We start from the raw sequence: 56670 nt of genomic DNA on the forward strand, positions 1-56670 counted from the left end.
CTGTAACCTGTTCGGTGAGGAACATTTATTAGTCCAGGTTTAAGCTGATGAGGAGATTTTGTGACTTCATCAGTGTGTTTATCTGGCTGGAAATTTATACTTGTTGGCTTTTTTTACTGCATGAGATATTTGGTTGATCCTGCTGGACCAAACAGACCTCCACAGGTGGACTGCTGCATGGAAACGGTTGGGAAACCCTCTTAAGGTTGGACAGTCTCTTATCTGTCCAAGTTTAGTCGACTTTTTCATTTTCTAATGTTAGTTGAATCACATCAGGTGAAGCTGCTGTTGACCACTTCTTGTTTTTACTGTTGCAGAGAATATTTATGGTAACATTTTATATTCATGGTAAACTAAATGATTTGCTGACAAAATGACTCAATCGTGGTGTTTCTGGTTCACATGAGATCATGATGTGAGTAACACAGTCCTGCTGGTTGTGTTGAGTCTTTTGGTGAGAGCAGGAGAGAGAAAAGCTCTGGGCTGGTGGCTGGAAGTTGAGTGTGAATATTAGGCTATGTAGAATAAAAAACTTCGGTCGTTAATTAGCCTAGGTGTGTGTGCATGTGTGTGTGTGTGTGTGTGTGTTTGTGTGTGTGTATATAACTCCTAGCCTGACTTTTTGTCCCAGTCTGGCCCTGGACACAGATCAAATGGAGACAGACCCAGTATCAGACCTTAGACCCAGTATCAGCAGCCCCACAGCTCCTAATGTGGAGCTAGCCACACCAGGATCCAGTCTACCACCACCACCAGGCAGTAGACCAGAACGAATCCCCTAATACCACACCAGGATCCAGTCTACCACCACCACCAGACAGTAAACCAGAACTAATCCCCTAATACCACACCAGGATCCAGTCTACCACCACCACCAGACAGTAAACCAGAACTAATCCCCTACTACCACACCAGGATCCAGTCTACCACCACCACCAGGCAGTAGACCAGAACTAATCCCCTACTACCACACCAGGATCCAGTCTACCACCACCAGACAGTAGGCCAGAACTAATCCCCTACTACCACACCAGGATCCAGTCTACCACCACCACCAGACAGTAGACCAGAACTAATCCCCTACTACCACACCAGGATCCAGTCTACCACCACCACCCGACAGTAGGCCAGAACTAATCCCCTACTACCACACCAGGATCCAGTCTACCACCACCACCAGACAGTAGACCAGAACTAATCCCCTACTACCACACCAGGATCCAGTCTACCACCACCACCAGACAGTAGACCAGAACTAATCCCCTACTACCACACCAGGATCAAGTCTACCACCACCACCAGACAGTAGACCAGAACTAATCCCCTACTACCACACCAGGATCCAGTCTACCACCACCACCAGACAGTAGACCAGAACTAATCCCCTACTACCACACCAGGATCCAGTCTACCACCACCACCAGACAGTAAACCAGAACTAATCCCCTACTACCACACCAGGATCCAGTCTACCACCACCACCAGACAGTAGACCAGAACTAATCCCCTACTACCACACCAGGATCAAGTCTACCACCACCACCAGACAGTAGACAAGTACCGATCCCCTACTACCTCACCAGGTTCCAGCCTACCACCACCAGACAGTAGACAAGAACCGATCCCCTACTACCACACCAGGTTCCAGCCTACCATCACCAGACAGTAGACAAGAACCAGTCCCCTACTACCACACCAGGTTCCAGCCTACCATCACCAGACAGTAGACAAGAACCGATCCCCTACTACCACACCAGGTTCCAGCCTACCACCACCAGACAGTAGACAAGAACCAATCCCCTACTACCACACCAGGTTCCAGCCTACCATCACCAGACAGTAGACTAGAACCGATCCCCTACTACCACACCAAGATCCAGCCTACCACCACCAGACAGTAGACCAGAACCGATTACCCTACTACCACACCAGGATCCAGTCTACCACCACCACCAGACAGTAGACCAGAACTAATCCCCTACTACCACACCAAGATCCAGTCTACCACCACCACCAGACAGTAAACCAGAACTAATCCCCTACTACCACACCAGGATCCAGTCTACCACCACCACCAGACAGTAGACCAGAACTAATCCCCTACTACCACACCAGGATCAAGTCTACCACCACCACCAGACAGTAGACCAGAACTAATCCCCTACTACCACACCAGGATCCAGTCTACCACCACCACTAGACAGTAGACCAGAACTAATCCCCTACTACCACACCAGGATCCAGTCTACCACCACCACCAGACAGTAGACCAGAACTAATCCCCTACTACCACACCAGGATCCAGTCTACCACCACCACCAGACAGTAAACCAGAACTAATCCCCTACTACCACACCAGGATTCATATACTCAAAAATTAGGTGCACCACTCTAGCTTTACACATGCACATGGGCTTTGGAGCCTTGTGTTCTGTATGTATTTAGTCCATAGTTGCACAGTGAAATTCAACATGGCGTTTGCTGGAACTCCAGAATCTGAAACATCCTCATTCAGATGGCCCGAAAACCTCTGGATATTAATACTAACACATTCTGGTCCCAGTGCCAACCTCAGCTGGCTTTATTTGCTTAATCCTGTTAATCTATTAGAAATAGAACTGTAGGGGAGGGGCCCATGGGGCTTGCAGGAGGCCCTGATTGGGTGTGATGTCATCTGCTGCTTAACCAGGCTTTGCCTTTAAGTGCTTTCCAGTATGTTTGGAGATCAAAAGGCACACTCACCAGAGCAGCTTTAATCACCTCCACTGCTAGGGGCAGGTGTGTGTGTGTGCATGTGTGTGTGTGTGTGTTTGGTATTTGTTGAGAGGTGCGGATATGCAAAGGGTTGCTGGCATTTCCAAAGATAGCCAGGTTGACATTTCTATTGACTTTGATGTTGATAATCCCTCACAAGTTCCCCAAAGCTAAATGGTATTTTACGTATGTATGTGTGTGTGTGTGTGTGTGTGTGTGTGTGTGTGTGAGTGAGTGTAGGGGGGTGTGTGTGTGCACATGCAGCTGCAGAGTAAATGTGCTTTCTGGCACACTGAAGGGTCAGAATCAGCTTTATCAGTGTTTACATATGAAGACGTTGCTGACTGGAAACGTCATGGGACATGATGTCATACAGTGGTTTTTGTTTTGTTTACTATGTTGGATCTTCAGAATCTTCTGCTGGACATGTCAGTTAAAGATCATGATATGACTGTTTGAAGAGCACGCTGCATCTCTGTTGTTTTTACCTTCAGATAAAGGAAGTCACATAGGAAACTTCAGGGTGATCTCTGAGTTAAAGCTACACGTGTGCAGGAATGTTGACATACAGTCCAGACCTCACGTAAAACTAATTAAACTTGAAGCATATTTTCATTGAATTTACATTTATATTCTATTGTAATCTGTTTAATCTCCCATGCAGAAACAACACAGGATTTCCTGTCTGATGATCTTTGATCTGGACATCATGGGGTGAGTCTGTGTTTACGTCACCAGATGGACCAGAGACAACCTGAATAATCACACCAGTTTGTCCTAGATGACAACCTCATATTTCAATAATTTTATTCTATCTCAGAACATAATCCTATGGAAATGAAACTTGGATGGCTAAGAGTAGTCAGTGGACAACCTGTACACCAGAGTAGGTTTACTTTCGTCTGGTAATTGCTCAACACAAAGACATGTTTGCATAAATAGCTGGCAACGCGATTGAGTCCACCTCTCAGTGATACCTGTACACGTTGTTCAAATATGCACAGCCATCTGTTTTATTTATCATGTTCAAGTTTTTACCTGCTTGACTGGATCACACAAATTTGCTTGTCATAGAACTGCGTGTTGGATTGACAACTGTTCACCAAAAAGTACTGTGTTGTTGGGATCCAGTGTTATCATGACCATTATATCTAAAGGGGAAGGTATTTGAAGCTAGCTGAACTGGTTTATACTAAACAGTCTGGTATTATTTATCTGATTTACATGACAGAATGTCATTTCTCCTCTGCTCTCTGATTGGCCAGTATTCCACACACACTGCCACAAAAGCATATAAAAAAAATATAAAGCAAAGATCTGTGTTCCTCACATTCAGTTTTTTAACCACAGTTATTTGCCTTTGTTTGAACAGCCAAGAACTGCACAAGTTTTCCAGATTTCCTTCACATCGTTAATAATACGATTCTCTTCTCTTTTGCTTGGACATCTACTGAAGTGCCACCGCAGGAATGATTCAAAGTCTGCTTCTGTTTTGCCTCTAGCAGCAGGACTTAATAAGATTGATCAGGAAAGAAAGTTTGAAGATGGTCTGAAGATAGAGGGGATCTGCTTCCTGAAGCCAAACGGGGAGCTGGTTCCACAGAGAGGGTCTGATACCTTAAGGTTCTGCCTCCTATTCTATTTTAGAACCTCCAGGAACCACCAGTAAACTTGTAGTGTGAGAGGGAAGCTTTGCTGGAACTATCTGGAACTCTGAGATCTTTAGAATCTAATTTAGCTTGGTCACTAAAGGCCATTTCCCACTAGGACCCATTTAATCCTACCTTCATTCAGCTGACACCACACCATCCCTGTTTCAGTTGTTGCCATTACAATGAAGAGCCATTGAGGCCATGTTCAGTGTGGGCGGGGTCGTCTTAGCAAGGTGGCTGGTGTGTGTCATGAAGTCATTTGTTTGCGACACATGGAACAGCAACATGAGCCGCCATTAACTGCACCAGTTGCTGGAAAACCTTCACATTGCGGGTTGTGCCGTCCAGCTCGCTCTGGATTTTTTCATCTGCCAACAAATACAGTCTTCACCTCTGAGTTGCAGCACGGTGACTGTTTCTAAAATGCCATCTCTGCTGCTGCTGCTGCCAGTGTTGTTATTCACAGTCACGGCTTCCCGGTTTTAAAGATGGCGGGGTCAGGAGTCACTCTCATGACTCACCTCATGTAGTGAATCATTCCATGACATCAAATTCTGGCCAATAGTAGCCTGCTATTTTGACATGTCTCCATTTTCAGCTCAGCTCTGCACCTTCAGAACCCCGACAGAGTTGGTGCTAAACATGTATCTACTTGCCTGGAAAACACCTACAAATCTGGAGGGGTGGTGTCAGGCTGGGCTAAGTGGGTCATAAGAGTTTTATATATGAGTAGAAGAACTTTAAATTCTGTTCTGGATTTAACAGGCAGCCGATGAAGAGAAGATAAAAATAGAGAAATGAGACTGATGTTTAATGGAAACAAAGAGACATTTGAAGAGACAAAATCATCATCCATGTACTGAGAAATGTTCCATCCTGGTGGATATCACAAAAATGTACAGAGATGTGCGAAGTGAAATTTGTACAGAGGACAATGATCAAATATTGACTCTAACTTTCCCAGTAAGAAACACATTCTTAAACATAAACCAAATCAGTCTGATTTAAAGAGAAGTTTCATTTATTCCTTTTATTAATATATAATCAATGCTTTTAATGTTTTTTTTTTATCTTTTTACTTAGCTTATCTGTAAAGGTTTAATATTTATCATTTCTGTCTGTTATTGGGACATTGATGTGTATGAAGACAAACAGGTTGTTTACTGAGTGAAGTATATAAAGCCTGTGAACCAAGTAAAGGCTAAATTTCAGATTTTTCAATGCGGCACGGTGACGGAAACATCCTGCGGTCTGAAGCTAATGACACAGCTGCGTCCTCTGTGATGTGCAGATACTGCAGGTTGGCTCAGAAGAGATCAGATCTGCTGTCTGATGGAGGCTGACCTCTGAAGCTTTTGGTTCTTCACCCTCCTGCAGGGCTAACGGTGCTTCCATTAACCTCTGACACAGACTAACTTAGCTCTGTTTACAAGGTAAATATGAGCAGGAAGAGCTTCTTCAGACACATCTGCTTACTGTCACAACAACATAAACACACAGTTTCACGTTAAAAGCATAGTTTATCCAGCAGTTTCTCAGATAAACACACACACACATATTTATATATATATATATATATATATATATGTATATATTTATACATATTACAAGCCTTTGCACACATCAAAAGAGAATACATAGTAAAAAAACAAACAAAAAACAAAGAAAAAAAACAGTCTTTCATACAGTTGCACGCACTAGCATGCATATACACACAAAGCAAATCCTGTCTTTGTGATATTTCTGGTGTGGAATAAAATCAAGCTTAGAGTCAAAAAGAACACTTAGGGTTTTCACACACTTGGTGGGATTGAAATTATGTAGTTTTGGTAAAAAGATCTCTCTCTTGTTTTCAGGACCGATAATTAAAACTTCAGTTTTGTCCTGGTTAAACTGTAAGAAGTTCTCTGCCATCCATAACCTAATATCTAAAATACAGTTTAAAAGGACGTTAACTAGCTCCAGGTCATCAGGAGACACGGCGATGTAAAGCTGTGTATCATCAGCATAGCTGCATAGCTGTGAAAATCAATGCCGTATCTCTGATGATATCCCCAAGCGGCAACATGGAAAAATTAAAAAGTATTGGGCCTCAAATTGATCCCTGGGGAAGCCTACACTTGACTTCTCTGAAATTCTCTGAAATTTATTTAATGAAAAACCCCTTGAGATGCAACATTTCGTTTTCAAGGGGGTCCTTAAAACAAAGAAACACCACACAATACAAACAGACATGACCAAGATAACACATACAAACAGGCAGACATAATACAATCCAAACAAGTAAACAAACAAAAAGAAAAACAACTTAAGAACAACTTAATCACCCATCACACAAATTTCAGGTTATAGGAATAATGAAAAAATAGAAAAATAAACAAATAAATAACAACAACAACAATAATAATAATAATAATAGTAATAATAAATAAATAAATCAATAAAAAGAGAAAATATCAAATAAAATAAAACAAACATGAATTAACAACAGTAAAATAAAGTTACCCATAAATTAAAAGCATGAGCAGGGTGTTTGAAGATAAACAAATAGGGAAGATTTAAAGCACTGAAAAGAGGCAATTGATCTAAGAGAAAGTTGGAGAAACCCACACTCAACCCAGCCCAGGTTGGAAACTACCGGCCAGTCTCATTGCTTCCATTCATGTCTAAATTACTAGAACGTGCCGTTTTCAGTCAGGTCTCACAGTTCCTCCAAGACAACAACCTGTTTGATCCATATCAGTCTGGCTATAGGCAAGGCCGCTCAACTGAAACTGCTCTCCTTTCAGTTACTGATTCCCTACAGGTTGCCAGATCCGTTGGTCAATCCTCAATCCTTATACTGCTGGACCTGTCTGCTGCCTTTGACATGGTCAACCATCATATACTGTTCTCCACACTCTTGGAGCTTGGCATGTCAGGATCTGTCCTCTCATGGTTTACGTCCTACCTCACAGGAAAACCCTTCATCTTGGCGAGGGGGCGTGTCCAGATCACATGGGCTGACAACAGGGGTGCCTCAGGGCTCTGTGCTTGGCCCTCTTCTCTTTTCACTATACACCTCCTCACTCGGTGCATCATTAGCTCTCATGGCTTCTCCTACCACTGCTATGCAGACGACACTCAGCTTTTCCTTTCTTTCCCACCTGACAACACAACGTCTCAATGCGAATTTCAGCGTGTTGCTGATATCTTCGCATGGATGAAGGATCACCACCTTCAGCTAAATCTGTCCAAGACCGAGCTTATTGTCTTTCCAGCCAATCCTTCCTTACCGCCACAGATAAGCGTGCAGCTTGACTCTATCACACTTGTGCATACGTCTTCTACCAGGAATCTTGGTGTCATGGTGTCAGACAACCAGCTGACCTTTAAGGACCATGCTGCCTTGGTTGCTCGATCTTGCCGATTTGCTCTCTACAACATCAGGAGGATCAGACCCTACCTGACCGAACACACGGCCCAGCTCCTAGTCCAGACTCTGGTCATTTCACGCATTGACTACTGCAACTCCTTACTGGCTGGCCTGCCTGCATGCTCAGTTAAACCTCTGCAGATGATCCAGAATGCAGCAGCACATCTGGTCTTCAACCAGCCCAAAAGAGCTCATGTCACTCCGCTGCTAATCGCTCTCCACTGGCTTCCAGTTGCAGAACACATCAGATTCAAAGCTCTGCTTCTGGTTTACAAAACAATAACCCAAACGGCTCCGGTCTACCTCCACTCCTTAATCCAGAACTACACTCCCTCTCCACAGTTATGCTCTGCCAGTAAAAGACGCCTAGTGCTCCCACCACAAGGTGGCGCTACATCAGTAGCTAGACTTTTCTTCTCTGTTGTCCCCCGGTGGTGGAACGATCTACCAAACTAAAAAAAATTATATGCACTGCCTATAGCACTACATGACAGCACCTGGGTCCAACTGGACTGAAAGCAGTCTGACTACCACTTAACTATGACGTCCCATCTTGTTTGAATTCTTGCTTGTGTTGTTCTTACTCTCAAATGTAAGTCGCTTTGGATAAAAGCGTCTGCTAAATGACTGTAGAATAGAATATAATAGAGATTATTCCAGCCATGGGGGACTTTATATTGAAATGACCAACAGGCAATAACTTTAAGGATTCTAGGAACAAAAAAGTATGGGTATTGAGAGTGTCTAAGTGTATATGAAGTAATACATGGGACTAAAAAGTCCTTCAGGTAAGAGGGACATTTGAAACACACATTTAAATATAAAAAGAAACCAGTGATATAGCCTTCCAGAATTGGTAGAAAGCCAGCTTAAAAAGTTATACATAAGACAATGGTGAGTTCTAAAAGAACACTTTAAAATAAATCTACATGATGAACATTGATGGGCTGCAAAACAGTATCAGTTGTAATCATGTAAAAAATATCTCCATAATCAATAATCTGTAATATTAATTGAGAAACTAACCTAACAATCAATTACACGGTACAATGAGCCTAAGCAAACCTGGCTTTCTTCACTACACTGTCAATATGAGGCTTAAATGAAAGCTCTGGGTCTAACCAAACACCAAGATATTTAAATTAATCAACACTCTCAAGAAATTAGCCATCAAATGTTTTAACAGTTAACAAAGTGGAGAGTTATAGACCATGACATGTACCAAACACCATACTGCAGGACTTTTTTTTTTCTTTTAGTAAGAGTTTATTATTATAAAACCATGTCTGTAATGAATTAAAGTCAGACTGCAAAGAACTCTGTATCATACTACACTGTAAATAACAGTATCATCAGCATATAGATGAACAGAAGAATCTTTGCAGATCAGGGGAAGATCATTAATAAATATGGAAAAAGAAGTGGACCCAAGGTTGATCCTTGTGGCACACCATATTGAATAATTGAGAGGCTAGACTCAGAACATTGAAAAGCAACATATTGATGTCTATTATGAAGGTATGCATTAAATCAGAGAAGAGCATTATGATTTAGACCAATAGAAAAGTGTTTATCAAGAAGAAGATAGTGATCAACCATATCAAAAGCTTTTGAAAGGTCTATGAAAATTGCACCAGTAAGATGTCCTTTTTCAAAGGATGAGTACACATCATTAGAGAATTTTACAAGAGCTGTGGTAGTGGAGAAATTAGGCCTGAAGCCAGACTGGGAGGAAGACAGAATATTATTATTAAGGAAATATAATGCGATAGTTGATTAAATACCAATTTCTCAAATATTTTAACAACATTGCAAAGAATGAAGATTGGTCTATAACCATTGATTATAGAGGCATGACCACTTTTAAACTTTTACTTCATGGATTCTTAAAAAGCATGTATCCATACTTACAAAGAATTTTCGATCTGTGAGATAGGAGTAAAACCATTTAAGAACAGGACCTGAGAGGCCCACCAGACTTCTGAGTCTGTCTAGTAAAATCTGGTGATCAACTGTATCAAAGGCGTCACTAAGATCCAGTAAAACCAGGACAGAAAGTTTCTGTGAGTCTAAATTAAATCTAAGGTCATTAACAATTTTTAAAAGGGTACTGTGGTTTGTCTTAAAACCAGACTGATATTTATGCAAAACATATGTAATTGCATAAAGACAAGTTTTTCAATAATTTTACTTAAAAAAGGTAAGTTGGATACAGGTCGGTAGTTATCAAGAATGTCTAGATCTAAATTACTCTTCTTCAGAAGGGGCCTCACCACCGCCATTTTAAAGACAGCAGGGAAGACACCTGTCTGAAGGGAGTAAGTTACCACGTCTAAAAGCTCACACTCAAAGAAACCATAAAATGTTTTTAAAAGTGATGTGGGAATTTGTTGTACAGGTTGTTGTGTTAAGTTGGGAGAAAACTCGAACAAGCATCTTTGCATCAACCAGGACAAAACTTTCCAGTGTTTCCTCAGGTAAAAGCAAAGCTTCAAGTCTGTTAAATCAAAATGTTGTTGAGATAAAAGACTGGATCTAATAACATTGATCTTACTTCTGAAGTGGCCTGCAAAGTCTTCGCATACAGCATCTGATGCAGGCAAAGACTTTAAAACTTGTGTTTATTAAAAGATCTATTTTTATAAAAAGAAATTTGGGGTTATTCTTGTTTTCTGCATTAAGATTGGAAAAATGTAGGGTTCTGGCTCGTTTAACTGTTTTATTGTAGGTTTTAATGTAGTTTACCTCCATTTCCTTTCTGCTCTCCTGCAATGTCTTTTGAGTTCTTTGATTTGCTTATTCCTTCATGGTGGTGTGGGTTTGGATTTTCTTATTTTAGTTTTGAGAGAAGCTACAGCATCGATAGCTGACTTAAGTTTGCTGTTAAAATCATCCACAATAAAATCACATGATGAAGGTAAAATCTGAGCAGGAGTTTGGTTTAAAATTCCAATAAAAATTGCAGCCTCTTCAGAAGTAATATATCGTTTCGTCACAGTTCTCACTGAGGCCTCCTGCTAAAAGTGGTGATGTTAAAAAACACAGTAGTGGTCTGACACAGCCAGGTCAACAACAGAGGGCACACCAGTGGACAGACCATAGGTTAGGACCAGGTCCAGGGTGTGTCCTCTGTTGTGAGTAGGCTGTGTTACATGTTGTTTGAAATCTAAACAGTTTAAAAGATTTAAAAACTCCTCGGCAAGAGCATCAAATCTGTTTTCAATGTGTAGGTTAAAATTACCAGTTATTAAAATTTTACTGTATTTTGAGTGTATTACAGTTAAAAAGTCAGAAAATTCTTGTATAAAGCAGGAGGGAGGCTTGGGTGGTCTATAAACAGTCACAGACAGAATAGGTGGGTTGCTAAAAACAAAAGCATGATATCCAAATGACGAGTAATTATCAAACAACAATACTTTTGCTGACAGTCAATTTCATTATCTGAAATAAGATCATTAATTATAAAAGATTTTTTTAAAAGAGAGCAGACATTTAGAAGTGCCATGGTAAAATTTGTAGGTGAGTTCTATTGTTGAATAATGGATCTAGAATTTGTAGGGGCAATGGGAATGGGACGGAGACATCGAATGATAGAGATACGTGACTGAGGGTGTTTGTAATGCCTGTTGGTATATGATGGTGAATAAGGTCGGGTTGGACTGGGGATGTGTTCTGGCTGTGATGTCAATCCGAGAATAATTTGCAGGAGTGGAGTGTGAGTTCAATATTCATGGAAAGAGTTGTGATCCTGTTTGATTTGGGTGAATGCCATCTGATTTAAAGAGGTATAGTCTATTGTAGAAGGATGAGAAGTTGTCGACATTTGGAATGTTGCTGGAGTTGCAAAAACCTTTAAGCCAGATATGGAGATGCTGGAGACGGCTGAATGTGACATCTCCAAAACAGGGGGCTGTGGTCCGGAAATTATACATTGCTTGTTTAATTGTTTTATGCTGTGGATGAGGTGAATGAAATGTTTTTTAAGGGTCTCTGACTGCTGTAGTTTTATGTCGTTTGTACAAACATGGACAATAAATGTGGAAACAGAGTGGTGTTGATGGGAGAGCATGTGGGTGGAGTCAGTAATGTCCTTAACAAGTGCACCTGGATAACAGAATGTGCGGCACCTGTTGACTTGAATATGCCTGACTATAGATGATCCCACAATGAAAGCGTCTGGGCTTTGGCCATTTGACCTGACAGTTCTGACAGCTGGCACATTCCTGTCAGCAGCCGAATACGTTCTGGAGGCCCCCCCAGAACGTCCCTCAGCAGAAAAGGAGGACGCGGTCTCTGGGGTGGAGGTTCCTGCTGCAGGCACCACCGAAGAGGAGCTGGCGGTCCTCCTGGTGGAGATCCCTGCAGTAGGCGCAGAGGAAAACATGTTTGTAGCCCCTGCAGATGAACGTTCCCGGGCAGAGCGATGCCGTGCTCCAGAGTGTTCGCTCACCGCGTCTCTGAGGAGCTGTCGGTGTTTTGCTGAGGACGACCTCCGGGAGCGCCAGGACTCCCCATTGTTGTGAGCGTGGATGGAAGCAGTGGCCGGTTGCTTGCCACTCAGCGCCAAATCCCCACTTAGGGTGGCCTCCGGATCACAGCTGGACGACATGGTGGTTAACCCCCCCCGTTGGACACAGGTGCCGATAGGGCGTTAAAGCGGTTTTGACAGGACAAGGTTGCCACAGTCCGAGGCCCTCTTCCTCCAGCAAACAACTTTGGACCAGAGCAGGCTTTTGGGTGTTGAGCTCAGAGGCCGAGGCAATGTATTCTAATCCCAAGGTACCATGTCCTGAAGAGCCGCCTTCAGTGAGGCAATATGCATTAAGTGTTGCTGGTGGGCCAAGTCCAGCAGGCTATCAAGCAGTTCATTCTTGGACCTCAGTTCATCAGAGAGTTTACGGATGTCCTCTGTCAGTTCTCTCTTGCAGAGTAAATGATGCATCATACACATTACACAACAGTGGATGATAATTAAAATTAAGTTGATAGCATATGCAAAACTACTAATTTGAGACAAAATACAAAAATATATAAAATACACAAATAGTCCACATGAACCCATATAATCATGTGGAAGTGACAAACGGACTGAATGCAAAAGAGCATGGTATGGTGAATGAGAATAGTTGTGTGAGAGAGTTTGGTTTAAACGGATGTAGAACTAAATTCTCAGTTTGTTATTGGTTATCTCTGATGAAGAATGATATCGGAACCTAGCCCACCCTCCTTGTTAAAATGGGAACATGGCGGACCTGTATCGTGCTGAAAAAAGCACCCCTGCCGTGAACTGCACCCCCTCTCAGGGAGCACAGTAACAGCTTCTCCCCTTACCAAAACCCTGAACTAACCTGCTAATAAAAAGAAAAAATATATACATCACACAGAGAAAAAAGTCAAATGCTGATGGTCTGTATATGGTCACACTGAAATAATAGTACTAACAGGGACAGATTTACTGGGGTGCATATTCTGGCAGCGCTGGAGGGACTGAAGGTACTCGGTGTTCTGGATGCTATCAGAATGTTTCCAGGTAGTTTCAGACCTTAATGTGTCATGAACCATCGCCACTCACAGTTAACATGATGAATCACCTTTCCAACATCTGGTTGTCTGCACAGGAAGAAACACGAGAAAGCAGAGCAACGTTTGGTCCCATTTTGGACTACCTGCAGGATGTTGACGGTAAATATCGCTGCTAGATATAGCACATTGTTTTATTTCAAATGTCGTTGTAACACGTTTGTTTTTGTGGTTGCCTTTTGGATATTTTTCTTGTGGACTTTGTGGTAAATTACAGGAGGTTACATTTTTTTCTATAGGTTTTGCTTGTGCTTTGTCTTTGCTGTGTCATCCCACTGGTTGGTTTTTCCCCTCAGCCATTAACTGATTTCTTGCATGATCACTCAGTCAGCCCTGGGTGCCATTCCCACACTTGCATCAGTTGCCTTAAGTTGCCACTGCTTGATACATATAAAGGTTTCAGGGAGAGTACAGACTTTGCATTAGGTAACACACGATGTTTTGGAAGAGATAAATAATTAGGGGTGTGCACGTTAAAGGTCCCATATTAAACATTTTTTCAATAATTTCATATGGGTGTCAGAGGTCCAACAACATTGTTTTCAAAGTGTATTACACCAAATTCAGCCTTGGATCTTAATTTCAGCCGTTCCAGATGTGGCTCTAGTGAGCTCTACTGAGAACGAGCTGTTTCTGTGTCAGAACCTTAAAATGTTCATGAGTGGTGCCTTTCCTCACCCCTCAATGGGAAAGGATCCGGCTTTTGCTGGTGCCCACTCTGTAATTTTAGAGGGTAAGCTCAGCCAGCCGGGGGGACGGGTCAATGACAGCATCCACTGCTGGGAGGAGTGTTTTTTTTTCCCTTAGTGATGTCAAAAGGGGAAAGATCTCAGACTTGAGCACACATTCGCTGAAAAGTGGAGCAAATAAGTGAGAGAGGTGACAGAATTTTCTCACTTTGGGGCCTCATACAGAGGCCACATATGACTGTTAGAAAACCTTTAGAAAGTAAATTTAACATAATTTGTGACCTTTAACATGTTAACCGCACGTTATCATAACGATTAATTACCGCTTTTAATTTTTTAAATTATGCGTTCAGTTTTTTTGTTTGTTTGTTTTTGCTGACCACTGGCTTTGACCAGTGGTGTAGTCCAGGGTATACGGCGGTATACGGCGTATACCCACTTATTTTTCGGTCAGCATTGCGTATACCCACTTCTAAATCCCCCTGATGCGCACCATTCAGTAATATCTGTGAGCCAGGTAGCCCATTTTTTCCTTAAGGATCATGAAGCCACGACCCACCCTCTTCTGCCTCTAATTGGCTGGTACTCGCAGCCTTCACTGATTAGATTGGTTAACTTTAGACATGAGTACAGATGAGCCAATCAGAGGCAGAGGAGGGCGGGTCATGCCAAGAAAAATATTGCTAACACCTCAGGTGCAAGTGGAAAAAAAAAAACTCGCTAACGGCAGACAGCAGGCGGCAGTATGCCAACCCAGTTGATGAAGGACATCATCCTGCAGGTGAGTTTTAAGGTGGTTTCCAAATAAGTCATTGTTTTAACCTACTGGCAATATGACTAGACATTTAGAAGAGACGAGATTTTGTCACCAGTAGTTAAACTGTGCGAGTTGCTAGCGTTATGAAAGGCTAATGTTACCCTAATGTTAGGTTGCTGAAGCTAGCTAGATTGGAATAATGAGGGGAAACCGCGCCATTGTTGGTTTTCAGTAAGTGTTAATTAGAATTTCATACCAGACTAATGTTAGATGAAACTGATTATCTCAGTTTCTATGAAGCTTGTTTGTTACTGTGAAGGTCTAAATTATAACGTTTAATTTAAAGGTAATTTTAATTTTAAAGTAGCTAGGCTGGTAGTTGATTTTTCAGTACAGTAAGTTAAAAACACAAGAATTGGGACAAATAGTTTAAGATTCGGCCTAAAACAATATTGAGGTCTAATCAGAATGTCTTACTTTGTTTAGGGACAGACAAAAATGAAAAGAAAGGGAGATATTGCAGATTTTTTTATAAAGAGGCACAAATCAGGCCCAGACCAGCCCCAGGCAGACCCCAGCCCTGAAACCAGCAAACCTGGCAGCTCCCACCTGGGCGCTAGCCAGGCAAGTCAACCCAGTCTACCACCACCAGGTCAGAACATACAGAGGAAGTAAATTCTCCAGCTTATTGAAAAGTGAAGCCTCAACAAATGGTGATTTTGACAGATAACACCTCATTTTGAATGTTGGTTGTTTATGAAAATCGGGGGATCCATGATCCATGTCTTGCTGATGACTATTGTGAGTGTATGTGAGAGAGAGAGACATGGAGATGCAAAATATTTATTTTTATTTTTTTTTATTTAGACATAAATAATGACTGGCCAGACCTGTGGAGTGCTAAACAAACAGAAGACTTCAAATCCAAGAACCCCTGGTTGGGATCCAAAAACAAAAAATTAGGTAAGTTTAGGTAGATTGCCAGTTAACTAACTAAGTAACTTCTGAAACTGTGTGTGTGTGTGTGTGTGTGTGTGTGTGTGTGTGTGTGTGTAGGTGTGTGTGTGTGTGTGTGTGTAAAAGGACCATTCTCATGTACAGCTGTGGGTACAGTATTACATTGCTTGTTTATGCTTCACAGGATGTCTGGTCTGTAGCAGTGTGAACTCCATTGGGATCAACAAGGAGCAAGGTGTGTCACTCTCAAGAGAATGGATGAACTTTGAAATTCAAGTGTCTGGCCATGAAAGTAGAACAACAAGTCTGTCAGTCTTGAGAAATAAGGTGAGGAAACATGCGTTGTCCAAGGCCCACTCTCAGGCTGTGAAGGTGGCAGAGCAACAGAAAGAAGCTGCCATTGACAATGCAATGGAGACCATGACTGAGTCCTACATGAAGGAAACTGAAGCTGTGTTTCGAACAGCCTACCATCTGGCCAAAAATAACCGACCCTTTTCTGACCATGAAAGCCTCATTGAGCTGCAAGAACTGAATGGTGTAAAAATGGGCTCAATACTTCATTCACGTTACAGTGCAACGCAAATAATACAGCATGTTGCTAGTGAGATGCAGAGCAAAATTGTCAGTAGCATTATAGCATCATCCAGTAAGTTAGCTGTTCTGATTGATGAGGCATCTTCTTTAAGTCACAAGGCTGTCATGACAGTTTCTATTAAAGCATCAATTCAAGAAGAAAGCCCTGAGTTTATATTCCTGGAACTTGTTGAACTTGAAAATCAGAGAGCAGATGGCATAGTACAGGCGTTACTTACCTGTTTAAGTAATGCTGGCTTTACAGAAGAGTGGCTTCATGAAAACATGAACAACTATAGTAGTCTAAACATGTCACTGTTTCTAAAACAGCTTTTTTTGGACTACTTGGAAAAAAGGAAAAAAACGTGGCGAAAATTGAGTATACCCACTTCTCCATGGACCACTACACCACTGGCTTTGACCACCCAAACATGGCGTCCATGTCTCTCTTCCCTGCTGCAGCGGCGATGATGTAAACAGGAGAGAGCGGGTTTATTAACATGAAGAGACGTTTTCTGTCTGGAACTTAAGAAAGAAGAAGAACCTACGTTTCTCTTTTTCTAAACCTGCAGATGGCAGAACATCATGATTTTTGGACGGGAAAATGCCCCCAAAATAATAATAAATGTGGTTTTAATTTATGCCAGACAGCAAAGGTAAAACATGTTTTCTGACTTTTACAAACGTGCAGCATAAATCGGGTCTTCTTCTGCCTCTGGTTCGGTGAATCTTGGTCATATTAAGATGAAACTTCCAGCTGTGGAATCTGTGAGATGTGAGCTTTCAGTAGAGGAGCCGTTTGTTCGTGTTCATGGGGAAACATCATCTGTGTTTACATGTTTTTCAGACTTTGTGTACCTGGTCTTTTTAAACTATTGTTGTCTTAACTGTGTTTGGTGGTGATAGAAATGGTTTTACTGAGCTGGTTGCTGAGATTCTGGACTTTCTGTGGATACCACACATGTTTATAGTTACATCTACAGACCTGACGCTACACCCGGAAACGAGATGTTAACCCCTTAACTCCCGGTAGCGGAGGCTGCAGGTGCAGAGGTGAAGCTAAACAGTCAAGCTAAGAATGAAAGTTTAGAGAAATTATATCCAGAAACCTGGATAATGAAGCAGTGAAGGTGCATGGATGGAAGTTATTGTGCATATTGTGAATATTTCTCTCTCCTCACCATCTAGAAGCTGTGAGATTCTCATCCTGCTTTCTGTCTGTTCACCTGATGCTGATATTCATCACATATTGTTCCTTCTGTGTTTAGAAGGAAGCAGCTTCACAGCTTTAAATTCATCCTGCTGACTTTTTACCTTTTAGTTAGTAAATCCTGAACATGTCATCCTTCTTTGTCAAAAATATTTGATTTTATATATGAAGAAATATTTTATCTGAAAACTGCTGCTAAACCTGTTTATGTGTTTAGTGCAGGGGTCTGCAGCCTTTCCAATCCAAAGAGCCATTTTTCCCTCAGACAGCTAAATAAAACTACTTTAGAGACACAAATGTTACCAGACTTTTCAAAAAGGCAAGTTAATATATATTTTAATAAAGAACCACCATAGGATATTTGTTATTTCTGAAGACCCACATTTTTATTTCCATTTTTAGGTTTTAAAATAAAGACAAACAAAAAAACTTTTATAAAAAGAGGATAAACAGACTTTCTTCTAAGGGATGTAGATATTTGTGGAAAATTATTTAAAGTAAAAAAAAAAAAAAAAAAGTTCCTGGTTTCCAACCTAATGACAAGAAAGATAGATTTGAAATAAATATTTTAGTCACTTCTTTAGAGGCATTGTGGAAGGTCCAGAGTCGCAGGTTAAACACCCCTGATGTCGTGTTAGTAAACCTAAATTTACTGCATTTTCTTTATATAGCTGTAGGACTTCTTTTAAAGGAAAGAGACATTTTGCGTGTAACAGTCGCGCTAAAAAATTTTAATAGCAGCCCAGCACTAATATATATATATATATATCTATATATATATAGATATATATATATATACATACTCTTGCTATTTTCGTCTTGTTTAAATCGTTGACTTTAATACAACTTCAGTAACCGGGCTTGTATCATGCCGTGCCAACCCTCCTCCACAGTCCTTAGCTTCAGCTGATGCTTGGAACAAACTCTTCAGGGGCCACAGAACTCCGAACGAGAACTGTTGGAGAAGGCTGAATCAACTGAAGAGCAAGTTGTGGATCATGACACTTGGAGAAGGTATTTTTTGACCTGAAGGATGAAAGTGGTGTGCTCAAGCTGAAGATGGCAGAACTAGACGGCCTGTCATGACGTAATAACATTCAGATAGTTGGGATACCAGAAAAGGAAGAAAGCAGCAGACCTGTAAAATTTATCGAGATATAAATTCCTAAGCTTTTCTTGGAGAGGATAACTTAAAATCACTGGTGACCATTGACCAGGAGCACTGCACTCTGTGAACTCCACCCCCTGAAGGAGCCAGGTCTAGACCCATCAATGTCCAAGTTAATTTCTTCTGGGAAAAGAAGTGTACACTATGCCTGCGGAGGGAGCAGGAGATGGAGTGTAACGGCAACAAGGTGCCTACTTTTTCAGATTGTACACCAGAAGTTATGCGACTGCAACTGGAATTCCATGAGGACACGAAAGCGCTGCGGGAGAAGAAAGTTGAGCACAACCACCTTCATCCAGCAAGGCTCCGGATAAAACATGTGGCCAGTTCAGTGTCTTCTCCACGCCGGGTGAGGCAATGACTTTTATAAACAATGTCTGAGGAACCTTCCTTGAGGAGAAGATCAGCCAAAGTATGTTGTGGAAAATGCAATATCTTGATGTTTTGTCTTTAATTATTATTCTATGTTCTAATTAAGAGGTTATGTTCTACTAATGTTCTATTAAGAGAGACATTGATATTAACTCACTTTATGTTATGGAACTAGCGATGTTTGGTCACGGAGCAGCACACTTACTTTCTAGAGCGAATTGGCGAAGTCACCATTCATCTGCACAGCGTTCCCAGGCCTAGAGGCACATTAGCGCTTCGTGCTTGGTGGGTGGGTGCGTTGTTCATGTGTTGGTTCTACCTGGTATTTTTACACTGTATTATCTGTATGTTGTACATTGTGTCTTATTTAGTTTTCAGTTGATTCTGTGTTGTTTGGGGTGGATACCATAGCATTATCATGGAAGGTACGATGTCAGTATGCCACAGCAGTGCACATAGCACAAATAATTTGACAGCGGTCTTCTGGAATTTAAAGGGCTTAGGACATGTAATTAAGAGAGGTCGAGTCTTCTCACATCTTAAATCGTTGAAACCAGACAAAATTTTACTTCAGGAAACTCACACCAGTGTCAATAATCAGCGAAGCCTGAGAGGAAATTAGATTTCCCAGGTTTATCTCCATTAGCTTTAGCTACATTCACTCATAAAGCCAGAAGCGTCGCCATTCTGTTTAGAAAGAACATACTGTACCAATCTGTCTAGATTCCATGAATGCAGATCCATATAGTAGATATAGAACCTTCCAGTAGCAATGCTTAATATCTATGGCCCAAACACTAACAATCCTGATTTTTTTCTAAAGATTTTCAACTTAACAACAAGCCCTTATTCTATTATTATTATTTTTATTATTATTATTATTATTATTGGTGGTGACTTTAATTGCCATTTAGATTCATATCTAGACAGACAGTAAGCAACCCAAATTGCTTACTGTCCCAAATAAACAGATGTTTTGTGGACTTCTATAAAGAATTGTACCCAAGCAGAATAAAGGCTTCATGAGCAGATCTTTGTCATTTTGTTGACCATTTAAATATCCCTCACTTTAATGCTGCATTAAAGGGTGATATAGACTCCCCAGTCTCAAGGGCAGACCTTTTGAGTGCAATTCAAGCTCTTCCCTCCGGGAACGCCGCTGACCCAGATGGCTTTGGCTGTGAATTCTTCAAAGCATTTCAGGAAAAGATAGTTCTTCTCATGTGGAGAATGGTGAGTGATTCAGTGAGAAATAAAAGACTCCTTATCTCGCTGTATGAAACAAATATCTGCCTGCTTCTGAAGGCTGGGAGGGAAGAGTAACCCTGCAAGTTATAGAGCCATTGCTCTCCTAAAGCAGCCATAAGGTACAGCTAACATGCTGCTAAGTCTAAAGCTACAGTCTGGGCTACAAAATTGGGTAAGCATATCTCAACAGTTACACATGCTCAGGGGCGCTGCTAGAGAGTTTGGGCCCCATGAAAAGAAACTGAAGTGACCCCCCCCCTCTGAAAATTTTGATAGTGTAATACATCCAGTTAGCAATTTTAATGATATTTTGACCATCAAAATAGCATTATTAAAGAAATTAAATTAAAAGAAATGAAAAGAAGAACATGACAGGCTACTTGGCAGGAAGCACTAAAAATACAATGACGTTCATTTAGATTCAATTATTTGCTGCAATACGGATACTTCATATTTAAAAACCCATCTATCTTTTTTTAAATAGTTAAACAATTAATTATCTCATGATAATTACAAAACAAATTACAAATACAAAACTTAAATACAAAATAACTTCTTCCATGAAAATGAAATGCATTTATCATCTGTGGAGAAACAAATCAAATCTCAGCTAAAACGCCATCAAAAACAAAATGGACGCTCGTTTTTTATTATTTAGTGTATTGCAAGCATTATCATCACTAAATCAGATGCAAATGGTAAAATAAATGAGGTAGGCTGAGAAACAGAAACTAGGACCTCACATGGTTTATTGTTTTATATGAACTGAATGTAAAACGGTCACGAACAAACCTCTGTGGAGATTTACAACCAAACAACGGCTGGGAGCGTCTTTAAAATGAAATAATCACATTTTAAAAGGTAGAACTTTGTGTAATTAGATATCAAGGAGAGGTAAAGGTGCATTATTGCTGAGTCATTCTCATGCAGTCATATTCACCATCACTGTTCTTGCTCAGCGTTTTTCACCCAGAGCCCAACGTGGAGTTTTCTCCCTGGAAAACCACTTATCAAGTCCTGAAGTCCAGCTTTCTTTTCTATCAGCTGTTCTATTATATAGTATCTCCAACGATGTAATGTCATGTGTAACAGCATCACAATCCTTATTTCTGGTGGCCTCCCACTATTTGTTTTACTTAAAGGAGCTTTCAGTGATTTCACCCACAATGTGAAGGGAAACTGATCTGACTACCAATCCTCCACGTCATCGTCTCCTCATGTAGCAACACATGAAGTCTAATTTATCTCCAGATCTGTAGACTCACAGGTGAAGCTTTAGATTAGTGAGGAAACATATATGATGCTATATGGTTGTTGCTAGTTAATCTTCTGATATCTAGAAAATGTAAATATTTCTCTGGTTGGATTGAAAGTCGTCACCCAGTCTGCTGCACTAGAAATGTTCCTGCTGCAAAGCAGGAGGACGAGTCCCGAACTACTGACCTGACCTACGTTACAGAGACAGCTGAGAACCGTTCAAATCTTTCTAAAATAAATACAAACTATTAGTTATTTACTATTAATAATGCAGAACGATTTTTTCTATTATATCATGTTTTTTCTCCACAATAATCAATTAATTCAACACTCACCTCCTTCCTCAGGGCCACCTGGACATGTTCAGGTGAGGTGAGAAATTTTTGACACTGCCTTCATCAAATCAAATCAAACTTTATTTATGAAGCACTTTTCATGGCATAGGCAACACAAAGTTCTTTACATGATTAAAAACATTTATACATATCTCAGTTCATATCTCTGTTCAATAAAACAAGCCTTTACATACATCAAAGTAGAATAAGAATAAAAACACGCACACACATATACACACACACACACGCCAAGCCCAAGTCCCCCCCTTCCAGCTAAAAATGGCTGAATGAATAAATAATTAAATAAGAAGTAACACAGTTGAGTAAAATGAAAATAAAATAAATAACATTTGTGACATAATAGAAGTCTGACGTCCAACACGCTCCGTTCATGTGAAGCATCGATGGACAGAGAGTATTGTTTGGAAACAAATACTGTGAGTTCTGTTCAAAACATTTACTAGAATTTACACTGACTGCTCAGGTTTATCCTTTTTTATCTATATTTTTCCTATAATTTTAAATCTTGTATAGTAGATTTTATATAGGTATAATATAGGATATAGGATATAAGATATATATGGTATGTATTAGTCCATTTCTTGTTAAATGTTTTTAATTTTTAATTATTTTTCTTTATTAATCTCTGCTGCCTCTTTTTTTTGGGCTGCTCTCCACCGCCACTCCTTGGAGGCTTGCTGCTGTTTTGGCTCTGTGAAGCTTTTTGCTCTGCTGGTTCAGTCTCCAGTCTGGTCGCTTCAGCTCAGACGTGGGCTTGTTGGCCGAACGGGCCGCTGCATGAGCTGCATTGACTCTGTTTGGCTGCTGAGCACATGGGCTACCTGGCCAAGCAGGCTTGTGTTGTTCTGACCTAATTTTTAGGGGTTTTGTATTAATTTGTTTGTTTATTTGGTTGCATCATTTGGTATTGGTTTATTAGCTGTTGCATGTTTCCTAATTTCTCATGTTAATTGGTCCCCAAATGTGTTGCCCTGTAGTTATTTTTTAATTGGGTTTCCCCTTTCTTGTCAGGTGTTGCGGGGCCAGGGCGGCAATCCAATCTTTGGTGGGGGTTCACGACTTTCCCTTTCTGCTATGTGTGTGTGTGTGTATGAGTGTTAACACTGGTGAGGACCCCTTCCCCCTTTTAGTGACTGGCCCTACCACATAAGCCTGCGCCCTGATGTGGTTTCTCTCCTTCGCCTTATTAATTTTTCGACCTGTCTGTGTTTTTGTTTTCTTTTTAACTATTTTTTTATGAAATAAAAATGATATATTTTTAAATTGTAACATGTCTCTGGCTCGTGGTGTGTTAAGAATCTGACTGTATGGTGAACGGGGCTGCGTTGCAGCGTGAAATCCCTCCCCCCTGTTCTATCAGTATGATTGTTATGCAATAAGCCATTTGCCAGGATACACCAACAAACACACAAGTCATGTTTTGTATTGCACCTCCTGTCTGACTGTGAACTTATTCTTCTCTGTATCTTAGAAGATTCCGGCTGGACAGCATTCTGATCCATCCATCCATCTATTTACTATACCGCTTAGTCCAATTCAGGGTTGCAGGGAAGCTGGAGCCTTTTCCAGAAACTAGCAGACAAGAGGCAGGTACACCTGGACAGGTCACCAGTCCATCGCAGGGCCACTTTCTGATTCATGTCAGAAATGTGAGAATTGCTGCAGCAAATGCAGCATACTACATACATACTGTTCCCCCTTGCAACTCTACTTATCAGCCCCAGCCTGACAATGTTTAGGTACAATTGTCAAGGCAATTTCGGCCTAATCAAAGAGGAGTAGGCACTGGGGTTAGAAAGAGGAAGCGGGAGACCCCTTACTTATGGAGTCCCATACTTTCATTTGTTTACCTGAGCCTCAGTGGAGTTGTATGTCCACAGTAGAGGAGGCTCGCTGCTTTTCCTCTTGTGGATTGGGACGAAAGACTGTGTGGTTCCCACACAATGAAGGAGACCATTTATATTTTAGTGAGCATCTCTTCTCTGCCTTCCCGCCTCTTAGGGATGGCAGTGGGTTTGTCCTAGCCGGTGGTAGCAGAGAAAAGGTTTTGGAGGAAATGTTGATACCACCAGAGGGATACAGCCTAAGCTTTGTATGCTCAGCTTTGACAAGGGCTCCCTTATACATCATTCCCCTTCAACGCAGCCTTACGTTGACACATCTGTCAGTTGACAAGGCAGGTTTCAATATTTGGTACCCTATCATGCTCAGAAGTGTGCCCAGGAGCAGGTGATGATGGAGGCGGTTGAACTGGGTGAGAACACAGAAAATGAAGGGACAAGCGAGTGAGTGTTATGCACATTTCTTTTTCTTTGTCAAATATAAATATGTGTAACATTGTTTATTTTATTTTCTTCCCCAATTCAAAGGTTAATTTCTTTTATCTGATGCCTCTGCTAAGATGAACCATGTTGTGTTGTATGATCCCCACACCTTCAAAAAAATGCAAATGTCACTTCTGTCCCTGTCATCGGTTGATGATCACATTTGTAGACGACGAGGGACAGAGTCAGGGGGACGTGGACGATGGTGGTCCCAGCTGGGAAAATCTGCGACTTCTAATGGCAGCACTAAAAGATAGCCGCTACTTTAAGGGGCCAGAGGGCAGCAAAATTCTTTTGTAGTCTTTCTTAGTGTTTCATTTCTTCTGACAGTATATGCTCAAACTTGAGCTTCTTGTTAGTTATTTTCTCTATATGTTGCAGGTCTGGAGTTTGGGGAATATAAAGTCATCGGTCAAATGCTATCCCTGGCCCTTCTCCAAGGAGGAGTACAGCCCTCTTTTTTGTCTTTAAGACTGTATGCCTTGTTGTTTCGGTAACAAACAGGCCCAGTATCAGTGAGAAGGTTGTAAAACATATTTGATTCATATCATTGTTCTCATTGACACAGATTAAAGCTGCAGAAAACTTGGAGGAGGCCCAGTGTGCCGTTGAAGCCTCGGTGGCACTGCATGACCTGGGGTGTGAAAGGTATTTTACAGACATGGAGAGCAGGCAGGCTCTCATTGAGGAAGCAGCAAAGGCACATGTTGAGGGGCGCACTAAAGCTGCACTGGACCAGTAAATTGCATCCCATGTACTGACTATAGCTACAGTGGGGCAAAAAAGTATTTAGTCAGCCACCATTTGTGCAAGTTCTCCCACTTAAAGGATGAGAGAGGCCTTTAATTTTCATCATAGGTATACCTCAATATGATTTAGCTATTGGTAATTAATTGGTAAATTCCTCCTACCTGAGCCGCCACCTTATCAAGGTGGAGAAGTTTGTGCATCCTGACGATCCTAGCGACTATGTTGTCAGGGGCTCATGCCCCTGGTAGGGTCACCCATGGCAAACAGGTGTGTAAGGGAGGGACCAGATGAAGTGCGGCTCAAATTAACCCTTATGATGATGACAAAGCAAGGACCAGGGATTCCTTGCCCGGACGTGGGTCACCGGGGCCCCCCTCTGGAGCCAGGCCTGGAGGTGGGGCACGGAGGCGAGCGCTTGGTGGCCGGGCCTTTGCCCATGGGGCCCTGTCGGGCAGGGCCCGAAAGGGTGACATGGGCCTCCCCTCCCGTGGGCTCACCACCTGCAGGAGGGGCCATAGGGGTCGGGTGTAGTGTGAGCTGGGCGGCTGCCAGAGGCAGGGACCCTGGCAGTCTGATCCTCGGCTGCAAATGCTATCTTTAGAAACGTGGAATGTCACCTTTCTGGTGGGGAAGGAGCCTGAGTTGGTGCGCGAGGTTGAGCGGTTCCGGATTCACCTCGACACACGGCTTGGGTTCTGGAACCAGTCTTTGAGAGGGGCTGAACCTTCTTCCATTTTGCAGTTGCCCCCGATGAGAGGCGCCGAGCAGGTGTAGGCATGCTCATTGCCCCCCGACTTGGCACCTGTATGTTGGGGTTTACCCCGGTGGACAAAAGGTAGCCTCCCTCCGCCTTCAGGTGGGGGGACAGGTCCTGACTGTTGTTTGTGTTTATGCACCAAATAGCAGTTCAGAGTACCCACCATTTTTGGAGTCCTTGAAGGGGGTGTTGGAGAACACTTCTTCTGGGGACTCCCTCGTTCTGCTGGGGGACTTCAATGCTCACATGGGCAATGACAGCGACACCTGGAGGGGTGTGATTGGGAGGAACAGCCCCCCTGATCTGAATCCGAGTGGTGTTTTGTTGCTGGACTTCTGTGCTCACATGGACTGTCAAAAACGAGCACCAAGACACTCTAGGCCGCAGTTCAATGATCAACTTTGTAGTCGTATCGTCGGACTTGCGGGTGATAAAAAGGGGCGGAGCTGTCAACTGATCACCACCTGGTGTTGAGTTGGCTCAGATGGTGGGGGAGGATGCTGGTCAGGCCTGGCAGACCCAAGCTTGTTGTGAGGGTCTGCTGGGAACGTCTGGTGGAGTGCCCTGTCAGAAAGAGTTTCAACTTCCATCTCCAGCAGAGCTTCAACCATGTCCCAGGTGAGGCGGGGGACATTAAGTCCAAGTAGGCTGTGTTCCGTGCCTCTATTGTCGAGGCGGCCAGCTGCAGCTGTGGCCTTAAGGTTGTTGGTGTCTGTCGCGGCGGTAACCCCTGAATTCGTTGGTGGACACCGGCAGTAATGGATGCCGTCAAGCTGAAGAAGGACTCCTATTGGGCCTTTTTGGCCTGTGGGACTCCAGAGGCAGCTGATGGGTATCGGGGGGCTAAGTGGAGCACCACTTCGGCAGTCGCTAAGGCAAAAACTCGGGCATGGGAGGAGTTTGGAGAGGCCATGGAGAATGACTTCCGGACGGCTTCGAGGAGATTCTGGTACACCATCTCAGGAGGGGAAAGCAGTGCTCCGTCAACACTGTACAGTGGGGATGGGGGGCTGCTGACCTCAACTCGAGACGTTGTGAGGCGGAGGAGGGAATACTTCGAAGACCTTCTCAATCCCACCAACACGCCTTCCGATGAGGAAGCAGAGTCTGGGGTAGCTGGTGCTGGCTCTCCTATCTCTGGTGCTGAGGTCGCTGTGGTGGTTAAAAAGCTCCTCGGTGGCAAGGCCCCAGGGGTGGATGAGGTCCGCCCAGAATTCCTTAAGGCTCTGGAAGCTGCATTGCGTGGACATCGGGGACAGTTCACCTGGACTGGCAGACTGGTGTGGTGGTCCCCATCTTCAAAAAAGGGGACCGGAGGGTGTGCTCCAACTACAGGGGAATCACACTCCTCAAACCGGTAAGGTCTATTCAGGGGTGGAGAGGAGGGTCCTTCGGATAGTCAAACCTCGGATTGAGGAGGAGCAGTGTGGTATTCATCCCGGTCGTGGAACAGTAGACCAGCTCTACACCCTCTTCAGGGTCTTTGAGGGTGCATGGGAGTTTGCTCAACCAATCTACATGTGCTTTGTGGACTTGGAGAAGGCATTCGACCATGTCCCCCGGGGACTCTTGTAGGGGGTACTCTGGGAGTATGGAGTGCCGGACCCACTTGTATGAGCTGTTTGGTCCCTGTACGACCGGTGTCAGAGCTTGGTCTGCATTGCCGGCAGTAAATCAAAATCGTTTCCAGTGCAGGTTGGACTCCGCCAAGGCTGCCCTTTGTCACCGATTCTGTTCATTACTTTTATGGACAGAATTTCTAGGCGCAGCCGAGGTGTTGAGGGGATCCGGTTTGGTGGCCTCAGGATAGGGTCTCTGCTCTTTGCGGATGATGTGGTTCTGTTGGCTTCATCGGGCCGGGATCTTCAGCCCTCAATTGAGCGATTCGCAGCCGAGTGTGAAGCGGCTGGGATGGGAATCAGCACCTCCAAATCCGAGACCATGGCCCTCAGCCAGAAAAGGGTGGAGTGCCTTCTTCGGGTCTGCAATAGGGTCCTGCCCCAAGTGGAGGAGTTCATGTATCTCGGGATCTTGTTCACGAGTGAGGGAAGGATGGAGCGGAAGATCGACAGGTGGCTCGGTGCGGCGTCTGCAGTGATGCGGACTCTGCATCGGTATGTCGTGGTGAAGAAGGAGCTGAGCCAAAAGGCAAAGCTCACAATTTACCAGTCAATCTACATTCCCACCCTCACCTATGGTCACGAGCTGTGGTGGCCGGGCTCTCCCTTAGAGATAGGGTGAGAAGCTCGATGATCTGGGAGGCGCTCAGAGTAGAGTCGCTGCTTCTCCGCATCAAGAGGAGCAAGATGAGGTGGCTTGGGCATCTGGTTAGGATGCCTCCTGGACGCATCCCTGGTGATGTGTTCCGGGTATGTCCCACTGGAAAGAGGCCCCGGGGAAGACCCAGGACATGCTGGACGGATTACATCTGTTGGCTGGCCTGGGAAAGCCTCAGGATCCCTCTGGATGAGCTGGTGAATGTGGCCGGGTAGAGAGAAGTCTGGGTTTCCCTACTTATGCTCCTGCCCCCTTGACCTGACTCCGGATAAGCGGCAGAAAATAGATGGATGGATGGATGGTAAATTCTTTGGTAAAATAAATATTTGGTCACCTACAAACAAGCAAGATTTCTGGCTCTCAGATCTGTAACTTCTTCTTTAAGAGGCTCCTCTGTCCTCCACTTGTTACCTGTATTAATGGCACCTGTTTGAACTTGTTATCAGTATAAAAGACACCTCTCCACAACCTCAAACAGTCAGACTCCAAACTCCACTATGGCCAAGACCAAAGAGCTGTCAAAGGACACCAGAAACAAAATTGTAGACCTGCACCAGTCTGGGAAGACTGAATCTGCAACCGGTAAGCAGCTTGGTGTGAAGAAAGCAACTGTGGGAGCAATTATTAGAAAATGGAAGACATACAAGACCACTGATAATCTCCCTCCATCTGGGGCTTCATGCAAGATCTCACCCTCATGAGAATGGTGAGCAAAAATCCCAGAACCACACGGGGGGACCTAGTGAATAACCTGCAGAGAGCTGGGACCAAAGTAACAAAGGCTACCATCAGTAACACACTACGCTGCCAGGGACTCAAATCCTGCAGTACCAAATGTGTCCTCCTGCTTAAGCCAGTACATGTCCAGGCCCATATGAAGTTTGCTAAAGAGCATTTGGATGATCCAGAAGAGGAATAGGACAATGTCATATGGTCAGATGAAACCAAAACAGAACTTTTTTGTATTTGGAGGAGAAAGAATGTTGGGTTGCATCCAAAGAACACCATACTGTGAAGCATGGGGGTGGAAACACCATGCTTTGGGGCTGTTTTTCTGCAAAGGGACCAGGACGACTGATCCATGTAAAGGAAAGAATGAATGGGGCCATGTATCGTGAGATTTTGAGTGAAAACCTCCTTCCATCAGCAAGGGCATTGAAGATGAAACGTGGCTGGGTGTTTCAGCATGACAATGATCCCAAACACACCATCCAAGCAATGAAGGAGTGGCTTTGTAAGAAGCATTTCAAGGTCCTGGAGTGGCCTAGCCAGTCTCCAGGTCTCAACCCCATAGAAAATCTTTGGAGAGAGATGAAAGCCCTAAAACATCACTGCTCTAGAGGAGATCTGCATGGAGGAACGAGCCAAAATACCAGCGACAGTGTGTGGAAACCTGGTCAAGAACTACAGAACGTTTGACCTCTGTCACTGCCAACAAAGGGTATAACAAAGTATTGAGATGAACTTTTGTTATTGACCAAATATTTATTTTACCAAGGAACTTACCAATTCATTAAAAAATCAGACAATATAGGTGACTAAATACTTTTTTGCCCCACTGTATGCCAATAGGGGTCCACTGTCAAAAAACTATTGGACTGTTTTATGTTTTTGTTTATGTAAGCTTATGAATTAACGTATAGTACATGTGACACAATACTGGCTATAGAGAATGGGGTAATGTAATTTTCCATAGACAAGTAATGTGCAATATAAGCAGTTTTAGTTACTAATGTGGCTATTACATATACATGCATACACACACACGCACCCATGGGAAATTTGACTGAGAGATACTTTTATTTAACTGCCATGTTTTTTCTTGATTGTGATTGGGAATGACACAGGTGCCTCCCTCAAGATAAGACAATGTACAAGAGACATCACTGTGGACAAAAAATATTTCTCAGCTTTCATTTGAAGTAGTGGCAGTGACTAAATGTAACTTTAAGTCCAGATTTTTTTAAATTGACAATTTAATTTTTTTTTGTCTGTACTCTTTTTTTTTGATAGGCTAATTGAGGGATTGGACAGTCTCAAGGTAGCAGAGGCAATGAGGGCCCATCCTGATGTCCTTCAGCCCATCTTTGTTTCCGGACACAGCCAGCTAACTGTACAGAGCTTGATGACTCTTTCTGAGATTGTCCTCTTCCCACCTGGCAGCAGTGCCCGACGAAGTGAAAATCTGACCCTTACGTTTTGGAGGAACTGGTTAATTGATGTTGGCGGTAAGTTATGCACAAAATTACTTAGTAATATACGTACTTTCTACAAAAGTAATTAAATAGTACATTGTTTTTCATTCAGATGGTTCACATTCAGTCAGCCTTGAAAAGATTTAGATTTTTGGCTCTGGAGCAGACCAAATCCCTCCACTGGGCTTCCCCCAGAGGCCTCAAATTGAGTTTCTCCATGCCCCTCATGAAAATGGTGCCCGGCAGCGCGATCCCGAAGCCAACACATGCAGCGTTGTTTTGAGGCTGCCTATTCATTACACATTTGAGGACTTTGTGGAGTACATGGAGTCAGGAATTCAGCAGTCACCAACTTTTGGTTTTAGTTGGCTCATTAGGAGCCGAGTGTAGGGGATCAAATTGCTGTGCAAAACACTGGCTCGTTTTTTATATTGTTTTTTTTTTTGTCGTTGTTGTTTAATAATCACAACCAGTTGTGCGATCGTTACCTGTAATTTTATTTGTTTGGTTCACCCCCCTGTCAATAGTTTTACTCTGTTCACAATGTCTTACATAAACATTTTGTTGATGAAATATATCTGTTGTTTATGAGATGTAAGGACAAATCACAATTGAAGATGTCTGCATTGTTGACTGGAACAGTTTGATTACGGCGTTTTAGAAATACCTCATTAGGCATCTAGGAGCTATTCTAACAGTAAGTTCGAACATTGGAAGAAAAATAGAGTATGTACTGTAATACTCAGTAATTTAGAGGAATCCCTTCTGAAGGTTAATATACCAGGAGCAGAGAACACAAGGAGATCATAGAAATAATCAACACTTTATTATTTGCACGCATATATAAAAACAGCTTGCGCTAGCCCAGCGAGCCCACAGCATTACAGATAGGAGACGCACTGCTTCCAAACACACACCTAGCCTACGTTAGGGTACACCGCAAGCCACTCAGTGTCACACCACCCTCTATAAAGCGAGGCACTGCACCACACATTAATTGCACATCAATCTGCCATTCAGGATTCTACCCCCAAACCGGAAGAATCAAACACCTGTGAGGAGGAGGCAAGCTACGCGCACCTCGGGCCCAGCGCGCCCCAATCCAACACTGCTTCCCACACCGAGGGCGAAGCGGCTGTCGAATTTAAAACTAATAAGACCCCACCCTCCCACACATACACACATACATCTGATAACAAATAAGAATAAACAAAACACTTAACTCTCCCAGGTTGCGAGACCCTCCCCCAGGGTCTGAGCTTAGCGCTGGTCCGGCTCAACAGATATAACAATTCCCCGGGATGCCGGTCCAGCGCTACGAGACGCCTCCACTGACTGCAGGAGGGGTACCCTTCCGCTGGAGAGTGGCAAAGTCGCGCTCCTAAGTTTCCCCTATCTAACCCACCTTAGCCTGCCTATCGGTGGTTCTAACCCGCTAGCCCCTCTAGCTATCTTCGCCGCCGGCAGCCCTACCTGGCTGCGATCGGCACCCTCCCAAGCAGTCCAAGTCCGTGAACGCTTACGGTTTGCCTGGCGGGGTTTCCCCTTTGACACACGCCAAGCTCCACTCTCCAGAACAACCTGGCCACACACACACAGTTCCTTTTCATACCTCTCACCACTCCCCTCCACCACAGGTGATCCCACTCCAGTAATCAGGGCATGTCATCATGCCCACTCACTACACTCCTCCCTCCCTTCAACGTGACTCGTCCCAGAGTCATAACACATAGTCCCTAGACCACACTGGTGGTCGCCTTTGTCGCTGTGGTCGTTGTTCTTGAGGCAGCAGCTGATGCTGTAGCTGTGAACCCTGCTGGTGGTCCTCGCTCTGTTCGTTGTTACTGTCCCCCTGGATTACCTCCTCAGACTGACCACCCACCAGCAGGCTGCCCTCATCTGGCGTGTCGTCCTGATCGTGGCCTTGCCGGTTTGCTGACTCCATTGTCTGTTGAGCATCCGCATCGGGGTTCACCAAAAGATCCTGCGGCCTGCGTGCCGGCTGCCTGTCCTTTCTCCCCTCCGCCAATGCAACTGAGCCAGGGACATGCCAAGGGACCCAGCTGGTACTACGTCTCTCCTCCATCCTTGGATTTTCCGACTCTGGTACCGGGGACTCTGGTACAGGGGAAAGACACGGTCTGAGACGGTTGTAATGAACAGTCATTTCTGCTCCCCCCGCCACTGGCGCCAGCTTATACAACACATCTGTAATCCTCTCTAGCACTTTAAAAGGACCCTTATATCGCTTCTGCAACTTAGGGCACACACCCCTACGCCTGGCCGTAGAACGCACCCAGACCAACTCTCCCTCTGTATAGTACTGCCACTGAGCCTGTACATCATGAGCTTCCTTCTGCCATCCCGAAGCCCGTGCCTGGTGCCTTTTCACTGCGTCAACCACTGTAGACAATGTCTCCTTCAGTCTCGCCACATATTCTGAAACAGCTGAGAACCCCTCCCCCTCCCCAAGGCCCCACATGACATCCACTGGGAGTACAATCTCCTGTCCAAACACTACCTTATAGGGTGTAAACCCTGTACTGGCATGAACACTACTTCTATATGCCAACATTACATATGGCAGTAGTACATCCCAGTTAGTTTGGTTCTCTTGCACAAACAGGGGTAACATGGACAGCAGTGTCCGATTGAACCTTTCCACCATACCATCAGACTGTGGATGGTATGGTGAAGTACGGGTCTTGTGAATATTCAATAACTGACACATTTTCCTTAAACAATCAAAGTTCCTGCCTTGGTCTGTGTGAATTGTCCGTGGTGCCCCGAATCGACACACCCAGTGCTCCACTAAGACTTTAGCCACAGTCTGGGCTTCTTGGTTAGGAAGGGAAAAAGCCTCCGTTCATTTGGCAAAGTAGTCCCCAATCACCAAAATATACTTATTATGGTATGGTGTAACTGGTAGGGGACCCAAAATATCCAAGGCCACGCGCTCGAAAGGCCTTGAAGTAATCACTCCAGTAATCAGGGCACGTCATCATGCCCACTCACTACAGTACCATCAGCAGTATAGGTGCTCATGTACGATAATGATTGTCTTTTAATACGAGTATAAAAGGCGATTTCATATAGGATTATTGGTGATTAGCATTATTAGCATTAGCATCTCGACCAATGTTGCGGCGTTAGTAAGCGTGGTATGCAAATGTGACAGATTTAGGGCCACTACCTTTTTAATGTTTTATAAAAGTAAATTATGTAAAATGGGCACCTTACCAGGACAAGGATTATAACTGGAACTGGCGAGAGGATCAGGTGTGGGGGAGGAAGGTTCGTAACAAATAAGATATTGCTAAGGCTGTAATAATTCTACAACCATCCGAGCCTGTTGGTATTAATGCCAAGTATTAGCTAAAGGTAGCAATAACAAAGAACTGTGTTAAATCAGTTTTATTATCTACAGGACAGGTCTATAGGATGCAATGACCGCCCACATTGAAAAGAAACTTCTATACTGCCCATGCCTAGTTCACCAAAACCAAAGCCACATTTCAAGATCCTGAATTCTGTTTGTGGTGACCAGTCGGCGAAACAAACAAGTGGCGCCCTGAACTCCGCCACTGTTGAGTCCATTCTCCTGCACATTCTACTATTCTACAGTCATTTAGCAGACGCTTTTATTCAAAGCGACTGACATTTGAGAGTAAGAACAACACAAGCACCACCACCAGGGTACAACGGAGGAAAAGAGTCTAGCTACTGATGTGGCGCCACCTTGTGGTGGGAGCACTAGGCGTCTTTCACTGGTAGAGTGTAACTGTGGAGAGAGAGTGTAGCTCTGGATTAAGGAGTGGAGGTAGACCGGAGCCGTTTGGGTTATTGTTTTGTAAGCCAGAAGCAGAGCTTTGAATCTGATGGGCTGCAACTGGAAGCCAGTGGAGAGCGATTAGCAGCGGAGTGACATGAGCTCTTTTGGGCGCACCATGTGTGGTAAAGTACCTGGAGCTGACACAGCTGACCTCACTTTGCTTGATTGCAACCGGCTGAAACCGCCTCTATCTGCTTTGCCCTGAGCAGTACACAGTGGGTGTGAGAGAGAGAGTGAGAGAGAAGGTGCTAACGACAGAGCCCCACACTAGCAATGTCAACAAGAACCCGAAACCAAGACAGAAACTCAAGCAGTAACTCACCTGACTGACTGTACCAACCCTGACTGAAATCAGTGCTTGTTCATGGTGGACAATGCCGCGGTGGAAGCTCAAACCACCAACAACAAAGAATCTGGTAAGTGTAGCTGTCTTGTAGTGTTACTCATAAGCAACAGGGGATGATCTGTGACATGACGTAATGATGCAGCACTGACTAGGCTCTTTCGGTCAAAACCAGAACCAGTTCTTTGGAAGCACCGGAGTTGAACCAGCTAAGCACTGGCTCTAGCACCAGCACCCGTTCTTCTTTGGTGGAAAGGAACTACAAGATTTTCCGTGACCACCTTGCAGGAGTGATCTTGCGCTGTCACCAGCCATGACTCAACTTTGTCATGCCTGTGTGGAGAATTGTAAAGTTGGGCCTTCCTATCTTAGGAGATTGTCCTCAGTTGCAGTAGCGGCCGGCCGATAGGGGGCGCTGAGTCAGTTGTATCCACTTTGGTGTATGCCCCTCGGGTAAGGGCACTCAAATCTTTTTCTGTGGGCTGTGTTATGTTCTTGGTGAAAATCACGTAGGGTGAGTTGTGAATATTAATATGAATGTAACTTTTTTTTAAATAAAAATTTAAAAATTTGCCAGCACACTGGCCTGGTTGAAGATCCTTGTTGGAGAGTTGTGGCTGCTACCAACCCTTATTAAAATATAATTAGAAATATTACATTTATTGTTCTACCATCACATCTAAAATACAAGGGCAATATGTAATACTAAACATATTACGTATTTATTTATAAACAGTTCATTCTTTTGGCTTGTGGTCATGGAAAAAATGGTCTTTCCCTGTACTTAAGTCTCAAACAGCTTGATGAAACGGACTCAGAAAAATACTAAATTTAAGGTTTTCCAAATGGCTCCATTGCCAAAGTTAAGTCGCCCTGCTCACAAAATGTAAGCTGTATGAAAGAACCTGCTCTGGACCAGGTTAGTTTCATTGAGTCGAACACGTTGATCATGTGGTATGTAAATGATGCATAAACAGCAATCAGTAAATAAATAAAGTATACAGATTGTAGTGAAGACTGAATTGTCAACTGGACTGGGTTGATTGAGTTTCATTTCTACTGAATCAACCCAGTCCAGTTGACAATTCAGTCTTCACAAAGGTGAATACTACCTGGATGACTGAGAGCCTACAAAAACAAAAACCCTAACAGATCCTATTTCGGATCTGCCAATATTCCCAATCTTTTTAGATGAGCAGGCAGTGTGTAAACCTGGGCATGCTCCTGCCAGCTCCAGTAAGACCTTTACATACAGTTTTAGTAATAATATAATAAAAGAGTACTCAAGTACAATTGTAGTTACTCAAAAACTAAACAGTCACATTGAGTTTTTCTCTAAAAAGGAGCCTGATGAAAACATGAAGTATCCGTAAATGTCTGTCCCCTCCATTCCAACCACAAAGGTCATAACTGCCAACAAAGGTGTGTATGTGTGTGTGTTTTGGTGTGCAACCAAAAAAATCTGAGGCAATGAGGACCTGGTAGAAAACCACAAGTCAAGGTTTAACCCCTTCGTTTTTACCATTGTAATATGGTAATTATACATGTGGTTCCTAACTGGTGGGCCACAGGCCTTTCATCAAAAAGTACTGAAATTTGTTTCGATTACCTCATGTTATCAATGCTTGAATCAGCTGAAAAATGTGAGGATATATTGTTACTACATAAGGTCTTATAAGATGTGGATGCCTCATAAGGCCAAGAAGCTGTTTTCATTTGGCCGAAATGTATTCCATTCTTATACATTACAAAGCGACTATTCTTTTCTCTCTGTAGACTTGATTTTTCTCAATAGTATTATCACAGTTTTTTTAAACATCGAAAGTGGGTATATAGTCCAAAAATAACCATAAAACTAAAAATAAAAAAGGTATGTTCTGCCCCAGTCTTCATCACGTTTCACCAGATGATTCTATCAGCAATGGTGAGTCATTAGTGAACAAGCTGCTTCTAAACCTCAAATTACAATAAGAAACATGGAAAATAAGCAGTTTACCTTGGAAATAATTTTACTTATTGGCGTTATATTAACTCACTGTAGAAATTTTAATTTCCAAACTTCTATTTGTGTTAGTTTTTACATATAAACTTACATTCGGTTACATCTGAATGTGATAAAACTTTGTGTGGATGTGTGATAAAGATGTTTGCCTTTACTGTGCTTTAGCTGAAGATTTATGAATGAATGAATGAAACTTTACTGTCGTTGCAACAGGTGCAACAAACAGTTTTTTCCAGTACAAACCCATCCAAGAGTAGACAACAACAACATATAAACATAAACAGGATGAGGCAGACTGAGCAGCTTTCACAGATGGAAAAGATAACATGAGGGAGAGTGGATGAGTGTAGAGACACAAAAATCCACCTCAGCACACAAAAGCACAAATTCAGAACAGTAATGCAGAGAGAGGCTCAGAGATGACAGGACAAGTAGCAGGCCGAGTGTGGGGAGGGAGGGAGGGAAAAAGCGTCCGCCTCCGTCGAGTGCAGGAAAAGGTTTTTCATTAAGTCTTTTTGTATCGTGTGTGTCAGAGTTTAAGTTTGTCTATAAAATCTTTCATATTTTGAGTTCCATGAACAATCTGGACTCAGAATGTACTGTCACATTTAGTTAAATATCACATTGACTGTACTAAGCAAAGCGAAGAGGAAATTTACTTTGTGCTAACGTGGCCCTCATGCTGCTGTAAAACTGGAATACTCTGCAACAAATCAATTTATCAAATCAGATATATCAACCCTGTAGTTTGGGCAATGATTCCCAGTTTTGGAGCCCCAAAACTTTGCAGTGAGTCTGCAGAGCCTCTGAATATAGGCACAGATGAAATGAGGTTTAAACTAAATGTGTTTTGTCCAGCTCCTTCCACTTCTCCACAAAAACATGCCTCCATTCTAGATTAGTCATTTCCAGAATGATTTTATGTATTGAATTAGGCATGACAAGCTCAAAAGCGGACTTGATGTCTGTCACTGCCATCCTAGCACTGTGGCACTGGCACTGTCTTTAACAAGTTTTCTGCAGACAGTTTAGCCTGACGCATATTTTGGAATGAAGACCACTGTATTTCACCATTTTTTTACAGGAATGTCTTGCTTGGAGGAATAGGAATATCAATTCCCTCATCTGGTTCAAAATCAGAATAATTAGAATCAGAATTTAGCTCAAGATAGTCTTCATCTTCAGATACATCCTCCTCTATTTCACTGTCATGATCAAAGACTTCCAGACTTCCAGCGCCTCCTGGACAGTCATTTTTCTGCTTCTGCTGCTCATTTTGTAAAGGTCTGCCTGACAGAGTGTAACCCCTGTTTTACACCGGGTGTGTGTGCAGCATCAGCCTCCACTGCTATTTGCAGCCATTTTAGTCAATGCTTTGGTTTCCACCGGGTGCACCGCAGAGTGTATCAGAAACGTCCCAGAAAACCATTGTCGCGGCGCTGCGCTAAATTTAGCCACTGAGTCTATTTTGACGCTTCAAACACCCAGAATGCGTCAATTCTGCAGTTCAGATAGGGGCAGACAGGAAATCAGACACGGGAGCAGTCACCATAAACGAGGTTTCCACTGGATAACATTCTCCACTTCCACGATAAATGACGTTTATCGTGGAAGTGGAGAATCACAAGATTCTCCACTCCTGTGATTTCGTGAATTCACAGATCGGATTCGGAGGTTTGCTGTGAGAGCATGTGAAGCCACTCAGATGCGTGAGTCTCACGGCTGATGTGTGAGGGTTGGGAACCCTGCCATTTCTAAAGTCCATCTACAAAAACATGTGACAAATGGGCCTTGGCCTCCCTGTGTTCAAGCATTATTATTGGGCAGCAAATTTAAGGGCTCTCTCTATCTGACAGCGGGGCTCCCCTGATGATGACCGGCTCGATATATCTCCACTCTGGTTTAAAATCAAATCAACAAAGAAACCTTTCTCCCAGCATTGCTCTTTGCTATAATAAAGCATACATTTAAATTATTAGTCCACAACTTTGTTTTTCTTCCACCCTTAGTTTTAGAAGGTGGTTGAATGAGATGATCTCCATAGCAGGATGGAGCAGATCTGTCTTGGGAAAAGCAATGCACAGGCCTGCTTTCAGGAGATCTGAAAGCCTTTTTAGCATCATTAGAAAAAAAAAAACTAAGAAAGTGATGATCCACTGCTGGTTGTTGTTTTCTGTTTTTCTTTTTGGTTTTTTGTGTGTATGTCTGTATGTTATACTGTGCATGTGATCAAAATGTATAATAAAAAGATTAATACAAAAAATAACACATTAATTTAACCTCAACAGGTTCTTGTTCCCAAGACCTCTGAAGTCCCAGATCTATTAAGGGTTCCTGACATTTATCATGATCTTGATGAGGTTTTTAGGTCAAAGCCTTAGATTTTAGACCCTAGTTTTTAGGTTGCACTTTCAAGCCAAATCTACCAGCAGGTGTTAAGACAAGGCTACATTCACACTGCAGGTTACGTTCATGCTGCACCCAGTTGATGTAGTTAACAGGTATGAAAATAAAGATGCATTTCCATCGGTAATTATATGTAGTAACTGTCTTATCAACACAAGAGGTATTTTACCATTATCATGAAAAGCTCATTTGCAATGAAGCTTCCCACCACTTGGTGGCAGTAATGTGTCAGTTAGCTGTTCAACAAACTCCAAAAGCAGTGTGTTGTTGTGTAGTAAACAGGCCGACACTAGTCATTTCTTGCTATGGTTCTTTGCGACTCTCTTACCTCGTGTCTACCTTTTTCCTTTTTCCTCAGCACTTTTTGGTGCAGAACCAAGCCGTTCCTGGACAGGATTCTAGTGGCTCTGGATCAGGACTCCCTCTCCTCTCAAGGTTGCTGCTTTGCCGGTTCTGACCTGCCTGCTTGCCCTGACTGTTCATCCCGCACTCAGCTAACCACAATCAGAGATCTCACGCCTAGTCACCTCCTCCTCCACCATCAGACACCATCCAGGATTCCAGTAAGCCTCAGATCCTGCTCTTTCCTTCCTACGTGTTCCTGATACTCACTAAACTCTCTCTCTCAGGAGAAATTCCAGGACCAGGACCATGTCAACCTCTATTGAGATTGTTAATAAATACCTGTTATTCCCCCTTCAAGTCTTGTGAAGTCTGCTTTTGGGTCCTCTCCTCCATTACGGTCTCAGACCGTGAAAACTCTTTGCACCATTAGTTTGTATAATAAATTCTTTTTCCATGTTTTCATGGCCTGTCCCTTGTAGTGGACTTTGGGGTTTCTGTTGTAAAGAACGTAATTTTGTCATGATACTGAGTTTATTTTTATGTGGCAACAATGTAATCCTTTTTATTTTATTTTTTTATTATTAATATTATTTTATGTTTTTTGTTTTTTTGTTGTTTTAAATTAAGTACAAAATTTACAAGGACACATGACTTTTAGGTTTCAGACTCATGTCCTGCACAGGAGACAGAAATGAATTGCAGGGTCACTGGACTCCAGAGAAAACATGAATAGTAATAAATAATTACAAAATATATTATACTGATACACCTCTATGTCCCTCATTTGTTGTTAAAGCTAGACTTTTCTTACAACTAAAGGAATTCTGAATTTATGGCAGTGTCCGTATATAAACCGGATATGCTGTGTAGGTACAGATTTCCCCTTTTTTTGATTAACGGCAGTGTCCGTTAACAGTACAGTATCCTGTTAATTTTCTGCCAGCAACTTGTCTGGTTTTCTGCGTATCTTTTTCTTAGAGTGTACAATATATTCCAGACAGACTTGCTTTCTGCAGGACTTTTCACACTGTACTGTCTAGAACACACAGAAGAGGCAGCATGATGGCTCTTCAACCAGGTTCTTGTATACCTTCTAGGATGAAACTTGGACGTAGGTGGGTCATTGATATTTAGCATCATCAAGTTTGATATATTTGAGATCAGTAGGACGGTCCTCTTGTCTGAACTTATATTGTTCATAAGGCTAAAGTTCCTCTCACATTCTGTTGTACTGACAGGGAACGTTTTCATACAGTTCATGAGTGGTTTTAGGTCCTTGGGCTCACAACTGGGCGCTTCCAGTAGGTCCCACATCTCATTCACTGCTTGGTCTGTGCACAAGTTAAATCGCTTGCAAAGTTGTTTAACTTGTTCTTCACCATGATGGATGCTGGGCTTTGATGGCCATTTACTCTGATCAAGGATGCTGAGATCCTTGATGGTCTCATCTTCAAAAGATAAGTGTTTCTCCAGATTGTTCACAAGGCTTTGTAAGAACTGTCCTGGATTGATAGACCTTAGCATTTGTTTTCAGGGCTATAGATTTCTCACCTGTATGAATGACTGGATCACTGTTTCAGCAGATGTTTTGCTCTGAGGAGAGTTATACTGTAGAAGGAGACTGAAGCTCCTGTGACAGGAGACTTAGTTCATGGAGAGTGTCATACATGAGCCCAAGGTCACAACAAAATTCTAGACTTTGAACATGGTCTAGTAACCCTCGGTACATTTGCCTCTATTTGGTGGACCTCGTCTCATCACAGCAAGCATTTGTAAAGTGCTGCACAAGAGCTTCCAGAGATGTCCAAACAACATGAACAGTCTGAAAGCTACTGGCCACCCACCATACATCCAAGATTCTGTCAATCCAAAGAAGCTGTGAGCCTACTTCAGCTGCTGCAGGAAGAAGTTCAAGTTCATTTTTGGTTGACAAACTATACAGAGAGTAAAGCTTCTGGATAAAAGTTTTAAAGTGATTGACCGAAGTTATCTCATCAACGGCATCTGACACAGCGAGTTCAAGTCTGTGGTTCATACAGTGCCATACAAAGAGCTTTGGGAGTCTGCCTGGTTATTTTTCACCCTCAACGGTCAGTTACACACGATGCAGCTGTAGCCACTGTATATCCATGACTGTCGAGCCCTGGCATCTTATTAACAGCATTTACAAGGTCCAGTTCGAACTTCATCTGAAGTAGTTGTACTGTGACTGTGAGTGAAGAGGCTGCATCTCCTTCCCGACAAGGGTGGGGGTCGGGGCGGACGTGGGTGCCAGGGTAATATTTAAAGAGCTGCTGGCTAGCTCCACCGGTGTAGTATTGCTAACATTAGCTGAGCTGCTGGTTGATGTAGAAGATTCACACGGATATTTAAAACTGTGAAATCTAATTTGAGTTTGAATTGGTCGCTTCATAATGTATCCATGATGTATTCCAAAGAAGAAAATTTTAAAGTGAACTTGTAAACAATTAGCAATACTTTCCCATGGTCGTCCAATTCTGTCTTTGATTCACTCATCGGTTAACCAACTAAATCAGTGAAGTAGTGAGTAATAGCCAATTAGAGGCAGAGTAAGGTGGGTCATGTCTTCACTATCTCTGGGGAAAATAACAATTAGGCTTGCAGTTATAACTGAATGGTTCGCATCACTGGTGTTTAGAAGTGGGTATATGCAATGTGTATACCCTAGACTACACCACTGGGTATAACCTGGTTCCAGAACGAGCTGAATCTGATCAAAGACTCCACCCTTGTGCTTTTTTTTTCTCATTGTCTGACTCTGGCTGAACAATGATGTAGGAAACCGTAACCTGCTGGCTATCAAACTTTCATTAGAGGAACGGCATCACTGGCTGGAGGGAGCAACATATCCATTCACTGTCATTTTTATCCATTTCTACATTTCTACAGTCATTTATCAGACGCTTTTACCCAAAGTGACTTACATCTGAGAGTAAGAACAACACAAGCAAGAATTCAAACAAGATGGGACGTCATAATTAAGTGGTAGTCAGACTGCTGGAAGTCCCAGGTGCTGTCATGTAGTGCATATATATATATATATATATATATATATGTGTGTGTGTGTGTGTGTGTGTGTGTGTGTGTTTTAATTCCCATCAGACCTGATGGTTTTTATTTTTGACAGATTTGACTTTACAATTTCTTACCATCCCGGTTCATGAAACATGAAACCAGATACTTTATCCCGTTTGTTTTCCACAGCTGAACCTTCTGCACCAGAAACAATCTTATCTGTTTCACGTGTAGTGGCCATGCTCACCTGAGAAAAATCAAAACCAAAGCTAGGCAGGCATAAGAAGAGGAACCAAATCCAGGAGGAGGTCCCCTAAATAAAATGTCCCAACTGGACTTCTCAGACCTCTTCCTGTTCCCAGTTGTCCATGGCCCATATTTCATTAGATTCTGTATCTCAAGGCAACTCTATGATATTACCTACTGACCGGTTTTCTAAAGCCTTTGTGAGGATGGATGAAGACCTTCAGTTCAGAAAAACAGCCTTTCAGCCAAATGCAGGATTTTCTGTTGAGAGTCCAGGAGTGTTTTGTGAACTGAAGATCTTCACCCATCCTGACATTAGCACAGGGGTGAGTGTAGATTGAGTGAGCTTTCACTCTACAGTATGGTGAACTATCCTTTTAAGATGTTTAATTCTATTTGAACACAATTGAGGAACTTCCATTCCACTGCATTGTTCTTGATTACCAAAAATAGAAAACTAGTAGGGTTATAAGTTTAATGTGTACATTATTTTAATACCAAAGAAACTTGCTTTACTAAAGGCTCGCTCAGGCACGACTGACTAACCCAAGGCGTCATTGTCAGCGCCATTACCTTGATGTAAAATGGATTAAGGACACGACAAGCACTCTCCTTCAGGTCACTATGTTAATCATGCAGCGTACATTCACTTAAGTTTCTCTCTTTTACTAAACTAGATAATTTGCTTATAAATTTCTAGGAACATACACTTAAAATCAAACTCGACAAAATAAGATGTAAAACTCATTCAGCCATATTTGTTAGTCTGTTCCTTCTTCCAATCAGCACATCTGCTTTGGTCAAAAAGAAATTTTTATTTCACCGCATGTAAAGAGTGTAAAGGGTTTGACTCTGCAGGCTGTTTTCCTCTAACTCATCACCAAGCTTAGCGCGCTAACGGTCGGCTGCATTTCAATCATCGCATTAAACCAAAACCACGTCAACCTCAGACAACTTCATTTAAAGGGCTTATCTGAGTAAAAAATGTGTTTACTTACATTTCTCAGTGTGCACATTCTGCCCAGCCAAACTCCCCAGCAATCACTCGTGATCATCCAACCTGCTCCTAACCATCTCACCCCGCCACAGACACTCCAGTCCTGCACTACATCCAATCACCTCCTCAAGTCCTCAGTCTCTTCACCAGTCCTTATATACGCCAGCACCACGTTCACTCCCGGTCGGACTTGGTCGTTGTTGCACCTACATGGACTTCTCCTCTTTTCCTTCCCTACTCCATGGCTCCATATCTCCAGGAAGATCATCCTACTCCTTGTGTGTCCAAAGAGTAAGACCATTCCTCCTGCTAACCTTGGTGAAATAAAATCCGTTTAATCCTTCTCCTGTCTCCGAGGGGTCCATGCATAACAGATGGTGAGTTCTTGAATACAGAATGTAGTTTGTTCGCAGTAAACACAGAAGACATTTAAAGTTGCAGGAATTATTTCTCATTTCCAAAATCTCAAACATGGAGCTCAGATGTGGCCATGGGTGTGCTGGTTTCTCCACTTCAGTTCTTCCTACGGTCTCCATTGCTTTGTTTGAATGAAGGTGGGAGAACTCGCTACACAGAACGAGGATGATGACAAATCCACTGCAGGTGTCGAACAGGGACTGTGATTGGCTCCCTTCTGTAAGGAGCACAGCATGTGGCCAATTGCACTGTAGAAAAGAAAAACCCAAAGCCTAAAAGGAGCGAGTAACAACAAGCTTCTTAGCCATGTAGTGGAGTCGACTGTACAATATTTGTCTTTGAAATGTAGTGGAGTGAAAGTCATAAGTTTCCAACAAAATAAAAACTCAAGTAAAGTACAGATACTCAAAAAATGTAGCTAAGTACAGTACTCAAGTAAATGTAATCCATTACTGGTACTGCATTTCAGTGTCCATGGTGCATATCTTCTGCAGATAAGGGTGAGGACGACGTGTCTGAAGCACTTATAGCGGGAACAGGACCCTGTCAGGTTAGATGAAGGTGAAGTAGTGAAGAAGAGACTGGAATACAACATATCAGATGACACTACTTCCTCCAGCAGGAGATGACCCGTCTAACAAGCGCTTTATCTTAACTCAGAGTCCAGGCCTTCACTCTGCTCTGGTAAGAGCCAGCGTGGGTCAAACACCTGTTCATCCAGGCAGCAAAAGACACAACAGCAGGCAAGCACAGACTAGCCAGTGCTTCTCTTACTGATGCAGGGGTGTATTACAGAGGTATTCATGTTGTGTTTCACCAGCACGCTCCTTTCTCATAAAGAGGATTCACACACTGAATGATCCACAGCTTTCTCAAAATCTGCTGAATTTGCTGCATTTATCGTCTCAGACTACGATCTTCATCAATAGTTCTCCAGCTTTCTGAAGAGATTTCCGTTTTTCTTTAGATATTTTCTGCCTTTTTACTCATTTTCAGTCTTTGCACCGTTTTAAGAAGATACGAATACAAACACAAACATTTATACACTCCTATACACACACACACACACACATACATATAAGCTGAGCTTTGTGTAGTTTTATTCCATTATTCAAAAACTGCTTATAAACAACAGCAGAAAATTTTAAAAACTTTGGAGACCCAAAAACAGGAAATGGCCTGCCACTCTCACTACAACAGCAGTTGCCGTTCTTGAGGGAGCAGTTGCAGTTTCCTCAACAGTCTGTCGCTGCTCTGAAACAGCCAAAGATGCTTCCCACCGGCAATCACTGCGCCTCAACGGTTTGCCACTGTGGCCTGGTTACAGACTTTTTACTTCAGTTCCAACCCCTAATGCATATGCAAATTAACAGATTAATCTGTATTGTCAAAAAGAGGATTTATATGTTTACAAAATCAGTTTGATCTTTTGCATTGTTTTTCGATGTGGTTTGGAAACATGTAATAGTAATATAATAAAAATAAGCTTAGCTGGGCTGGATGGATGGATGAATGGATACAATGAACCTGCAATTAGCTTGTTAATTTCTGTCTTACTGGCTGTTGTGCTCCAGGAAATGTTGAAAAAAACTTAGCTTGTTTAGACGGGTCGGCGGCTTGTTTAGGTGGGTCGGCGGCTTGTTTAGGTGGGTCGGCTGCTTGTTTAGGTGGGTCGGCGGCTTGTTTAGGTGGGTTGGCTGCTGAAGGACTCCTTCCACTGACCGGCGAGCATGATTTTTCACCACAAGTTTGGACTGAAACTGGACTGAACTGAAAATAATGCGAATATCACCACTGACCAAAAGCTCCTATGTCCGCCTCCATCTCCATCTCTTCCTTGGATGGCGCACAATCAGCTACATCAAGGAAATCAATCTCAATGGCAGCGTGCCCAGACAACGCACTACTTTACTTCGTTACCCGAAAAAGTAATATTGTTACTGTAACGCGTTACTCCCAACACTGTGTACAACGGTAATTGCCGGTGAAGAACAATAAATGCAGTTCTCTTCCAGTGGTTTATACGGCTGTACATCGGCTGGTCATTCTTTTCTTGGCATAACTCTCTGGATGCATTCCAGTTTGTTAATAAACTTATTAATCAATGCAATAACCATGTTGTAAACTTGAGATCAAGGCCTTACAGTGTCATACTTACTTCTGGTTATTAGTAATTAATAGACTGACTTTGCTATTCATGAATGAAATGTAACTTTTTCTGATATATCTGTCGGTCACAGCTGAAATCAGCTGGATCCAGTTTTAGGCTAAGTGTGCACTTCCAAATAAAGTGCCTGAGAGCAGATGGACCTTGGATGAAAACTTTGTGTTTGAGTGCTGTTCTTTCTCCCAGACTCCAAAATCACTCCAACCAAAATTAGCCTGATATAAGTCAGTTAAAGTTTGGGCTATACTTAGACGTCTGAGGTGGACCAATGTTAGCCCGATATACAACATTAATTTATGGAATTGTTTTTAAATTTTTTAAAAAATGGGCCAATTTCTGGAAAAAAATGTAATATTTGCTTTACATAAACGCTTTTTATTTGTTTTCTTCCAAACTGTCATTGGAGTAGTGGTTTGGTAGCTCCATCAGGATAAAACAGACACTGTGTCCCACTTCAGGGTCTGCACACTTCGAAGTACAGATTCGTCAGCTACATACGTTGTGGTGCCAAGCACTGTCGAAGGACCCTCCGAATCCAGCCTACAAATCCGCACTTCGGTTGGCCTCAAACGAAGGTCGCTGGTGATGCATCATTTGTGGCTTTTTTCCTCCCAAAATTCATTACACAGAAGACTGTGGCGAATGAGCAACCATCCTCAGAAGAGTCCGGGTCTTTTTTGTTTGTTTGTTTGTTTTTTAACTACACTTTAATGAAAATGTGACAAAACCAAGTACATTAAAAACATGTTTGTTAAATGGTGGCATTAATATTCTGTGATATGTTATATTCATAGATTTTTAAGGTGTTAATGAAGAGGCTCTATACTGGAAAATAACAGAGCCTCAGAACTATTATTATTTTTTTTTATTTATTTATTTATTTTTACATTATTACTTGGTCGGTGTTAGGTCATGTATTCAGTGGTGTTGGTCTGTATGTCTGTTAGCAACATAAATCAAGACAAATTTGAGGAATTTTTCAGGAAATCTCAGAAATGGAATAAGAAACAAGTAATTAGATTTTGGGGGTGATGGGGCTCACCGTCTGGCAGGAACCTTTTAAAGTATTCTTTACTATGGGGGTACTTTTTCCATTAACAAAAAACATTGCCCACAATCAATCAAAAAGAAAATTGTAGTGGTCAGCACTCTCTGAGGGCTTTTAGTAGTTTATTTATTTAGTTCAAAAATGGATTGTTAGGTTTTTCTCTTTAAAACAAACTCAGTTTTACCCCCTACAACCTACTGTGTACTATTTACGATATCATTACCATCAGCACCTGTGGACGACATCAAGCTGTTCGCTAAGAGCAAGCAAGAAACCGACTCACTGATCCACACCATCAGAATCTACGGGAGGGACATCGGAAAGTGATTCGGACTGGACAAATGCAGCCAAATGATGACAAAGAGAGGAAAGGCAGTCCATAATAAGAGCATTGTACTCCCAGAGGGTAGAATAGCAGATGTTGACGAGAGCTGCAAGTACCATGGAATACACCAGGTAAATGGCAACCATGAAGAAGCCACAAGGAAAGCTGCCACAGCCAAATATCTGCAACGAGTAAAGCAAGTCCTGAGAAGTCAGCTCAATGGCAAAAAACAAGATCCAGGCAGTTAACAGCTATGCTCTGCCAGTGATCAGATACCCTGCTAGGATAAGCTGACCAAAGGAGGAAGTTCAGACCACAGATGTAAAAACACGGACGCTATTCACCGTGCATGGAGGGTTCCACCCCAAACCCAGTGTTCAGAGGCTCAACTCTAAGTGCAAAGAGGGAGACCAATAAGTAGCATCGAGCATCAGAACCACTATCCAAGATTAAACATTGAAGCTCCATGAACACATGAGGAAGTTGGTTGGTTCCAAGAGATGAAGCAAGGAGCTAAAGGATCCACCATGGGAGGAAAAACCCCTGCATGTGATGTACCACCGACAGATAGCTAAAGTAGCAGATATGAACAAGTCTTACCAATGGCTGGAGAGGGCTGGACTGATGGACAGCACAGCAAACCAGGTCTACCACACCTGGCAAGATCCCAGGTCTACCACACCATGCAGGATCCCAGGTCTACCGCACCATGCAGGGTCCCAGGTCTACCGCACCATGCAGGGTCCCAGGTCTACCGCACCATGCAGGGTCCCAGGTCTGCCACACCAGACAGGGTCCCAGGTCTACCACACCAGACAGGGTCCCAGGTCTGCCACACCATGCAGGGTTCCAGGTCTACCACACCATGCAGGATCCCAGGTCTACCACACCAGACAGGGTCCCAGGTCTACCACACCATGCAGGGTCCCAGGTCTACCACACCATGCAGGGTCCCAGGTCTACCACACCAGACAGGGTCCCAGGTCTACCACACCAGACAGTGTCCCAGGTCTACCACATCAGACAGGATCCCAGGTCTACCACACCATGCAGGGTCCCAGGTCTACCACAACAGTCAGGATCCTCAGGTCTAGCACACCAGGCAGGATCCTAGGTATAGGTCCAGGTGGAGACCCCAAGGTCACAATGGGGAAACACCTGCCAAGGTGGTGGAGAATGAGAGGGCTACGATCCTGTGGGACTTCCAGATACAGACTGACAACATGGTGGTGGCCAACCAACCAGACATTGTGATCATGGATAAGCAGCAGAGGAAATAGTGATGGATGTAGTCATCCCCAACGATGGCAATATCAGGAAAAAGGACCACAAGAACCTGGAGAAATACCAAGGACTCAAGGAAGAGCTGGAGAAAGCCTGGAAGCTGAAGACAAGAGTTGCACCAGTGGTCATCGGAGCACTGGGGACCATGACCCCCCTCACCTTGGAGAAGTGGCTCCAGATACTTGGAGAAACATCAAACATCTCAGTCAAGAAGAAAACTACTTCTTTTTATGCACTTTGTTTTTTCATTTTTTATGCAAAGGGAAATTAATGCCTTTGCAAGCCACTTTGTAATATTAGTTTGTTTTGTGGATTAATGAAAGATCACCATGGTCATTAATGACATTTGAATAAATGATGGACATGTGAATGCATTCAAGTTTGTCCTGGTTGAAGTGAATTAAATGTATAAAAACACACAACACTGACTAATTATTGCTATTCTTCTAATTTAATAAATAATAAGAACCTTATAGAAGAACTTTATTATAACTTGAGAGTTCCCTTAAGGCCCATTTATACTGGATGCAGAAGACAGATAAGCAGACAGATGGACAGTTTCATCTATCTTCTGGCTTGGTTACCTCGTAATTTGGTTTGTTTTCACAGAGCTTAGCTATTCGTTGCTTGACACAGACAGTGGAGTCAGCTAAAGAAGCTGAAACATCTGTAGAAATTGCGCAAGTTTTTAAAGAAAGGCTTTGCGAGTGTGTAGGACGTGTTGGGCAGTTGGAAACAACATTATAACGATGCTTTATTGACGCCAAACGGTGTCTGAAGCTAACGTCAGATCACAGGAGTGAACTCTGAACTCAGCACTACCCACTAGTGGAGGAATTGATTTAACAACCATGGCAATGTAAAAGATGCATGGGAGTATGAGGACGGTAACTAATGTTTGAAATGGACTTAAATATTTATGTAAGTATAGGGAGCATAAACGGTCCCTTAGTGTCCAAGCTGAGCCTCAGCTCCATCGTAATTCAAACCCTGCTTTCCACTAAGAACCATGTAGACTAAACTCTGGTTAACAAGTCATCCTGTGAGACAGCCTTGTTTTAGTCCTGTTAGGGTGATGTCTAACAGCCTGCTGTCCTCCTTCAACACGAGTGGGTGTGGCTATGAAAGAACATTTCTGGCAACTTCTTTCTACCCTGTAATCATTGGTCATTTCAGTGTTTTTATGTATCTCAAAGGAATAAACTCACTTTTTAGAATGCATCAGTATATCACAGTGAATTTGGTATGATAAACACTAACAAGTTTAATTAAAATGTTATTCTCTTTGTCACCGCAGCAGCAGTCGGAAAATGTGACGGTAAGACCACAGACCATCGTGTTGTCATGGCTGCTCATCTCAAACATGACCCTGGATGGTCTGGAGGTGGTGGCTTTTAAAACACAAGTTTTTCTTTTTCTGAGTTAAATTTCATCATGTGGAACAAAAAGAAATTTGTCATGATAAGTTGTGGTATAAAATATTCTGAAATATTTCAGATGTGATATATGTGGCCAACTGCTCATTTTCTGCTCAGTGATTTGCTGAAACAGTCTTACGAGGGCGTGTTTTAACCCGACTGGGATGCAGTGGTCAGCGCTGTCGTCTCATTGTTAGAGAGTTGCTGGTTGAAACCCAGGAAGGATTGCTGTTTCTGGATTAAATGGGAGTTGTGGAGTTCCCTTGAATGGTGACATAGCTCAGGGTATTCCTGACCTAGTAGTTCCTTGGGTAGGGTCCACCTGGGGGGTTGCTGGACACGGGGCTCTGCAGTGGCCCAGGTCCTCTATTACTTAAGTCACATTTTCTATAATAAAGATCTGCTTTGTTGGTAAAATGAGTAGCATTACATTCCACACACTTCCCCTTGTTACACGAATGTTTCTGCTGCTTCCAAACAACCACTGCTGAAGCTGAAAAACCGAATAATAATAATAATAATAATAATAATAATATAGTTGTAATAAACTTTGTGAAAAAAGATCTCCCTTTTTCTTTGTCATCAATCAAAAGGACAATTTATAACCTAATCAAACGTGTAAATTAATATGGATTCATGTTAGAAAATTGAATATCTGAATATTGTGGTAAATGCTGTCAGGTGACATCAGTTTGTTCTCTCACATGAATTTGGAAGTTTGCTTGAAAAAACAGCAAAAGTCAAATAGTCTGACTTCACTTATATTTATTTATATTTGCATATACAGTATCTCACAGAACAGAGTACACCCCTCACATTTTTGCTAATATTTCATTATATCTTTTCATGCAACAACACTATAGAAATGAAACTTTGATATACAGGACTCCAAACCATAAAAACTAAACTTTGATATTCTGTGTGTCAAAGTTTTATTTCTATAGTGTTGTCCCATTAAAGGTAAAATGAAATATTAGCAAAAATGTGAAGGTTGTACTCACTTCTGTGATACTGTGTATATATATACCAAACATGTCCTGGTTGGTCTCTGGGAAAGGGGTGAAATATGGATGCAAAGTCAAACCGTTTTTACAGGATTGGCCACTTCTTTTTCCTGCTTGTCAGCCCTTTTAAAGAAGCAGGCTGACAACAGTCAGGGCAGCAGGGTGTCATTTGCTCACTTTGCCACACTTTGATTTGGTTGTCAACCTATAGTGTTCTTATGGTCTATTTAGACTTTGATATCTTTTGTGGTTTAGTGGTATTTGTTCTAAGCCCAAAGAGGTAGTTTGTAGATCTTTACAGCTCCATTTGCACCTTTCAGCTTAGTAATTTGGTTTATACTTATTTTTGCTTTCTTACAATTTTTGTTGTTCAACCTGTGCAATGTACAATTCTACATCAGCTTATTCAAAATGCTGATGCTAGAGTTTTAACCAGGACTAAGAGATCTGAACACATCACACCAGTTTTGAAATCTTTACCCTGGTTTTCAGTCAGTCACAGAATAGATTTTAAAACCCTTCTGATCATTTACAAATCCCAGAATGGTTTAGGCCCAGAATACATCTGTGATATGTTCAGAGAATATAAACCTAGCAGAGCTCTTAGATCCAAAGACTCTGGTCAACTAGTCCAGACCAGAGTCCAGACCAGGGTCCAGACCAGAGTCCAGACCAGAGTCCAGACCAGAGTCCAAACCAGACCAGAGTCCAGACCAGAGTCCAGACCAAAGTCCAGACAAGAGTCCAGACCAGGGTCCAGACCAGAGTCCAGACCAGGGTCCAGACCAGAGTCCAAACCAGACCAGAGTCCAAACCAGACCAGAGTCCAGACCAGAGTCCAGACCAAAGTCCAGACCAGAGTCCAGACCAGAGTCCAGACTTAACATGGAGAAGCAGCATTTAGCTGTTATGCTGCAAACAAATGGAACAAACTGTCAGTGGAGATTAAACTTTCACCAAATGTAGACATTTTTAAATCCAGGTTAAAAACATTTCTTTTCTCATGTCTATGCATGAAATCTGCACACTAATGTTTTTAACTCATCTTGCTTTTAATCATTTTAATGTAATTTATGATTTTATTGTGATTATGTGTTGATGCCTTTTACTATTTCTAAATATCTGCAATGCCTTTGTTTGAATTGTCCTGTACATGAAATGTGTACAAATAAACTGCCTTGCCTTGCCTATGCACCGTGGGATGGAAAGAAACGTTCTTTTCAATTATATACTGACTTACTGCAGAAACTAACAATAAAGCTTGACATTTGACTCTTGATATCATCTTAGACTGTATGATGGTCCTGATGCTGCTCACCTCTTCTCAAAGAAATCAGGAAGCAGCTGCTTCTCTCTTAATTTTCCCTCCTTTCTTTTCTGGTAGCCTGACTTTCCTTTCTTTGGGAAAGATGAGACATTTCTTTCCTCCTGTCCTGCAAGAAACGTAACTCAGGTGAAACAGCCGGTGCAGGTGTGGACTAAACCATTGTCTGCCATTTTAACCCGTTAAGGCCCGACCCATGAAAAACTGGTAAGAAAAGTAAAAAAATTTTTAATTATGAGGTCCTTTTTTTGGCCTTGTAACAAAATGTCATGAAAAAATTAACATGTATGTTTTTTTTTTGGGGGGGGGGGGGGGGGGGGGGGATTATCTACCATTTATTAACATGTGATAGTTAAAAAATATTATAATATGGTTTTCTGCTTCTGGGTATCTATTAGGGGACAGAAGACAAGTATCAGATTGTGTTCAACAGGATTTTGAGCAAAGTTTAAACCATAAATTGAAGCAAAATGTCTCAGAAACTGTATGTGACAAATGTGTCTTATGGCTAAAGGGGTGAGAGGTGCTTCAGAGATCATTCAGAATGATTCTAAATGGAGAATGCAGAGCAAACTGGAGGTTTATTTCCATGAAACTGCATTATTTAAATTTACGCATTAGTAAAAGATAACTGTCTTCTGTCCTTGTTACTGTTATATAATATATAATAATATATAATTACTCCCCAATGCTGGATGGTTAAGTCCTAAAATTATACTGGGACACAGACCTCTTTTACCAGGCTCGTGCCCCAGTAAAAGAGGTCTGGTCACACTTGTGGGGTCTACCACCCCTTCACTGGAACATGTGGGAGGATTTTTTAATATAAATGTTTTTTTATACATCATGAGAGAGTCATTTTTCACTTTCCACTTTTCAACCAAATACAGAGGTCTGTGGACGTCTTCCTTTCAATGTTTTTATATATTGTGAAAAAGTCGCCTTTTCAGTTACAATGCTGAATAGACGTTGGACAAAGCCGTCTTTTTAACGTCTTTTCAACTGACCTGTGCTGGGTGAGAGACCTATATTCAGTCTCCTCTTTTTGACTTAAAATAATAATAATAATAATAATAATAATAATAATAATAATAATAATAATAATAATAATAATAATAATAATCTCAGCTTTGTGCGCATTTGTGAATAAATAATCTACTTAAAGAGTTTCAGTCAGGATTCAGAGAACATCACAGCACAGAAGCACCACTGGTGAAAGCAACCATTAGGCGCATTCTGACAGAGAAGTTCTAAGAACACAGTTCTAATAACTGTCCTAGTTCTAGGAACTACCTTCTCCAGGGGAACTGTTTCATGTTGCATTCGTACATGAGTTGGGGGCGGTAGCGGGACCGATGTGACGCATACGTCTGCGACAGTCACGTGTGACTTTAGCGCCACATAACAACAAAACAACCCGCTAAAAACAAAACAACACGGCAAGCTAATATGGAGAAGGAAGAGATCGTAGTGTTCATGCTCTGCTTGATGGAGATGTTACTGATGGACGATACAACCAGGCGTCTCACGTCGAGGCTGGAAGGCTCCTGAAAGTCAGAAGATGAAGAATCCAGCGGCAGGAGATACGCCGCAGACAAAGGAGACGACGTGTAAGTTTAACTTATTAAACATGCGCCGATTGTATACGTGTCTTATGAGTAAACATTTCAGACGGTTTTCTACTGTCTGTGTTGAGCAGATTATAATAAGTAAATATTTCAGACGGCGGGTTTATTGTAACTCGTGTTCTGCGTTTCAGACGTTGCTGCAGCTCATTGAACTCCTCACCGTCCGGCTGGTCCGGAGCAAAGCTGATAGCTAGTGGGAAAAGGTTGTTCTCAGTTTTACCGATGAGCAGTGGATAGAGAATTTCTGTATGTCCAGGGAGACATTTCAATACATCTGTGGCCGCCTGAAGCTGCACTGGAGAGGATGGACACAACCACCTGCTGCAGATACTGAAGGAGATGGAGAACAGCCTGGATGCTTTACCTCCTGCCTTCCAGCTAATCACTACACACCTCTTCATAATAAGCATCATGTTCTGGAAGGTCGACAGACAGAACATACATGTATAGATAGATAGATAGATAGAAGTACTTTATTCATCCCAAGCTGGGAAATTTAGGTGTTGCAGCGGTACAGTCATTTAGCAGTTGTGCTTCTTAAGGTAGCAAAAAAATAGAAAACAGTATAAAATTTCAATATTTACAAGACTTATACAAGGAGGTATTTAGCTATACACAGTAGGAGTGAGAATAGCCAGCAAATAATATAGTCCAGTGCAATGATTAGTAGTGAAGATGAGGAGTTTAACTGTGCAAGGTTGATCCAGTCAGTGCAAAAATTCACCAGTTATAACAGTCACTCATATTGTTATCTCTGAGACAATGATGATGAGTTAAACAGTCTTATTGCGTGTGGCAGGAAAGATTTCCTGAAGCGGTCCTTGAGACAGCGAAGCTGTCTGAGCCTTTTGGAAAAGGAGCTCCGCTGTCTGTCCAGCACAGGGTGGAGAGGGTGGTCCGGGTTATCCAAGATAGATAACATGTATACATGATGTACACATTTAAAGAGAAAATGTTCCATAGAAAATGCATCATTTCATTTTTTTTTTTTTTGTGTGTGTGTGTGTGTGTGTGTTATGTGTAAAATAAAGATCTCATCATCTGCTATAAAGCTTTGTGTGTTTTATGGACTCATCAGTAGAAAGGTGGAGGAGTAATCCATGACTGGAGGGTTGGTTGTGACTGAGTTATGGTTTAGAATTATGAGGACATAGTCACACAGATTTAGCGTATATGAAGGTAAAAATATAAAAAGGGTGGTGAAATGTTTACAGGTGTGTAATTTGTGTCAGATCTTGGTTAAACATGATAAACTTCGTTCTGTGATATGGAGAATATTATAAAGTTGATAAACTAATGTAATTTACACCCAGGATAAGACTTAAAATGTAGCGGCCAAAGATGGATTATTTAATATTTCATAGCTGTGATAAGTTAATAACTACTCAATATTTTTATTAGCTAATATTTTATAGATTTGGCCAAAGCACATCTAACAGACACAAACAGAAAACTTCAGACTCTTTACAAAGTCATTTATTTTTTTATAGTGAATACAGCAGAGCAAAAATAACTATTTACATGTGTGTGTGCTCTGCGTATCACACTGGCTTTTCCTGCTGCACGCAGGAGTCATTTGCTGCGGCGTTGCCCGAGTAAACATGTCGGTGGTACAAGCTGTCCAATTTACTGTTTGTTCGGTTCGTCCCGCTCCGGTTGTCGCGGTCCTTAATTTATTTGTAGTCTTGTGTGAGTTTTCTACGTGCGCTGCTTCGCGTTATCCTGCGTTCTCTGACTGAGAGCTGATCGTCAGGAATATTTTTATATTTCGCTGCAAACCTTTAAAACCTCTCTGAAGATCCTCTGTGGCGTAGACGATCAGAAGAGCTTCGACCTCCTCGTCGGTCCATTTATTGCTTGCTCTGTTCTTGTTTTTGTCCGTATGTGCAACCGTGTTTTTTAAATGTGGCCGGGACACAAAATGCGGAAATCTGGCAAGAGGCGTAGCTACCAGTCACCAAACACCTACGTCATGAGGGTTCCTATAGAACCCCGCTCAGACCCTGCCTCGGAGCAGGAGCTAAAATGGTTCTAGGAACTGAGGGCTTTGGTCCCTAGTTCCTATATGTCGGAATGCTCGAAAAAACGGCCTGGTTCCTGAAAAGGTTATAGGAACTGCAAAAGGTTCCTACAGTCGGAAAGAGCCTATTGTCTCCCCATGGTCTCAGATCAAAGACTCCTGTTTGTATTGGTCCTGTTGGATCTCAGAGCTGCATCTGATACTAGGGACCAGAACCTTCTGTTTTAGAGGCTTGAACATGTTATCAGGATTAAATGAACAACATCAGGCTGGTTTGTCATATTTATCTGATAGCTTTCAGTTTGTTTCCTCACACACCAGAGAAAGTCATGGAGTTTTCAGGATCCTGTATTTGAACCAATACTTTCCACCTTGTACACGCTTCCTTCAGGTAATATTATTAGACAGCGTGGTGTACATGTACATTTCTATGCAGATGATTTACTTCTCCATGAAGCCTGATGAATCAGTTGGTCAGATTACAAAGACGTCTTAAAGACATGACGACCTGGATTTTCTCTTTCTACACTGACA

At 42.4% G+C, this 56670-nt stretch overlaps 1 protein-coding gene and 1 long non-coding RNA gene across 2 annotated transcripts; one reads left to right on the forward strand and one right to left on the reverse strand.

Moving 5' to 3' along the window:
• Positions 1 to 4914: 4914 nt before the first annotated feature.
• Positions 4915 to 14319, reverse strand: LOC121641033. The gene is made up of 3 exons (XR_006010635.1): positions 14237 to 14319; positions 10127 to 10130; positions 4915 to 4927 (listed from the first exon to the last, which is right to left on the reverse strand). It is a non-coding gene; the product is annotated as an uncharacterized LOC121641033 (long non-coding RNA).
• Positions 14320 to 14484: 165 nt separating this feature from the next.
• On the forward strand, positions 14485 to 25057 carry LOC121642119 (E3 SUMO-protein ligase KIAA1586-like). The gene is made up of 4 exons (XM_041988613.1): positions 14485 to 15499; positions 15715 to 15810; positions 15989 to 16602; positions 24884 to 25057. The coding sequence occupies exons 1-4, from the start codon at positions 15346 to 15348 to the stop codon at positions 25055 to 25057; spliced, it is 1038 nt and encodes a 345-aa protein (XP_041844547.1). The 5' UTR covers positions 14485 to 15345.
• The last annotated feature ends 31613 nt before the right edge of the window (positions 25058 to 56670 follow it).

This window comes from Melanotaenia boesemani, chromosome 6, assembly GCF_017639745.1.
Source record: "Melanotaenia boesemani isolate fMelBoe1 chromosome 6, fMelBoe1.pri, whole genome shotgun sequence".
NCBI lineage: Eukaryota > Metazoa > Chordata > Actinopteri > Atheriniformes > Melanotaeniidae > Melanotaenia > Melanotaenia boesemani.

Excerpts from the sequence above, each read along its gene's own strand:
- LOC121642119 (XM_041988613.1), top strand. The coding sequence starts at position 15,346 with ATGAAAAGAAAGGGAGATATTGCAGATTTTTTTATAAAGAGGCACAAA. Across the intron at positions 15,500-15,714 it reads ACCCAGTCTACCACCACCAG|ACATAAATAATGACTGGCCA; the intron begins GTCAGAACATAC and ends TTTTTTATTTAG. Across the intron at positions 15,811-15,988 it reads ATCCAAAAACAAAAAATTAG|GATGTCTGGTCTGTAGCAGT; the intron begins GTAAGTTTAGGT and ends TATGCTTCACAG.